Here is a 60,948-nt window from a genome sequence, read left to right on the forward strand (position 1 = left end):
TGGTTTTGGTTGCCGGAGAGTGGTGGTTGTTTGTTTTAGGGGGTGGCTGAGATTAGGGTTTTGAGTTGGTCTCACGTGCTCTCAACTCATGATCCCCCAATGTGCCTACGTACCCCTATATATATAGGGGATCAAGCCATACGTAGTTCTATTGAACCAGGAGTCCTAGTTTGATCAGGACTAGGCCTCTTGGCGATAAGGTCGGAGATAGGCCGAAGGCCCATCTTGGAGAATCCTACTCCTGTTAGAATTAGTCTTGAGTATGACTACCTCAGACTCCTAATCCAAATAGATCACGGATTCAACGATATCTCCACTACGAGAGATAGCATCTACCACTACTCTTATGGAGAAGTTATCTGGGGGAGCCATGACTAACCCCTCGAGGTGCAGAGACACGTCCTCACCTCTCGGTGAGGTCTTCATCTTCAAACAAGGTAGACAAGGAGCCAAATTACACGATCGTCTCAATCCCCCGATGAGGGCTAACTCACCAGAATACAGGATCCAGACATATGATCGGCCTTCGTGTTACCCCGGAGGGCCTTCAAGAGCCATGATCACCTCAAGCCCCCACACGAGGGTTAACTCGGCAGATAGCAGGATTGAGGATTGTAGATCATGCCCGAATGAGCCCGGGAACTATCAGATGAGCCTGATAACTACCAAATGAGCTTGGTAACTAGTCTTCATATCCCTCGGAAGGGTCGTCACGGAGACTCACTCATCCTCTCTCTCTCATCATGTATTTCATAACTATGCCTCTTCTGAGTCAAAGGACGCGCCCTGATAGGGAGGACGTGTCCTTCCCAATTCCCGTCTTCATCCCTGTTTACTAGACAAGAGACCGCACTCCCCGGGTTATGTCCGGAGGAGGGCGCGTCCTCCCCTCTACATGGTGTACAAAAACGGCTACAACACCTCGGAAGAGTCGTCGTATCCCCCGGAGAGGTCGTCATATCCCCCGGAGGGGTAGGTCTTCCTATCCCCGGAGGGGCGGTCTTCGTCTGCCTCGGAAGGGTTGTCTTAGCGAATGTACGCTCTCCCATAGGAAGAGCCTTCTTACAATATGTGTTTACATGTGGGAGCGATCCCTGAGGGCGCGCCCTTGCCTTCGCCGTCTCGTCCCATCGACCACTCCAACAACACATCAGACAGGTCCTTCTTTAACATGAGGTCGCGCCCCCGGGGAGGCGAGGACACCCCGTTAAAGGCACGCCCTTGGTCTTCATCTCATGGTCAACTTCTTACAAGGGCGCGCCCCTCGGTCACCTCCGAAGAGGGCGCGGCCCCCACCATAGATTACACGACGTGGGTGGACGGAGGTCGGTCGCGTCTCTCCATCAATACTCTCAAGTAAGGCGTCCCTCCTTGTGACTAGGAGGACGCGTCCTTTTCACGCAACACCAATGGTCGGTCACATCCTCCCTTTATAAGCAGGAGGACGCGTCCTCTTCACGCAACACCAAAGGTCGATCGCATCCTCCCTTTATAAGCAGGAGGACGCGTCCTCTTCATGGGACATGTGTGACCTGGAGGACGCATCCCTCCTTCCGACGCGAAGGACGCGTCCTCTTCATTAAGATACGCAACATCGGCGGATCAGTCACATCACGGAGGGCTGCGCCCTTCCGTTCAGACTAGTCTCTTCAAGGGTCGGTCGCGTCCTCACTTTATAAGCAGGAGGACGCGTCATTCCTTTATATAGGACTCTTAGCCCAATTCATGTCTTACTTAGTTAAACTAAGTACATACCTGGCCCAACAAGGACCTAGCCAAATTTGGCTATAACAAGTATCAATCATTTTAAATCATCATTTTCATTAAAATGAAACGAGACATATGAATGTACCGGCATGAGTTATAGATACGTATACAAATAAATATTACTTTGATATGTAAAATTTATCAGATTTTCTTAATTGAGTATTTTGTAGGTGTTAACGGAGGAATATGGTGATAACAAGATTCGGGAAGGTTTGCTGGAGTTAGTGGTGGTTGATGACGGTGGACGACGGAGTATGGGTGGTGATTTTAGGTTTGGCTGAGATCGTTCGGGAAATCAGAGTTTCTCACAAGATCGAAGGAGTATTCGGTCTTGCAAGGGTTGTGACTTCTCCCCAAACAATGTGCCTACGTACCCTATTTATAATGATCAAGCCAGATGTAGTTCTTGGGGAACAAGTAATCTAATCAGAATAGGTTTCTCATTCTTTGGTTCCAGCGATGGACCACCGCCTTAGATCATACGGACATGGACCTATGGAGCCCAGCCTCCTCCGAGCAGCATGGAACTAGGTGGGCTGACCAGCACTAGCCCACGTGGACCTCCTCAGACTCAGCTGTATGGGCTAGCCCTCCGTCCTCTCTTAGGGCGAGGCTAATGGTGGGCCTAGGCCCAAGATAAAACAATAATAATCAGGCCTGAGAACCAGGCGTATCTGGTCCTTTCCGCACTGGGCGAGGACTCAATAGTTGAGGCGAGGACCCCATCGAAGACCTAGGCCGCCAGATGTTGGGCCGCGTGACTTGAACCACGTTAAGGGCGAGGATCCATATCGGGCGAGGACTCGGCTAAAGACCGGGTCTTACCTTACACTGGGCCTTGTGCCCTGGACCATGCTGATGGCGAAGAAGGCAAGCATTGGGCGATGCCTCATCACAGAGGGCGAGGACTCCTTGGAAGCCAGGGCCTCCATCTACTGGGCCGCGGGGCTTGACACATGCTTAGGACGAAGGTCCATATAGGGCGAGGACTCTTACTGGGCGAGGACCCCTCTGTTGACCCAGATCAATCTGTTGCTGGGCCTCACTTTCTAGGTCATATAGATGGCGAGGATAATGCAGTGGGCGAGGATGATCCCGAAGATTGGGCTTTCCTGTTGATTAAGGCGAGGTTAACACAATCATTTGCCGAGTCGATATTTGGGCCATAACAGTAGGCAATGCTCACTCTCGGATTAATATCAGAATTTTTAGCGTAGCATTTACATTTGATTTAAGGGCTAAAGGATAAATTTTTAAATATTAATGACCTATTCATATAAGAGAATTATCTCAAATTAATTTTCATCTTTCTATTTAATATTTGTGATAAATTTTTAAATAATTTATTTGTTACTTATGATTTTCAAATTTGGTATTCTCTCCTAATATTAGTGATAAAAAATTAAAATAAAAGAAATATTTAATATTTTTGAATATATTTATATTAAAAAATAGTTAATCACAACAAGAAATCATATTAGTATTTGTTATTTGAATGTGATGAAAACGATAAAAGCAATATACCGTCACACTATATTCGACTAGTTGTTCGACCATCTTCCGTCCTTGACTCGTTGACTGTTTTATGGATGGTTGTTTTCACGCAGTTGGCATTGGGTATAACTATTAATGACCTTTCCAACGTGACGATCATCCAATTACAAGTCAACTACAGTATAGGCAAATCCGGTACCATGATGATGAATGATGATATCCTAAAATTATTTTTGGTTTGTCTAGTGTGTGCCCATGGGCACATGCTAAGCACGGAAACTCATAAATTTGATGTGTTTTGATTGGTGTGGTTGATGTGAATGCAGGGGGACCATCATTATTAAAGAGGTGTAAGCCAATCAAAACAAAGAAAAGCTATCAAATTTTGTGCTTATTGTGTGCCCATGGCACACCATAGAAAAACCGAATTATTTTCTCTTGACTTGTGTTCTTGTTTTTATTTTAATGCAAGTTTATGCTAAACATTTACTTCATGCGTCTCGTGGCATTATTTACGTTCTTTGTTTGAACTCATTTTAGCACTCTTATAAAGATTGTTTAATAACATATTTTTAAATAAAAATTTAAAAGTCAAATTTTTATCTAGTGATTTTAGAAAATAAATAAATTTGTGAAACTATAATTTATAATCTCAAAATGCATGACAAAAAATAATATAAAAAAAAATTGGTGGAACGTAGGGAGCATGAGATTGATAAACAAAATAATTTTATATTGTTAAATTTTCCTTTTCTTACAATTATTGTTTTATTATTTAGGCTATGGTGATTGATGATAAGGTGATGGTGGACTGGTGGTGATGATCGGTGGTGTGTTGACGAATGTGTGGTGTTATACCTCATACACATTTCATATTGTGGTAATAAGAAGACAAATAAAAAAATTAAAAAACAGACAAAATTTTAAAAAGGATATCGTTCTTAAAATGTGAATTGTATGTTTATATCACAGAATATCATTTCAACGGTCATCTGTATGTAAGTAGTTTATTATTAAATTTTGAATAATCCTAGACGAATAAATCTGAATTTTATGAAGTTTTTTAAAATTGGAACTCCAATCAAATGCGCCAATGAAAGTTTAGACGCGCTTCATGGTGCTAGTATTCCACGTTGGACAATATCGGAGGCAGACGGATTACACGTTAGGAAGAAACAGGTTAGCCCAAGTAGTTGCCACTGCGGAGAAAACGCTATAGAAATTTAAATGGAAAATGCTAGAGATCCCAAATATTTATCTCAAATTTTTTTCTCAATGGCGAAATTTCATTTGTTGCATTAATTCTCATAATAATGAGGCCCCCTGCAGATTCATCAATCACCCAATCAAATTTCGCCACTTATTATCCACGTCATTTGGTAACAAGGCCCCCTGCAGATTCATCAATCACCCAATCAAATTTCGCCACTTATTATCCACGTCATTTGGTAACAAGGAGAAAAAATTTGGGGTCTCTAGCATTGCCCAATTTAAATTACTCATTTCCAAACACACTGCCATCAAATATTCAAATTAATAGATTATCATCTTCGTGATTGCTCAAATTACTCCCTCTTTTCCTGCTCACAGACCGTGAACAAATATTTCAAATTTCAAATCAAAATCAAATTTTGTCAACTTCTCCTTTAAAAAAAACGATAGTATACATCTATTAATTCTGATCTCAACATACCTCCTGTTGAATTAATTTTGCATTTAAAATCATACTATCCATTCATACTCGATTCTCGATATTATCAAATGAATATCAAATCAAATGATGTTAAATAATGTTACGCATTGATACACAATTATTCAAAATATATTCGAATAATGAATTTGATTAATTTCAGTTGGGCAATTTATAAAAAAATAATGTTATGTATCCAAAATTCTGTTTCCAATTCTTTTCACAAATGACGTGACAAACAAATGATTTATTTTAATTAATTGATTTATGAGCATATAGATGGTCTCATTGTTATTAATATGAGCCGAGCACAACCAATAAATTTCAAAACAATTTAAATAAAAATCTAAAAACACGTTTTAGAGTACATTTTCTTTCATGAAAATGGAATCATTCAAAAATAACTACATAATATTTGATAATGTTATGTAATTAATTGGATGACTTATAACTTACTCATATTTACTCATATTTATGTCAACAAGCTTTACTTTCAGCTTTTAATTTCTTTGTAACCTACACATGTATAGCCTATATAAATCACCTATGTACTTGGTTGAAGATATGAATGAAATGAAGTTTTCTCTTATTCTCTCCAAATAATTATTACGTTTTTATCACGTTATCAGCACGACGCTTGCGAAAGGTAAAACTGGGTGTAGTAAGTATACATTCCTGTATATGCAGTTGAGCTTTTTATGCTTATATTTATGCTTATATTTATTGTTTTGGTGGTAAGAGTCGCTACATGGTTTATACACTATTTAGCATGCCATATATTTATTCTAAACTGGTTTATGTCAATATGCCTTTAATTATTTGAAAGCATTTAGATATAATTAATTCTAGGAGACCTATCTAAATGCAAGGATGAAGATTATTTGCAAGGTGTTAATCCATTCGGCTTATGCATGTACATACAAATAGAAAATTCATTTCTATACTTTTACATGTGTGTGTGGGTCTGTGCAACCTTTTAATGTAGCAATTTTTCTTTTTCTTTTTTCCGATTATCTCTTGTCCGATATTATTCTTTTATTTTGGCAATAATTACCGAGTGTTTACTAGCAAATTTGCATAGTCCATGAGAATCGTTGTTCAGCACCATGGTTAAGCTAATTTTATTTAAGCTATCACATCGAGATCAATTTTAAGCAACTAATATATTATAATGTGATGCAATCATCATATTAATAAACCAAAGTTGCATGTTAATATATTTGTGCAACTTTGTAATTTTTATTTGTAAAATAGAATGATTTGATTACTGAAAATGTACTTGTCATAATATATTCTTCCATGTTGTTTTATTTTGTGATGATATAATATATTAATTCTTTTTCACAAGTAATTAAATTGTTTTAAAAGTACTATCCCCTTATATGTTTGGTGATAATATAATTTAGTACTCTTAATTACTTAGGATCTCTTAAAAAAAAAAAGAGGGGAGAATAGATATATTATAACCTTGTTACGTACTCATGAGTTTTAGATATATTCTTTTCTTGTTTGTTCTTTTGATCATATATTCTGTGTGCAAGGTTATTTGTTTTATTTTAACAATGTTTATTGTGTTTAATTATAGTTACAATGTCAAATCTTACAAAGCTCGAATTTAACGCTCTTGATATCTCTGGCAACAATTATTTGACATGGATTCTTGACGCTGAAATCCATCTCAATGCTATGGGTCTTGGAGACACCATAAAAAGTGGCAATATAAAATCTGAACAAGATAAAGCAAAGGCTATGATATTTCTTCGCCATCATCTACACGAGGGTTTAAAAACTGAATACTTAACTGTTAAGGATCCCTCAATCCTTTGGAAGGAACTAAAAGAAAGATATGATCATCAGAAAACGGTGATACTCCCAAAGGCTCGTTATGACTGGTTGCACTTACGTTTGCAAGATTTTAAAAGTGTAAGTGAGTATAACTCCGCTATGTTTAAGATAACTTCTCAACTGAAATTATGCGGTGAAAATGTATCTGATAAAGACATGTTGGAAAAGACTTATTCTACTTTCCATGCCAATAATGTGCTCCTGCAGCAGCAATATCGTGAACGGGGATTCACAAAATATTCAGAACTTATTTCAGTGTTACTACTTGCTGAGCAAAATAATGAGCTCTTAATGAAAAATCATCAAGCACGTCCAACTGGATCAACACCATTCCCTGAAGTGAATGTTGTGACCACTAACGATTCTGAGCAAAATAAACAATTTGGACGTGGACGAGGGCATGGACGTGGATTTGTACGTGCCCGTGGACGTGCCCGTGGACGAGGTTTTGGGCATGGTCGAAGTTATACTCACCAACCTCACTCAAACTTTAAAAAGAAATCTCACCACTTGAAGTGGACAAGAAATGAGGAAAAACCAAAGGGAAGTACAGTGGTTACAAGGACTGAAAGTATATGTCACCGTTGTGGAATGAAAGGCCACTGGAGTCGTACCTGTCGTACGGCCAAACATTTAGTTGACCTCTATCAAGCCTCTTTAAAAGGTGTTGAAACTAATTTTACTGAGAAAAATGATTCCTTGGGAATTGCCCATCTAGAAGCACACCTTGGAAGTGGAAATCAAGTTGATCCTTCAAGCCTGACTCATATGGAAGTTGGTGATTTTTTTGAGGATGGGAATGTGGAGATGACCAAATTTGATGGCGGCGAGAACTAAGCCTTATGTTTAAGACCTTGTTTTATTTAATGTTTATGTTTAATATCTAAAAAATGTTTGGCTCTATGCTAAGTTTATGCATGTTATGTAAGCTTCCTCTATCATAAATGAAATATATTATAATATTGTTTTATCTAAAGCTCATTTTTTTTGCTTTGTTTAGAAATATGGCCAGAAGCCTTTCACTATCTACTACAAAAGAAGAGAAATCACTTTGTTTGGCAGATAGTGCAACAACACATACAATCTTAAAAGATAAAGAATATTTTTCGCATCTCATATTAGCGAAGGCTAATGTTAACACAATCTCGGGTATTGCTGATCTAATTGAAGGCTCCGGAAGAGCAAGTATAGTGTTACCTAATGGTACACGTTTATTTCTCGAGAATGCAATGTTTTCAACTCGATCAAAAAGAAATCTTTTGAGTTTTAAAGACATACGCAATAATGGTTATCATATTGAGACAACAAATGAAGATGGCAATGAATATTTGTGTATCACATCTATAGTCTCAGGGGGTAAACAAACATTAGAAAAATTACCAGCGTATAAATCTGGTTTATATTATACGTTTATAAATCCAATTGAGTCACATATGGTGATGGATCACAAAATACAAGGCTCAACAGACTTTTTTATATGGCATGATCGTTTAGGTCATCCGGGTTCGGTGATGATGCGAAAAATCATAGAAAACTCAAATGGACATCCCTTGAAGAACAAAATTGTTCCATTGTCCAAAGATTTGTCTTGTGTTGCTTGCTTTCAAGGAAAACTTATCACAAGACCATCACATGTGAAAATTGCAACTGAATGCCCGACCTTTTTGGAGCGAATTCAAGGAGATATATGTGGACCTATTACTCCATCGAGTGGGCCATTTCAGTACTTTATGGTATTGATAGATGCATCGACACGTTGGTCACATGTGAGTCTATTATCCACTCGTAATGTTGCATTTGCAAGACTCCTTGCTCAAATCATTCGGTTGAGGACACAATTTCCTGATCACACAATTAAAAATATCCGAATGGACAATGCAGGAGAATTTACATCTCAATCTTTTTACGATTATTGTACGTCAATTGGGATTACAGTGGAGCATTCTGTTGCTCACACCCACACTCAAAATGGTCTAGCAGAATCATTAATTAAAAGGTTGCAACTAATTGCTAGACCTTTACTTATGAAAACAAATTTGCCAAATTCTGCTTGGGGACATGCAATCCTGCATGCTGCGGCGTTAATTAGATTAAGGCCGACAGCTTATCATAAATATTCCCCATTGCAGCTTGTGAATGGTAATGAACCGAACATATCTCATTTAAGAACATTTGGGTGTGCTGTATATGTTCCAATATCTCCTCCCCAACGAACAAAAATGGGACCCCAAAGAAGATTAGGGGTATACGTTGGGTTCGACTCTCCCTCAATTATAAAATATTTGGAACCCTTAACTGGTGATTTATTCAAGGCAAGATTTGCCGATTGTCAGTTTGTTGAGACAGTTTTTCCTGCATTAGGGGGAGATAAGTCAAATTTTGAAAAAGAAAGAAAAGAAATTTTGTGGAATGCCGCATCCCTGTCTCATTTTGATCCTCGTACAAATCAGTGTGAACTTGAAGTTCAAAAAATTATCCACCTACAAGAAGTGGCGAATAAATTGCCAGATGCATTTACAGATGTCAAGACAGTGACAAAGTCACATATTCCAGCAGTCAATGTTCCTTGTAAAATTAAGCTTCCTGATGAAGTAAATAAGATAATGCTAGCAAACGAGTCTAAGGCACGCCAGAAGCGTGGCAGACCTATTGGATCCAAGGATAAAAATCCTAGAAAGACAAGGAAACTTGATAAGCAAGCTGGTACATCAAATGACATCATTCCAAAAGAAATGGAATTGATCACTGAAGAGACGTCTTCAAAGTATGATCAAACACCTGAAAGTGAGGATAATGAAGAGATCTCGATAAATTATATCATTTCAGGAAAAAAGTGGAATAGAAAAGAAATGGTTCTGGATGAAATATTTGCATATGCAACTGCCCTTGACATTTCTGAAGAAATCGAGGATCATGAACCGAGATCAATCTACGAATGTAAAAGAAGAAATGATTGGCCAAAATGGAAAGAGGCTATTGAGGCAGAATTAAAATCACTTGAAAAACGTCAAGTTTTTGGACCAATTGTCCAAACACCTGCGGGTGTAATACCCGTTGGATATAGATGGGTATTTGTGCGCAAAAGAAATGAGAAATATGAAATTGTGAGATACAAGGCACGACTTGTTGCACAAGGTTTCTCACAAAGACCAGGAATTGATTATGAAGAAACTTATTCACCGGTAATGGATGCAACAACATTCAGATTTTTACTAAGTTTATCAATTCTTGAAGGGCTTCAAATGAATTTAATGGATGTTGTGACAGCCTACTTATATGGGTCACTAGACAATGACATTTACATGAAAATCCCCGATGGCTTAAAAATGCCCGAAGCATGTAGTTCAAGAACCCGAGATATTTACTCTATTAAGTTGCGAAGATCATTATATGGATTGAAACAATCGGGTCGGATGTGGTATAATCGTCTAAGTGAATACCTTATGAAAAATGGTTATATTAATAATGTGATTTGTCCATGTGTTTTTATTAAAAGGACAAAAATGGGGTTTACTATCATTGCAGTTTATGTTGATGACTTAAATATCATTGGGACCCCAGATGAACTTTATGAGACCATTGAATATTTGAAAAGTGAATTTGAAATGAAAGACTTGGGCCAAACAAAGCTATGCCTTGGTTTTCAAGTTGAGCATTTATCTAAAGGAATCTTTGTCCACCAGTCCTCATATATTGAAAAAATCCTTAAAAGATTTATTATGGATAAAGCATATCCTGTGAGTACACCCATGGTTGTTCGCTCACTTGAAAAGAAAAAGGATCCATTTCGCCCACGAGAAAAGGGAGAAAAACTTCTTGGTCCTGAAGTACCATATTTGAGTGCCATTGGCGCACTAATGTATCTTGCAAATTGTACACGTCCTGATATTTCATTTTCTGTTAATTTGTTAGCAAGATATAGTTCTGCTCCAACTCGAAGACATTGGACCGGTGTTAAACAAATATTTAGATATCTTCGAGGGACCATGGATATGGGTTTATTTTACTCGAAAGACTCAAAAGCGGAGTTAGTTGGTTATGCAGATGCTGGATATCGGTCTGATCCCCATAAAGGAAGATCACAAACAGGTTACATTTTCACATATGGTGATACTGCAATATCTTGGCGATCTACAAAGCAGACCCTTGCAGCAACTTCCTCAAATCATGCTGAACTATTGGCACTTCATGAAGCAAGTCGAGAATGTGTATGGCTTAGATCTCTAGTCTACCATATCCGAGAGTCATGTGGTCTTTCAGTAAATAAAGGGAGTCCTACAGTTCTATTCGAAGATAATGAAGCATGTATCACTCAGACTAGAGAAGGTTATATTAAGGGAGATCGAACAAAGCACATTGATCCAAAGTTCTTCTTCACCCATGAACTTCAGCAACGAGGTGAAATTGATGTTTGTCAGATTCGATCATGTGAAAATCCAGCAGATTTGTTCACGAAAGCGCTTTCTACATCTTCCTTCGAGAAAATGGTACACAAGATTGGAATGCGTAAAATTCGAGATATATTGAAATGAGGGGGAGATACGATATTTCTTTTACATTACATTATGTACAACACATGTACTCTTTTTCCTTCACTAGGGTTTTTCCCATTGGGTTTTTCCTAGTAAGGTTTTAACGAGGCTTGATGTTAGTACAAGTCATCCAAGGGGGAGTGTTATGTAATTAATTGGATGACTTATAACTTACTCATATTTACTCATATTTATGTCAACAAGCTTTACTTTCAGCTTTTAATTTCTTTGTAACCTACACATGTATAGCCTATATAAATCACCTATGTACTTGGTTGAAGATATGAATGAAATGAAGTTTTCTCTTATTCTCTCCAAATAATTATTACGTTTTTATCAGATAATAATTTTAGCGTCTACACATTTTTCTTCCTTTTTATTTACTCGACTAAACTCAATTCAAATTATTTTCAAAAACTCCTACTCCCTCCGTCCCCCTGAGTAGTATACATTGGGGGACGGGGACGCGGCACGGACTTTAATGCTTCTGAAAAGTGTAGTTGTGCAATCTATTTTTAAAATTTTTCTTTTCTGAATTAAAGTCCGGATGTTATATTTTTATAGAGAAAAAGAAAATCTCAAAAATAAGTTACGGAACTATATTTTATAAGAGCATTGAAATGCGTGTCGAGCAGTTAAAAAGAAACGTATAGAATTAACGGTTTTTCTATGGTGTGCCCATGGGCACACACTAAGCACTAACTCCTATGAGTTTGGTGCATTTTTATTGGTCACCTAATCATAAATAAAGATGACCCCCTGCATTTACATCAAGTCCACCAATCAAAATCCACCAAAACCATCAATTTTAGTGTATAATGTGTGCCCATGGGCACACACTAGACAAACCCTAGAATTAAATGGGACAGAGGAAGTATTTATTTGAGTGATCGAATTTTGTGATATCATTGTATGCAACAGCTGGTCTATACATCGTACACCCGGACCGCTTCATCAGTTTGACTTGCTGCTACTACTGATCACCGTATCTTTTGTACCATCTCTTTTACTTGAGTGAAAGAAGATCAATACCGAATTTTCCGTTATGATCGTCTCGATCCCCGCATTCATTCTTGATGATTCTTTCCGGTCAACAAATATTCGAATTTCAAATTCTCTCCTCTTCTTTTTCTTACATTTATATAAAGCCTTTCTGCTTCTTATTACATGCACTTGTTTTTCCATTCAACAACTCTATTTCAACTTATAATAAACCTCGTTTTACAATATTCAAATTTCTTGTTTTACAACTTTATTATTTATTTATTTTACGTAAATGGGTAGTGGCTATCAGGCTGGGCCTAGCTCAAGCTCAGGTTTTCGGACATTTGCTTATGGTGACACTACTTTTACTAAGGTTTTTGTGGGAGGTTTGCCTTGGGAGACACGCAGTGAGACATTGCGTCGTTATTTCGAGCAATTTGGTGATATTGTTGAGGCTGTTGTCATCACTGATAACAACACTGCGAGATCCAGAGGTTATGGATTCGTAAGTTCTTTTTCTTTGACTCTCATTTGCTTATTGTTTTATGTGGGGAATCATAATGTGGTGTGATTGGTTAGTATTGTATACATTTTGAGTAGTATTAGTCCAAATGCTTGTGATGAGGATACTAATTGAATGACTTTGTTGTTTTCGTGTTTTGTATGGATTGCGTAATTAGGTGACTTTCCGGGATCCTGAATCTGCCAAGAAAGCTTGTGTTGATCCTACACCAATTATTGATGGTAGAAGGGCAAACTGCAATCTCGCTTCACTTGGACGCCCTCGTCCTCCTTTGCGGTTTGGTAAAAACTTTATAGGCCTTTTGTTTGTTGTTACTAAAGCCGGTCTAAAGTATTTATTGTAAATTGATTAGCTTTTCAGGGACTACATTTGATTATCATGAGCTTCTTTAGCGTGTGTTTGAACTTAATTCACTGCATTAAGTTTGTTGATAAATTGATTGCCATTGGTGGATTCGTACCTATGTGATTAGAAGTAGCTTTTGTTATACAAGTGTGTACTTGTCAGCGGTCTACAAAGTGGCAGTAGTTCGTGCTATTTTCAGTTTATGTTGTCTATCGTATTTCATATTAATTGTTGAAAGTTAAAGAAAACCAACAGTGTCCAAGACATTAAGGTGATAAAAAAGCACAAAGGTCTGTGACAGGGTCAGTTCTGCTATTCTCCTGAAAGCAGATGGCTGTATTTTAATGGCATTTCAAACGTATTATTCTTTGGCATTTGAATTCCTCTGGAATTTCTATTTTGATTGTGGAAGAAGAACACGATACAGTTAACTGAATGTTCATTTCATTGGTCTCAAAGTAGTTTGATTTGTAATAACCATACAGATTAGAAGATCTGTTGTCATTTACAAAGCGTTAATCTCTTTGAATTTCTTCTGTGGTCTTAGGACGTAATAGGTCCACATCACCTTACCTACGAGGGGGTCTTTCAGCTACTCCCGGGGCTTACAGTGGAGAATTCGCTTACCAACAAACACTGTCTTATGGCTATCAGCAGGGTTTGACATATCCACCATATGGGTGAGTACTGCTTCAATAGAATGGTTCATTTGACTGTATAATTTGCTAATCAATGAGTCTGGCATATATTACTGTGTTTCCGTGAAGCTACTAATGCTATTGTATTGCTTTCTTAGCTAATTTTTAGGTATTTATCTTTTTACATATGTCATATGTGCTTTATGATGCTGGTAACAGCACTTACTATTCACCCATGCTTGCCAGAAAATTTAAACGGAAGTTTTATGTTGTCAGACTCTGTTCAATGTTCATTACAAGAGGCTTCACTCTTTGTAAACTCTTAACCTGTCCTGAATAAGGCGAACTTATTCATTTATTTTTGGCATAAAGCTTTCGCAAGCTATTGTATCATCTTTTAAAGCATACTCATTTTCTGAACGTTAATTAACATATGCATGTCATTTCATGTATACAGGTGTGACAGTTCTACAGTTACAGCCTTCATGTGTACTATACACACTTGATAACTACTTCTACGTTTTTGAGATTTTATTATGTTCTAATGTGAAATCTGCAACTTTTGATGTGCATAATGATGATTTTAATAAGGAATCAAGTTCAAATGCACGTCAGAAAGTAGGTTCAAATGTTTCATTAAGTGACAGACCAAATAAGCTGATTAATCGAAACAAAAATCTTGCCCTTTTTCTGCAAATAAACATGATATTTGCTTGAGTTTCAGCGAGGAATAATAATTAAGCCAAGGAACCTGTTAATTTCTTAACTTTTCATGCTTGCAGGTATATGACATACGGTCTAGAATACATTTATCCACAGGTAAATATATGTTTAGAATCTGACTTCAGGCAATGCTATCTAGTAATTTATGTTGTTCTTAACTGAATACGTTATTAGAGTTCCAATCTGTTTGTAACATATAAAAGTTACTTGATGTAGGGTGTGTATAACCCATTTCTCGCGCAGCAGTACCCCCAAGTATATGGAGTACCTGGATCTGTAAACTTAGCTACATATCCATACAGTGTCAGTCAGTATGTTCCTTTTCTTTCTGGTCATGGTTATACAACGTCGCAGGGCTATTCGCTGCCCAGTCATCAAGCAATGCAGCCTGGTGGCCCCATTGTCAGATCCATCTCAACATCTTTACCTACACTGCAGCCTCAATATCCAACAGGCAGAGTCCATTTCTCTCAAGTGCCTTACTCGCCTTTTACATTGTGAAATCTACTGTAAATATTTGGTTCGAGTATGGAAATTTTTTCTAATGATTATTTAATAGTTACTGGGTGAATACTTTATCTCTGATGTGGATATCTTCTGGCATTATTAGGTGAAAGGCCACCTATTCCTGCGCAGGCACAGTTTATACTGCCAGGTCCTACTCAGATGAATCAAGACAGCAGTTCTGAACAAAATGCCTCGTAAGGATTTGACAAAGGTAAGAAGATTTAATTGTACTTTGCTTCAGGCACAATGTGTTACAAACTTGTATGGCTTTTAAATGTTAAGTTGCTTTTGATGCTATATCCAGTTTTCCTTGTTTTGCATCAGGATTTAGGGCAGCGGTGGTGCTACTTGAGTGTGGACTTCAGATCGAGCCTTGCAAATTATTCATTCTGCATTCTGTAGGTGAATTTATAAAACCTGGCATTGTTTCAAATGTAGCGTAGTTTGACATCAAGATGTGTGAGGTATCTTATTTGAAGTCTCAAGTTTTAATTTCATACTGGTATAGTGGTATTGACATGACATGACCTGTGTGTGGTTATGACATCTTTCTACGTTCAGTCTTATTGAAACTGGACACTTCACCTTGTAGCAATCTTATTAAAATAAATATAAAGCCTCCCGACGACCTTTAAAATAAATCTAAAGCCTCTCGAGGACCTTTTCATTACTTTCAGAATACAGGTAATGTTAAATGTTTTCATTTGATTCAGTGCTGATGTTTATATTATGCAGGTCACTTTTAATGCTCATAGTGGTGATCATGTCTGAGCCGCTCCAGATGGTGGAGGAAAAAATGTGGAATATGTGAATGGTTCTGTGTTCGAGTTTTTGGTCCAAAACCCTCTTATCCTGCCAGTCTTCTGGATGACTGGTAGAGCACCATGAATTGATGGTTGGGGGTGGTATTTCTACGTTAAGGTTCCTGGCTCCGGTAAGAGTCAAGGATGTGTCTAAGATATGTTAAAATCAAAATCTGGTTCTTTCATAATCATCCCCAGGTTTTCCAGCTTTAGACTCTCTGACTTGGTGATGAGGCTTAGAAGGTATCCTGGGGTTTGGAATTGCTGTGAACTCTGAAAACAAGTCGACGCTCAAAATCAAAATTAGTCAAGCATCGAACAGAGAGTGGAGTGTTTGTGGTTTGTTGGAAGTCCATTAAAAATTCATTTTATTTCGGTTTACTTTTTAATTTAAAACTGGATCGTAGACTTGGAAACATGCAAGTACTTAAGAATTTTCAGTCCTGTAGGTTCCTGTAGGGTCAAGGAAGCGATCAACTTGTCAATTACTTTTCCACTCTTTGGATCAACTTGTCAATGAATTCTTTGGTGGACTTGCAATGAAACCAAGTTAGTAAGATACCATTGTGTATAGCTGCCATGGAGTTCTTTTAATACTTGCAATCTTTGGATCATGAATATTGAAAGTTCTGAACTGCATTACCATGTATTACCGCAATGAGTCTTTCTGGTTTGTGCACTGACACGATTTTGATTGGTGGTATTAATAGGATAGGAACTAATCCGAATCCACCACCTAAATGAAAAATTGTTGTTAATGTGGCTCACAGACACACAAGAAAATCCGTACTACGAGTACTAGTAATATGTGGGCCGGCTTAGCCTCCCGATTCTAAATGCCTATTCATATTTTTATTTTATGTGACCCGCATATTTATTTAATGCGCTTCGCCTTATTTATATCCATTTTTGCGAAAAATAAATATATCCTATAAAAAAGTTATCTGGATGAATTATTTATTTATTTAATGAATGCATTAAATTCGATTGTATTGTTTGGATGCAATAAATTATTCAAATATTGAATGTAGCGGTTGTCAGGTGGTTGTTAGAAAAAATATTTACCGATTCCGTGTTGTTTTATTTGTCATTTTGCCGTTTGGTGTATAGTGCTTGAATGTAGCGGTTGTCGGGTGGTTGATAGAAAAAATATTTACCAATTCTGTGTTGTTTTATTTGTCATTTTGCCGTTTGGTGTATAGTGCTTATAACCCGTACGTGGTATGCACGGGTGATTTATAATATTTATAACTTTATCATCTATATTTTAATTATTTTAAATTAAGTACGAAAGACTCAAAATCAACCATCAATATAATCAGAAATCAATTATTATCAAAGACAAAATCCTCAACAGATTTGTAGAGAGTAGTATTCATACTATTAATTACCAAATAGAGAGATATTCATACTATTAATTACCAAATTTATTACCATCCATAATATCTTGGTGGAAAAAAAATCCGAGAACAGAATCATAAATGGACCTGCTCTATATATTCAGGCCTGATTAACCATTGTGTTCACAACATCAAACCTTATAATTCTTGTAGTATACTAAACTAATACACAAAACCTTTCTGCCTTTGCAAACACAACAGATGGCCAGGCTGAGAATTGCATCACTGTTATTGATTACTCTTCTAATATTGTGCTCAGGTTTATTTAATAACCATCATCGTAAATAAAAAATATACTGTTTATATATAACATGCATGTACCTTTTAATTGTTAGCTATTTCAAACGATGTCCAATTCGAGACACGTGATCTCGTTGAACTTGTTCTTTAATTCATTTTTCATTTTTTTAATTCTGTCTAATTTGTGATATATATAATCAGATAATGCAAAGGCAACGAGTGAAAATGATAAGCTGAAGTGTTGTTTTGATAATAAGCTACCCGGGGGATGCAAGCCGGGAAGTCCAGTTGAGAAAAGATGCGACGATATGTGCAAGGATTCTTGTGGCTGGAAGGGCGGCCGTTGTAAGGTTTATGCAGGCAGGTGGGAATATTGTCACTGCATGTGCTGAGGATCGATGTTCGATTTATTTCTCATTTCTATTTCACTTGTTCTTTGTTGGAGTAATTAATGAATCATTCTTGAATCGCATTTCACAGAATCTCGAATCAATTTCTTGTTTTTGTTGCCGAATGTGGATCTTGCATTAGACCTTGTAGAATCCGATTTACTCTTCTTCTCTCCCGATTTACTGTTCGAGATAATTAATTTATCGTACATACATCATCTCCAGCAGAGTCCTAACATGTTCCCTAAATATATAATAAAATATTCATTTTTTAAGGGATTACTACATTTTATTGAATGGGAAAAGGAGGAAAAGAAGGAGGGAAAGGAGAGAAGTGAATATTTTATTCTTCACACTAATATGAGGAATGGTTCCACAATCCGTGGGCATCTTAACTTTTTAAGGGATGACTAGGACTATGCTGGAGTTGTGTTTTATGTCATATTCCTTATATTAATAGCTTAGGATACCATATAGGCAAGCTGCTGAAGATGCTCTAATACTACTATCTTTCTACTATATTATACTACAAAAATCAAAGATTAGAAAATTTATTAAATTGAGATTTTAATGGATTATAATTAGTCGATAGATTTCAATAAACTGTATATGATTTTGATTTTACGTGAATTCTTGATAAAATATTGCAGAGTTGATATATATTTTTCAGAATTTAAGCATAATGCTTCAAAGTCTCATTAATTTTGGTGGGATTAACAATCCCACAAAATCCATCATTTTTATGAAATTAAAAAAAAACTTGCATTTGAATGCCCAGATTTTAATGGATTTTTAAACAATCTCAATTGAATACCATTCTTAATTTAAAATTCATGATCGAATAGAACTAGATTTCGTGATATAATTTAAAATCTCAATTAAATACCTCCAGATTTTAATTCTAATTGAATACCCTCAGGTTTCATTAACGAAAGAGTTAAAATTTCAATTGAATACACCTCCTAAGAATTTGATTGGTAGACTGGTATTGGGACCCACGCCTCTATATTTATAACATATTATGATAAAAAAAAATTTAACTAAAATAAATTTAAATATTCTCATCTAAATGCATCTCTTCGGAATAATTTTTAATTAAACTTTTTACTGGCTTTATTATTAAGAACTATTATACTATTAAAGTCATTGAGCACCATTAGATAACCCGAGTGGTGACTTTATCCTTTGTTGTCCCGGGAGACTCGATACTAAGCATATCAAATACTAAACATATAAGCTTGCAGCGTAAGATAAAAGTTCAAAATATTAAAATTTTGATCGGTCGTCGATATTTGACTTTTTTTTTAATCTTAGTTGAAACATACATTCTCATTCAAATACATTTTTTCGGACCAATTTTTAATTAAATTTTTAATGTGATTATCTATTAACAAATTATTTACACACAATAAAATATAATTATTCAACTTCTCAGGTTCAAAATATTAAAATTTTGATCGGTCGTCGATATTTGACTTTTTTTTTTAATCTTAGTTGAAACATACATTCTCATTCAAATACATTTTTTCGGACCAATTTTTAATTAAATTTTTAATGTGATTATCTATTAAGAAATTATTCACACACAATAAAATATAATTATTCAACTTCTCAGCTTAATTACTCCCTCTGTCCTATTTAATTCTATACTTTTCCTTTGATATTCAACACACATTTCAAAGTGAATATAAAGTCTATTTTCATGATTTATTCTTTTCTTTTTCTATATTAAAGTTTAAACATTGAATGTTTATTTAGAAAAAAACTGAAAAATTATTTATGAAACTATAGTTTAACGGAACGTTAATATGCGTGTTGAGTTATCATCCCGCAATCCCCCAATGTATATTTGCGGTGGGAATGAGGGAGTATGTTTATAATATAAATTAACTCCTGAATAATAAATCGGAAAATATAAATTATATGTTGGAGAATATATTTTTTTTAAACCAAACTCCTTTTCCTCTTTCTAGTTTTATAGGTTAGAAATTTAAAATTTTATATGTTGAAAATCTTGGTATTTTTGAGTTCTTTAATATTATTTTTAAAATTTAATTTACAGTTAATATCTTATTATTCTATTAACAGTTTTTACTTGATAAATTGTAGATATTAGAAAATTATCAAAACACATAAATTAAAATTGACTTTTTATTTATAAATAAACTCTCAATTATAAACAATATACACTTCTTTTAGCTGTAATATTTTTTTATATATTACATTACTAGATTATTTTTATTATACATAATTTCCTTTATAAGGCGCATATAAAATATAGTTATATAATTTATTTTTGAAAATTTCTTTTTTTTTTTGTTTAAAAATTTAAATATTAAATTTTTATTAAAAAGAAAAAAATTCAAAATAATTTATCGAAGTCCCGAATGTAAGCAAACGAGGGGGGAGTATGTTGAGTATATTTTTACATCCAACGGAGCAGATAGTACAATTACCCATTACCGCTTCTCCCACATGACTCGGCTTCTCCGACATCGCTCTGTCACTTCTGAGTATCAAATTTAAACTTTCACGGTGATATCTTGGCTTTGTAAATTTAAACTGCTACGGTTACACTTGGCATGGTCTCTCACGAGTTGTTTGTGTCTTCAGTGCAGAGTAATTCTGACTTCCGAGAGTAAGCTTATTCCCGAGACATATAACTTAATTTGCTAGTATAATGGATGAGTCACGAGTCGGTCACTCTTAACGTGCAATGTTGAGAGTGACCTGAGACGCTTGTTTAACACCTGACTTGTGTAAATATTTTTTTCATTCTTGTATGTTCCGTTTTCATAATTAATTTAACTAATTTAGTTAATTTTATTTATTATATTTAAAAATCAAAATTATATTTTAAATTAAATTAAATATGTTAATAGTTTTATAAATGATTTATTTTTCTTACTTATATAATAATATAATAAATCTCAATTACAACTAATTAAATATGACAAAATAATAATTTTAAATATGTGTTTTAGTTGAGTATAATGGTGAAAATAGTTTAAAGATATTTTACTTAACCTGTAATAATTAAAAGGCACAAAGTCGTCGTTCTGAATGGGTTTTAGATATCAATTTTTTTCCCTTTTCATTTTTGAGCTAAAATAATTTAAATAATTTTAAAATTGTCATTATCAATTATTTAAATAAATGAAATAATTTATACACACTTTGATGATAATTATTTGGTTTAAATTAAAATATATAACACAAGTATTTACCGGATTATTTTCGTATATACTTTTTTGTTTGAATATTTGAACAAACAAGAATAAAAATGATAATTCTGTATAAGTATTGACTGGAATTCCAAAAGCTCTTTCTCATTATGATACTTGTTCCATTTTTTCAATTCAACACTTGACCTGTGCCCATCTGATATCATTTCTACGGCACATTCGTAGCTTTTCGGTATGTTGTTTTCCTTGCAATATTTTAGAACAATAACAAAAACATCAATTCAAAAATATCAATGTACTGATTTTCATGAGCAATTTGGCTATAAGATCTTACCCATGTACTTCAAAACTGTGTGTAGGGTTCTTGTTAAAAATCTTAAAGTTACTCTAGCTGTGTATTCTTCTGATGACTGTAGTGTTTAAGTGCATTTCAATGTGATCTTACCAGGGCCAAATTTCAATTCTGTGAAAGAGATGGAACCTGGAAAAAGTAAAGAGGTGGTGACAACCACAAAGCCATCCTTTACTGCCTCTGCTGCAACAACTCAAGCACATTCACAGCTCTTTATAAGAAACATAAAACCTACTTACAATGCTCAAGGTACTCCTGTTCTCGAACCACTTACAGGCTCATTCCCACCTCCTCAGTCACAACCGGCTGGCCGGGAGGCAGTCATTGGCCTGCCACATGAAGAAAATAGGAGGGGTGGATCTGTGAGTAGAAAGAGAGGTCGGCCTAAAATGTTTGGCCCACAAGGATGCATGGCCTTCTCATCTTACTCTCAGCTCCAGCATTCAAATGCCAATTCTTCCCCGGGAGGTTCAAGCTTGAAAGCTCGAGTAAAAAGAGGCAGACCTCTTGGTGAAATCAAGCAGCACAAAATGGAGGCTCCTTTGGGTAAGTTATGATCCAGTATCCTGTTTGTGCATATTCATTCATGCATGTTGATACTCTTGAGCTTTGATGCTTTTATGATTCATTGAGGCCTTATGCGGAGTTTTCTTAGGTAGGAGATTGAAGTAAAAACTAGTGGGTGAAAGCTTCGATATTTATTAAATATTTATCAAGATTCTAATAGATTTCATAAGGAAAAATTGCCATTTCTAGAACCAGGGCCCAAAATCTGAAATTCTTACCTCTAGCAAGCGATAAAGAGTGAAATAATTTTCACTAGGGGATTTTAATAAATATTGTAAAAAGAATATAAATAAACTTTTGGAATTACAAAAGTATTTTAAGATTTTTACGTGTAGTTGACTCTCCTTTCGTCCCACTTTTGGATTAAAATCAAACTCCTGTTTTATATATGTTAATGTTGCCTCCCTATTAGAATCTAGGAAGCACATATTGGAGTGAAAATCCTTTAACTTCACTCCTTGTTCATAAATTTTCCCTTAGTTTTTGAAATTTGGGAGCGTGGTGTTATCTATAAAGTATTTTTGTTTGCTCTGCAGGGACATGTTGAATGCCTCTTCAAAAATTTATTTAATAAATGATATTTTTCAAAGTTTTTTGGGGGAAGGGTAGAGTCGGAATCTAGAAAAAAATAATTTAATCTTCAGTTTGTTGACAGTAACATATTTAGTATTGTATCTGTTGGAATTTTGCTTGTTTATGTATTTTTTATTATTTGCTAAAGGTCGATAGTTGGAAAGTTTTGAATGGATTCTGCGTGATCAAATTAGAGGTGGAAGGATTTTGCACATTATCATTTGTAATCATATAATGAAGATGTGTTATTGCCGCTGCTAGAACTTTGAATCTGTTTCAGCATCACTTATGCCCACATGCCCTTTTGTTACGTCTGTTTTTTGAGCGCTTTCTTCACACAATCAGATTATGTATAGTTCTCTAGCAGAAAAATGAAATTATACAGAATTACAGGACAAATCTTTGACTTATGTAGTAAATAACTTCATTACTCTATTACTTATTTTTGTAGTTTCTTACAGTTCTAGTGATTCCTTTAGTTGTTTGTATGGTTTTCAGACAACTTTTAATACTGGTTACTGAATTGTTACTTTAACTTACTTGCACATTATTGCTAAATGGATGAATCAAATCCACAGCCTTGTAGCTTCATATCAAATATGGTACATTTGTATATAATGGAGAATAAGTTTATATAACTTATTTTTGGATGTAATTCGGTTAGCTACTGTTTTTGTACTGAACTTTCCAGCTGACACAGCTTCAGCATACTCTTCCAAGCAATTACTGTCTTTATCAACACAACTGTCACCTTTCATCACAACATCTATTGTCTAGAAATTTGCATGTTGACATATTAGAATGATATATATATTTTTGTAATGATATTTAATGATCGAACAATCAGTCTCGGTTTTGGCTTTCTCTTTTATGCCAGTTGCAGAACTAATTCCCTGTTACTCTGTTAGTGAAAGTCAGTCACTGATGCTAGAAGCTAGAGTATGATTTATGTAGTTACCAATTTAGAGTATAAGCTCAAATCTGATGAGGTTTTCTACTTTGCAGGATCAGCAAGCAGGGGATTTATTCCACATGTGGTCACTGTGCAAGCTGGAGAGGTCATGTTGTTTCTTATTAATTTCTTTTATTTATATTAAATAAAAATCTAACTCACTGGAATGTTATCTGTCTATTAGATTGATGATTAATCATGTCATATTGTATTTCAGTTGCCCTTTGCATAGCTCATCCAAAAGTTCTAGGTCCTTTCACAAATCGTCTAATCTAGACTGGATAAATAGTATCTTCTAGATAACATTTCTTTTATAATTTTATTAATATACTCCCAATAGTTATTCTTTAAGATCGATTAGCTACCTTTACTGATTTGACTCAAGCACGTCTAACAGTTTTATTTTTCTGGAGTTCAGGATGTGTCTTCCAAATTAATGTCATTTTCTCAAAATGTTCCTAGGACCATCTGTATTCTATCTGGAAGTGGCGCCATATCTACTGTAACTTTACGTCACCCTGCAAGTTCTGGAGGAACTACAACATATGAGGTTTGTCTTGTTACAAATCAAGTTTACAATTGATGAATAGGTTTATCTTACTAGCACATGCGTATTAAGGTTAGAAATTCTCAAATGTCTTTAAATTCAAATAATAGCTATAATTGTATTAACTTTATGATAGTTATAATAGTAAAGACGTTATAACTAGAATCTGTGTTAGCTCTTATGGATAGTGTAAAGAATTTGTGTAAGTGTTCTTGTCCCCTTTTGATCTTACGGATAGCGTAAAGTTTCATCCATATCATTAATTGTACCGCAAGCCTGAAATGGAATGTTATAGAGCAAGTTAGCAAAGTCATGTGTATTCTATATGCTAGTCATCAAAATCCATCCCCCCCCCCCCCCCCCCCCCACACACACACACACACACCCAATTGCAGGAAGAATGATTTTCTTCTTCTGCTTGTGCTATATAACGGATTCGTAAAAAACAGACTTGTTCTTTGACGAGCTTTTTTCATGTAAAGAGAATCATCTAGATTCTAGACTGAACATGCTATCTCAGTCTGGCTTTTGTAATTTTGTAATTAAGTTTTTGTTCAAGCAGGGGCTATTTAATATATTATCAATATCTGGCTCATTTTCGCTGTCAAAAGATGGCCAGCAGAGCAGAACAGGCGGACTAAGTATCTCACTAGCCTGCCAAGATGGTCGGTTTCTAGGTGGTTGTGTGGCAGGCCCCCTAATAGCTGCATCTCCTGTTCAGGTCTGTAAAGTTGGTTTTTGAAGCTTTTTTATAGTATATCTTATATTTTAATGCTCCGACTTTAGACCCTGTGTAATGTTTATATGTCATTAATTAGTAATACTCTAAAAAGTTTCTTGAACTTTTTCCCATTTCTTTCAATTTATCCTCTACTTAATACTTTCTTCTTCTTTTTTTAATGTTTGGGCCACATTTTGAAATATTTTTCAAGAGCTCTGTAATTCCTCATTCGATATTACCAGAACAAACGACTTAATGTCGCACAGCAGGATTAGTGTCCATGTATATTGTTTAGCTCACTGACATTGTGGCTGCATTTAATTTGATTATTTTCTTCAACAAATGCCATGGAATTAGAGGTTCCTATCCTTCGCAGGTTGTTGTCGGAAATTTCATTGAAGAAGAATGCCGAGATCATGATGCAACTAACCAGATACCTTCATCTGCGACAGAGAAGTTCATTCCGGGTGGGGATTCTACAGGTCCTAGCAGCAGCCCACCATCACATGGAACTCATAGTGAGTCCTCGGGCAGGGCAACCTATTGACCAGGCCTGGCAGCGGCAGGCCATTGAACTATAGAGGAGAGTATGAAACTAGATTTCCAGGAATGTCTAGGCTGTCTTGAAAAAGTTTTAATTTCATTAAGTTTCTTATCATGCTGATGACTGATGGATTCTTGTTATCCAGTTGATTAGTGAACAGGAGTCAATTCGGAATTTGAGCACTTAATGTACTGTAACTGTGTGAAAAATAAGGCTACAGGTCATGTTCCGGCTTAGCTCAGTGTATTTCCAGCAGATTGACTTGTAAAAGGGGGGTTTGAACACCAGATAAGCATTTGAGCATTTTTAAACTTTGGTATTTCTTTAAAAGTTAAATTCTGATCAAGAAATTTGTTTTTGTTCAACATGCTATATCTTCTGCAAAGCTTTCTTTACAGACTCAGATTCATCATCTACAGCATAAAATTGCCAAACAGCAGCTCTCCATCTCGAATTTGAATAACCAAGCTCATCCAGTTCTTCATCAAGTGAGTTAGATCCTCTTATCGCCCAGTCGACCAGTCTTATCTTCAATCACCTTTACAGGCTTACGACACATTTTCCTGACAGATCTATCTGAGCACAACATACTTGGGAATTACCATTCCATTTCTTGTTTCAATCATTTTGTTTATCATGTCTTTCGCATTGTTGATCCATCTTTTTTTGACAAAGGACCTTGGGTGCATTCTGTGAATTAAAATTTAAGATCCAACATGAGTTCTCCAGTAATTATCTCATTGTAAATCTTATGAACTATGTGCACAGCTTCACTCTTGTTTAAGTAATTTTCGATTTAAAGTCTGAGTCATAAAGAGGTGTATCATCATTTTAAAACGCAATATTCCTGGAAACCTAGCATTATAGGAATTGGCTACATATCAGCAATAAGAAGACTGAAATAACTTATAACTAATTGAGTTGCTGTATAAAACTATTAGTTTATTTAACAGTGAATCTGTCCAATTGAGGTTTACCCTTGTCTGAAATGAGATAATACTTGACAAAGCACAAACTAGTTTCTTAAGTTTCACCAATTAGATTCAGATGGCAACAAATTATATAAATGTTACAAGGATACAACAAGGAAAACTGAGGATATATAGTGTCACCTGCCTAGTTTATTTGTAATTGGCAACTAAAAATTTAGACTAAAAGCACTGGGTCATACAGTGGCAGTAATACCTCGAGGACTTGACAAAGGATGACACATACTTTGCTTAGATTTCATCAAAAAAGTTGAGAAGTTCATCAACCTCCTACCCCAACACAGAAATTTTCTACAATGCAGAAATGTTTTGCTGGATTGTAACACTTCGGCTTTCAGCATCTTGTCTCCCAGACTTTCTCTCTAATGATTACACCATATATGGTTAAGTGTTTCATCATGAGCCTCTGCTCCAAATCTCTTTCCTTGGCAACCAGCTCTTCAACCTAAAAGAACAATTGATAAGCTGTCAAAGTGTAGGAAAATCAACCATTCTTCTGTACAAATAATTTTCATTGATGCTTTAACATTAGAAATGTTGCAAACTGTAAGATGGGGTAAATCTCCTTGTCCGGAGTTCTGTATTCCCTTGTATATATATCAGTACATACAGATTCTACATGGAAACTTAATATTGACAGAATATTGACAGAATAATACATAATATATGTTTTGGGAAGTTTCCTTCTCTAACACACCCCCGCAGTCAGAGCGGGAGGAGGATGAACGCTCAGACTGGATCTGAAATCAAGGAATAGATGCCGAGGAAGACCCTTTGTGAAGACATCAGTGTACTGGTAGGAAGAGGGAACATGAAGAACTCGAACACGGCCTAAGGCAACCTGTTCACGGACAAAATGTATATCCATCTCCACATGTTTTGTCCGTTGATGTTGAACAGGGTTGCTTGATAAATATACAACACTGACATTGTCACAATATACAACGGTAGCTTTACGAATTGGACAATGTAATTCGAGTAAAAGATTTCTAATCCAACAAGATTCTGCCACGACATTGGCAACACCTCTATATTCTGCCTCAGCACTAGAACGAGAGAGAACAGCCTGTCACTTAGAAGACCAGGAGACCAAATTATCACCCAGAAAAACACAGTACCCAGAAGTAGATCGACGGGTGTCAGGACATCCTCCCCAATCTGCGTCAGTGTAAGCTATCAAACTTGACACTGGTGTTGAATACAGATGAACACCATAGGTAGTAGTACCTTGTATGTACCTTATAATGCACTTAAGAGCATTAAAATGCGGTTGGCGAGGGGCATGCATATATAGGCAAACCTGCTGGACTGCATAGCTAATGTCAGGGCGTGTAAATGTTAAGTACTGAAGTGCACCAGCCAGGCTACGATACAATGTAGGATCCTCTGCTAGATCCCCTTCATTAGCACTTAATTTTGGGTTTGTATCGACCGGAGTGGAAACCGGATTACAATTAGCCATTCCTGCCTTTTCAATAATAGCTTCAGCATATTTTTCTTGGCTTAAAAACAGTCCTTTGCTATGGCGTTGCACTGCAATTCCGAGAAAATAATTCAAAGGCCCCAAATCTGTCATGGGAAACTCAGCTTTTAGGCTAGATATGATAGAAGAACGAAGGAGATCAGTAGAAGTTGTGAGTACAATGTCATCAACGTACAGTAATAGATAAGCCAGCTGATTGTCTCGTTTATAAATAAACAAAGAATTGTCCTGAATACTGTTTACAAATCCTAATATCCTTAAGAATGTAGCCAAACGATGATACCAATCCCTGGGAGCCCGTCGCAATCCATATATGGATTTCTGAAGAAGACACACATGATCTGGAAACCTCGGATCAACAAATCCCGGAGGATGATGCATATATACTGTTTCATTAAGATCTCCGTGCAAGAAAGCATTTTTGACATCTAGTTGATGTATAGGCCAAGATTGTGAAACAGCAAGACTAAACACTGTACGAATTGTTGCAGGCTTCACCACTGGACTAAATGTCTCAATACAATCAATACCAACTAGTTGATTTTTACCGTTGACTACGAGTCGTGCCTTGTGACGTTCAAAATTACCATGCTTATCAAATTTATTACGAAACAGCCACAACGAATTAATCACATGTGCCCCGGGTGGACGAGGTACCAATTTCCAAGCACCACTAGTATACATAGCATTAAGTTCATCTTTCATGGCCGCAATCCAGTTGGGGTCTTTAAGGGCCTGAATGTGAGAACGAGGCACAGGACTAGGAACAAAGATAGTGATGCTATTAAGGTTAAATTGATGCTTGGGTTTGAAAATACCGTGTTGACTTCTGGTAGTCATGCGTGAAGGAACAGAAGCTTGTAGAGGCTGGACATTGTGAGTGGGGATGGTATTGACAACTCTACGAGTATATACTTGGCCAAATGCACGAGGAGGACGATTATGGCTATGTAACGGAGAAGTAGCTTGATGAGATGGTGTGGACACAGGTAGGGAAGGAGATGATGAAGATGTATTAACCTCATTTGAAGATATCACGCTCGGTATGCTAGGTGCAACCGTTGCTTGAGCATGATTTGTAGTGAGATGATGAGTTATTGTGGCGCCCTCCAAACCCGGGTCAGAAGTTTGGGGTCCACACCATAACATAAACCTGTAATTAATATAATATATGTAGTGACCCTTAACTGTCCATGGATCGCAACAGGTTAAAGTATAAAACAAGCCACAACATAACTTTAATTATTACAAACCCAAATCCCAAAATATAAACTTAATTCTTACAAGCTTACACATCATTTGTGTCTCGTTATTCAAACTAGTACATATATAAAAAAAACCAAGCGCTGCTGATAGCTCTCTCCATCTCTCAGCCTGGAATCCTGGCCTTACCACTAGCCTGAGGGTCATCGTTACCCACTTTCTCTGCCTTCACTGGAAAGAACATAAAGTATCGCAAGAGTGAGCTAACAAGCTCAGCAAGTATAACAATATCAATTTAAAACATTAATCATAAGCTGAAAGGAACCAATGTCTAACGGAATCAATCTCAATATCAAGATTTGTTGTTAGGGTATCAATTAGAATTGGATATTAAATTTATTTTAAAAAAATCAAAGGTTAGGCTGCTGATCAGTCAGACACTAACCCCGAGCAGGTCCCACCATGCTCGTTTACTGGATCCAAGGCACACATTGGCCTAAAGCGACCACTCATCTGGTCTGACCATTCATTTGGTCCAAGTTTAGAAAACTATCCAATTCTATCACAATCAAGATGATCAATAATATTATTCAGTAAAATAGAAACATCAACATCATAAATAAAATTTGAAGCAGAAGCAGACTACTATTCAAAGTGTCTCAGATGGATCTCAAAGGAGGAATGAGAAATAACTTCATGATTTAGCAAGAATCAAACATTTACTCATAAGATGGCAAGGCATATCAAAGTTTAGTGTTTATATAAAGAAGGGTTTTAGGTTCACAAAAGAATCCAAGTAGAATTGAATGCTTTTAAGATCAAGAAATTGGAGTTTCTGGAAAGAATCAATCAACGGTAAGGTATATGTCATAACAGACATCATTTGGGGTTGATCAACTGGTTACGGTCTGGAAGATGTGTGATTGATAACTGGTTGAGGTATCGAGGGTATGTGCTTGAAATGAAATTAGGTTCTTAGGGTAATCATCTAGAAGTTTTAAAGCTTGAAGGTTTACAATTGAAATAGGTTTCATAGCAAGTATTAAAGAATTGGGTCAAAGGTTCAAGAATCAATAAGTAAATAATCCATATTATAATTCAAGGAATCTGGTGGAAGGTTCAGGAATCAATAGGATAATAATCCATGCTATAATTCAATAGGTCACAGAGCTTAATCAGAAGGTTCACTAGATAATCACAACAGATACAATATATAATTGAAGGAAAGTCTCAGAGAACTTGCCTTATATAGCTGATCTCAAGTTTCAATTACACTTGCTCGCTATACTACTCTATCGCCACTTGCTTTTCCTTTCTACGCCTCGTTTCTTCTGCTAATCACAACAATCATCTATCAATATATGATCTCATACTATTCTTATCATCACACTTTCGTAACGAATTCCTAACTACCCTTCGTTTCATTTAAATCCGACTTACGGCTTAAAAGATATGTCAAAAACAATCATATAAGGTTCACATAGGCATGTAACACACCCATCAGATATCATATAACACATATCAAATAAGATATTCAATAAAATTTATTTTTCAAAGAAGGTTTGAAGTCAAAAGGAGTTTTCTGGCATTTAATATGGATTTTGAAACATTTTTCGGAATTAAAACGGGTCAGAGAATCATTTTATAATTAAATAATCAATTTTAGATACTCGAAATCAAGTCCGAAATCATTTGAAATCAATTAACGAGCTTCAAACATATTTTAGAATAATATTTCAAAGCTCGAAACTATTTTTCGGAAATTTTAAAATCATTTAAAATAATTAAATCTAATTAATAAATCAATTAAAATTAATTAATAATTAATTAAAACAATTAATCAATTAATATTTAAATTAATTGACTAATTATAATAATTAATTACTAATTAAAATTAATTAATAAATTAAATCAGAATTATTTTTGAATAAAGAAATAATTAAAAACTATTTTTGAAATTAAATAAACAATTTTCGAAATAAAATAATTGAAATAAAACTGTTTTTTTTTTTAAAAGTTTTTGAAACTTCAAGGTTCAAACTGCAAGTTTTCAAAACTTGAGGGTTTGAATCGCAAGTTTTAAAACTACAGGGTTTGAAACGTCAAAAATGAAACTTGGGTGTGAAGACTTCACCATCTTCAAATGATGGGTGACCAAACTGCAAAAATGCCGCCGGCCACCCTTGAATCGCCGGATTTCCGCCGGAAAATCGCTACGGAGCTCCAAACTCAACACCAAGGTGCAGATTTGAAGCTCACTACACGAGGAACACGTTGGTGGCTTCAGTTTTTATGGTGGATGCGTGTGGTGGCCGGAAAATCCTTCCGAAGTTCGCCGGTGGCGAATACTTTAATTCTCCGATTAGCTCGATTTTGAGCTCCAACACACGTTTTAAAAACATGACTAGCTTCCTCTTCACATGCTCTTCCTAATGGTACTATCCACATCAACCCAGATTTAACAGATCGAAAAATCCGGCCAACATTCAAACTTTTCCGGCAACCAACTCAAGAACACCAAGAACACAGTTTCAATAATCAAACTGACTTTTCTACATGTTATTGAACTCCAAATCAAGCATATAATATACCAAAATGATCAGGAGAACATTATCTACAACATACAATCATCAAAACACATAAACAACTTCAAAATCAAAAATCCCTAATTTAAATTAAATGGCTTCGAATTAAAAACCTTAAATCCCTCCTCACCTGTCAATCTCTTGATGTTTTTGATGCTAGAATCAGATTCTAAACCTCGAAACCTTCGATTTGGATACTTGAACGCTGAAATCTGAGTCCGATAACGCTTCCAAATCTTCGTTTGAATCTCAAGAACACGAAAACACTCTCTCTATAAACCCGTGTTTAACTGAGATTATGATTTCCCCGATGAATTAGAGTGCGGTTAAGGCTATTTATAGTTTTGAAAAATTAATACCCCTTTGGATCATATATGACACGAAAATACAATGTTTAATAGCTTTATATTAATAACACAGGTCTAATCGGTACCGGTTTTCAAGATAATTATCAAAACGGGGCTTTTTAATCAGCCATTAGTATGCGGGTCCCATTGTAATTATTACAAGATAAGGATGAGTTAAAATATTTAATTTCACGTTTATCGAGACAACTAGATAATTATCTAATACCGAAAAACTCCGCCGGACCGGCTCCGGAACAAACCGTACTCCGGATCGAAAAAGTCAAAACATGAAAAGTGTCCGGAATACTCAAATTAAGCTAAAGGTGAATTTTGTTGAAATTTTCGGGAAGTAAAATCTCGGTACCGTTACAGGTTGACAGTTTTCGAAAAATTAAAATAATTAAATATAGTATACGTAATTAAATCCGTAAATCAAATATAAAATCATACAACAATACATAAATCGATATGAAAATTTCTAAATAAACTATATTTTGTACTGAACATATAAAAATTGGTATTCCTCCAATTTAATCAGAAATACGCAACTAAATTAATAGAACAGGAACCAATTAATTCACAGAAATTCACATAAAATTCATATAATATTCATTAATTATTCAAATAATTACAAGGATAATCCCAGATGTTACATCCTTCCCCCCTTAAAAGGATTCTGTCCTCAGAATCGCTTAGGTGAACAAATGAGGGTACTTTTCACGCATATCACTTTCTAATTCCCAGGTTGACTCTTCAACCTTTGGGTTTCTCCACAATACTCTTACTAATTTCACTACCTTGTTTCTTAACACCTTCTCTTTTGTATCTAGAATTTCCACTGGCATTTCTACATACGATAAATCTGCCTCGAGTTCTACCGGTTCGTACTCTATCACATGTTTCGAGTCTGGATTATATTTCTTAAGCATCGATACATGAAAGACGTTATGAATGTGCTCCATTTGCGGGGGTAACGCCAATTCATATGCTACTTTGCCTACACGCCTCAAGATTTCAAATGGCCCGACATATCGGGGACTTAGCTTGCCTTTCTTCCCGAATCTGGATAGCCCTTTCCAGGGTGATACCTTCAGTAATACTGCTTCTCCGTCTTCAAATTCTACGTTCTTCCGGAATTGATCTGCATAATTTCGTTGACGACTCTGTGCTGCAATTAGTCGTTTCTGGATAATTTCGACAATTTCCTTTGTTTGTTGTACTAATTCCGGTCCAAGTACTTTGCGTTCTCCGACTTCATCCCAATATACTGGCGATCGACATTTGCGTCCGTAAAGAGCTTCATAAGGAGGCATCCCAATACTTGCATGATAACTATTATTATATGCAAATTCCACTAAAGGTAGATGTTCGTCCCAATTGCCTTTGAAATCGATTGCACAAACACGTAACATGTCCTCGATCGTCTGAATAGTTCTCTCACTTTGACCGTCTGTTTGCGGGTGATATGCCGTACTCATATTCAATTTAGTGCCCAAGCATTCTTGAAAACTTTTCCAAAATCTCGAATTAAATCGTGGATCTCTATCTGATACAATGGATACGGGAACTCCATGACGAACTACAATCTCTTTCAAGTACATATGGACTAATTTATCCAAAGAGAATCTCTCATTGATTGGAAGAAAATGAGCTGACTTGGTTAGTCTGTCCACTATAACCCAAATGGCATCATGGTTTGCTTTGGTTCTTGGTAATCCTACAACGAAATCCATCGCAATATGTTCCCACTTCCATTCTGGAATCTCTAAAGGTTGCAACAATCCACTTGGTCTTTGGTGTTCTGCTTTCACTCTTTGACACGTATAGCATTTACTCACCCATTCTGCAATCTCTCTTTTCATGTCTGGCCACCAATAGTTCTCCTTTAAATCTCTATACATCTTAGTGCTGCCTGGATGAATTGAATACTTAGAATTGTGTGCTTCCTGCAAGATATCATTCTTTAACTCTGTTACAGGTGGAATCCATATCCTGGAAGAAAATCTAAGAATCCCTTGATCATCTTTCTGTGTACATAACTCTTCTCCTACTAACTTGTTTACATCCTGATCCATTACTTCTTCCTGACACTTCTTAATCTTTTCTAATAGCTCTGGTTGGAAGGTCATGGTATACACTGCTATCTTTGATGGTTCATGAATTCTTACCTCGATTTCCAACTTTTGGAACTCCTTGTATAATTCCTCTGGCACAGTCAATACGTTTAATCTCTCCTTTCTACTTAAAGCATCCGCTACAACGTTGGCTTTTCCTAGATGATACTTAATCGTACAATCATAATCCTTAATCAACTCTAGCCATCTCCTTTGTCTCATGTTAAGCTCCTTTTGAGTAAAGATGTACTTCAAACTTTTATGATCTGTATAAATCTCACACCTTTCTCCGTACAAATAATGTCTCCATATTTTCAATGCAAATACAATAGCTGCTAACTCCAGGTCATGAGTGGGGTACTTATGTTCATGAGGTTTAAGTTGTCTAGACGCATACGCAATAACTTTATCATGTTGCATCAATACACATCCTAATCCTTTATAAGAGGCATCACTATAAATCACAAAATTCCCTTGATCATCTGGAAGGGACAATACTGGTGCTGACACTAATCTCTTCTTCAACTCCTGAAAACTTTCCTCACACTTCTCATTCCATATGAACTTTTCATTCTTTCTAGTTAACTTAGTCAGTGGGGTTGCAATTCTTGAGAAATCCTGTACAAACCTTCTATAATAACCTGCTAACCCCAAGAAACTCCTGATCTCTGTGGGGGTCTTTGGTCTTTCCCAATTCATTATAGTTTCAATCTTTGCTGGATCTACCTTGATTCCTTCCCGACTCACTATGTGTCCTAGAAATTGAACTTCTTGTAACCAAAATTCACATTTAGAAAACTTTGCATACAACTTCTCCTTTCTTAGTATCTCTAAAGCTGTTCTTAAATGTTCTGCATGCTCCTCAGCTGTCTTAGAATATATCAGAATATCATCTATAAAAACGATCACAAACTTGTCCAAATACTTCTTAAAGACTCTATTCATTAAATCCATAAAAGCTGCTGGTGCATTCGTTAATCCAAAAGCCATCACTAAAAATTCATAATGACCGTACCTTGTTCTAAAAGCTGTCTTAGGTATGTCCTCAGATTTGATTTTGAGCTGATGGTATCCTGACCTGAGGTCAATCTTAGAAAAATATTCTGCTCCTTTCAATTGGTCAAACAAGTCGTCAATACGGGGTAAAGGATATCTATTCTTGATAGTAAGCTTATTAAGCTCTCTGTAATCTATGCATAACCTCATACTCCCATCTTTCTTCTTTACAAACAACACTGGTGCTCCCCATGGAGATACACTCGGTCTGATCACTCCTTTTTCTAATAACTCTTGTAATTGTTTTGCCAATTCCTTCATCTCTACTGGTGCCATCCTATACGGGGCTTTGGATATCGGCTCCGTTCCAGGTGCTAAGTCAATTGCAAATTCTATCTCTCTATCTGGAGGAAGTCCTGGTAACTCATCCGGAAACACGTCTGGAAATTCATTCACTACAGGAATATTTTCAAGTTTTACTGGTTCCTGACTTTTATCAATTACATAAGCAATATAGGCTTCGCATCCTTGTCGTAACATCCTCTTTGCTTGAATCATGGTTAAGAACTTCTTTACTTGCTTTTGTCCTCTAAACGTTATTACCTTGTCGTCTGGTGTCATTAATATTACTTTCTTATTTTTACAATCTATCTGCGCATTATGTTTAGACAACCAATCCATCCCTAAGATTACATCAAATTCCCCCAACTTGAAAGGTATCAAGTCGGCGCAAAATTTACTTCCTAAAATCTCAACTTCACAATTAGGACAAACTTGATTAACGGAGATACGATCCTGATTAGCTAGTTCTACGTTCATAACCTCATTCAACAATTCAACCGGACAATTCAACTTATCAACAAAAGCTTGAGAAATAAATGATCTAGTGGCTCCGGAATCAATTAACACCTGGGCATTTATAGAGTTTACATTAAGCGTACCTGTCACCACATCGGCATCCTGAATAGCATCTTTCACTGACATATCAAAGACTCTTGCCCTAGGAGGCTCATTCACTTCTGGAACAGTTCCCATGATTCTAAGTGCATTACTAGCTGGGGCCGATGTTTTGCAATCCCTAGCCATATGTCCCTGCTTTCCACATTTAAAACATGCATATCCTATCGCTGGAGCTTTACTTATTGAACTCTTATTCGCCTGATCTTTTATTGCTATTGGATTCTGACATTCTCTAGAATAATGTCCTTTCTGGTTGCACTTAAAACACACCACGTTCGGCTTGTTGCACACTCCTCCATGTCTCTTGCCACATATCTGACATTCTGGTATAGAAGACCTCTGCTGATTGGCCTGACTTCCCGTAAGAAAACGTCCTCCTTGTCCACCACTGCCTATTCTCTTAAAATTAGGATTTCCTCCTGCTTGAAACTTCCCTTTCTTCTGGAACCTCCCTTGATGAGACGATCCTCCTTTATTGTCTGGCTTTCTCTTCTTATCCTCTTTAGACTTCTGAAACAACTCATTCTCAGCCTCTGCAATCATTGCCTTCTCAACCACTGCCGCATAAGTCTCTAATTGCAAAATAGCTAACTTGCTTCTAATCCAAGGCTTCAGACCTTGTTGGAATCTTTTTGCTTTCTGCCTATCTGTCTCTACATAAGTTGGCACAAACCTAGCCAATTCCGCAAACTTATTCTCATATTCAACCACAGACATATTTCCTTGTTTCAGCTCTAAAAAGTTCAACTCCATTTGGTCCTGAAGAAACCTAGGAAAATACTTTTCTAAAAACAGTTCCTTAAACCTCTCCCAAGTAATCTCAATAGTACCTTCCATATTCTTCACAGATTCCCACCAATACGTTGCTTCATTCTTTAAGTAATGACTAGCAAACTTTGTTTTCTGATCCTCACTTGCTGGAACTAATTCAAAACACTTTTCCATTTCTTTTAACCATGTTTGGGCTGCAACAGGATCTGCTGAGCCCTTAAACTCTGGAGGATGAACTGCCTGAAAAGTTTTAAAAGTTACCCTAGGATTCTCTTGATGTTGCTGTTGTCGGGTAAGATGAGCAGTTTGTTGTGCCAAAATTTGAATTAGTTGGGCCACAGCAGGATCTACTGGGCCTATGTTGACATTCCGGTTATCATTGTTATCATTGATGCTGTTGGTGCCTTCAGGATCACTGTTGGCACGAGTATGTCTTGTTGGAGGCATTCTGTAAAGAAGAAACAATTCACTTAGTCGTTTTAAATCAAATTCTCCTTTTAATAAAGGTTTTTAAAGAAACAGAATTATACATTTTTGAAAATATTTTTGAGATTGTTTAACTAAATAAATTGTATGCTTCTTTACAGAATGTAAAGCAATAAAAGAGAAGGGTTCAATATTATCACAAGAGTTTATGATTGGTACTGAAAGTACAGTAAAGTAAAGCAAGTGCGATAAAGTAAAGGACAAGACTGTAAATAAAAGATGCTGATATATATAAGTCAGTGCTGGAGATACAAGCGTCAAGCGCTTCGTCAAAAGTAAAGTACAACAACAGCAACAGCAAGGCTATCATCTAGTCAGCTCGGCTAGTCTATATATACATGTCAAAATCTGCTGACAACCACAACAACATACATATCATCTAGTCAGCTCCGCTAGTCTATATATACATGACAAAATCTGCTGACCTGATACATACTACTCACTACACACTGCATCATACACACTACTCACTACCATACTAACCATCTCCAACACATGATATACTCCAGACCTATGGAAAGTCTGGCCCTCCGATAACCTCCAGCTGCTCCAAGACCCAACGAGCCCAATCTATAATATCCCTAGGGGTACCAAACTCCGAAGTGGCTCCATGTAGTCTCGCTGCTGCAATCCTCCGGAAGACAAAGATATTCTCTCTCAACTGTCGCTCTCCCCTGTTAGGATCTAGATCCCTCATCGTCTGTGTCAACTCTCCAATCTGGCCCAACAACTCCTCTCTCTCCATCAAGAGTGCCTGATAGTAATGATAGGGTACCGAAAGAGGGGAACACGGATAAGAGGGTCCGACACCTGAGAATCCAGAAGACTCATGCTCTGGTGGAGGTCCACGGATAGGAGGTCGTATAAGGGGAGCAGGTGGGGACATCACAGGAGCGGGCGGGGGTATAGCCCTAAGTGGTATAGGTGCAATAGGGGTCTGTCCACTACGAGGGTATCCAGGTGGACGTGAAGGTCCAGCTACAGGTGGGGGTGTAAGTGCCCTGGGTGGAGATATAGGTACAACTCCAGGACGAGGTGGAAGTCCTTCAACCGTCGACTCTGAATGATCAGAATGAACCGGGGTACTGGGGCCTGACATGCCGGATAGTCTGAGAATCAACAGAACAAACACGCATAAGAATCTGTATCCCTTACCAAAATCAACCCTAAATCTATTACGAATTATCCTCAACCTCTCAACATTCTATCTACCTATCACTCATTTCTAGTCCTAATCTTCTACCCAACCTAACAATCTAGGCTTGTTTCATTGACTTAAACCGTTGCTTGAGCATGATTTGTAGTGAGATGATGAGTTATTGTGGCGCCCTCCAAACCCGGGTCAGAAGTTTGGGGTCCACACCATAACATAAACCTGTAATTAATATAATATATGTAGTGACCCTTAACTGTCCATGGATCGCAACAGGTTAAAGTATAAAACAAGCCACAACATAACTTTAATTATTACAAACCCAAATCCCAAAATATAAACTTAATTCTTACAAGCTTACACATCATTTGTGTCTCGTTATTCAAACTAGTACATATATAAAAAAAACCAAGCGCTGCTAATAGCTCTCTCCATCTCTCAGCCTGGAATCCTGGCCTTACCACTAGCCTGAGGGTCATCGTTACCCACTTTCTCTGCCTTCACTGGAAAGAACATAAAGTATCGCAAGAGTGAGCTAACAAGCTCAGCAAGTATAACAATATCAATTTAAAACATTAATCATAAGCTGAAAGGAACCAATGTCTAACGGAATCAATCTCAATATCAAGATTTGTTGTTAGGGTATCAATTAGAATTGGATATTAAATTTATTTTAAAAAAATCAAAGGTTAGGCTGCTGATCAGTCAGACACTAACCCCGAGCAGGTCCCACCATGCTCGTTTACTGGATCCAAGGCACACATTGGCCTAAAGCGACCACTCATCTGGTCTGACCATTCATTTGGTCCAAGTTTAGAAAACTATCCAATTCTATCACAATCAAGATGATCAATAATATTATTCAGTAAAATAGAAACATCAACATCATAAATAAAATTTGAAGCAGAAGCAGACTACTATTCAAAGTGTCTCAGATGGATCTCAAAGGAGGAATGAGAAATAACTTCATGATTTAGCAAGAATCAAACATTTACTCATAAGATGGCAAGGCATATCAAAGTTTAGTGTTTATATAAAGAAGGGTTTTAGGTTCACAAAAGAATCCAAGTAGAATTGAATGCTTTTAAGATCAAGAAATTGGAGTTTCTGGAAAGAATCAATCAACGGTAAGGTATATGTCATAACAGACATCATTTGGGGTTGATCAACTGGTTACGGTCTGGAAGATGTGTGATTGATAACTGGTTGAGGTATCGAGGGTATGTGCTTGAAATGAAATTAGGTTCTTAGGGTAATCATCTAGAAGTTTTAAAGCTTGAAGGTTTACAATTGAAATAGGTTTCATAGCAAGTATTAAAGAATTGGGTCAAAGGTTCAAGAATCAATAAGTAAATAATCCATATTATAATTCAAGGAATCTGGTGGAAGGTTCAGGAATCAATAGGATAATAATCCATGCTATAATTCAATAGGTCACAGAGCTTAATCAGAAGGTTCACTAGATAATCACAACAGATACAATATATAATTGAAGGAAAGTCTCAGAGAACTTGCCTTATATAGCTGATCTCAAGTTTCAATTACACTTGCTCGCTATACTACTCTATCGCCACTTGCTTTTCCTTTCTACGCCTCGTTTCTTCTGCTAATCACAACAATCATCTATCAATATATGATCTCATACTATTCTTATCATCACACTTTCGTAACGAGTTCCTAACTACCCTTCGTTTCATTTAAATCCGACTTACGGTTTAAAAGATATGTCAAAAACAATCATATAAGGTTCACATAGGCATGTAACACACCCATCAGATATCATATAACACATATCAAATAAGATATTCAATAAAATTTATTTTTCAAAGAAGGTTTGAAGTCAAAAGGAGTTTTCTGGCATTTAATATGGATTTTGAAACATTTTTCGGAATTAAAACGGGTCAGAGAATCATTTTATAATTAAATAATCAATTTTGGATACTCGAAATCAAGTCCGAAATCATTTGAAATCAATTAACGAGCTTCAAACATATTTTAGAATAATATTTCAAAGCTCGAAACTATTTTTCGGAAATTTTAAAATCATTTAAAATAATTAAATCTAATTAATAAATCAATTAAAATTAATTAATAATTAATTAAAACAATTAATCAATTAATATTTAAATTAATTGACTAATTATAATAATTAATTACTAATTAAAATTAATTAATAAATTAAATCAGAATTATTTTTGAATAAAGAAATAATTAAAAACTATTTTTGAAATTAAATAAACAATTTTCGAAATAAAATAATTGAAATAAAACTGTTTTTTTTTTAAAAAAGTTTTTGAAACTTCAAGGTTCAAACTGCAAGTTTTCAAAACTTGAGGGTTTGAATCGCAAGTTTTAAAACTACAGGGTTTGAAACGTCAAAAATGAAACTTGGGTGTGAAGACTTCACCATCTTCAAATGATGGGTGACCAAACTGCAAAAATGCCGCCGGCCACCCTTGAATCGCCGGATTTCCGCCGGAAAATCGCTACGGAGCTCCAAACTCAACACCAAGGTGCAGATTTGAAGCTCACTACACGAGGAACACGTTGGTGGCTTCAGTTTTTATGGTGGATGCGTGTGGTGGCCGGAAAATCCTTCCGAAGTTCGCCGGTGGCGAATACTTTAATTCTCCGATTAGCTCGATTTTGAGCTCCAACACACGTTTTAAAAACATGACTAGCTTCCTCTTCACATGCTCTTCCTAATGGTACTATCCACATCAACCCAGATTTAACAGATCGAAAAATCCGGCCAACATTCAAACTTTTCCGGCAACCAACTCAAGAACACCAAGAACACAGTTTCAATAATCAAACTGACTTTTCTACATGTTATTGAACTCCAAATCAAGCATATAATATACCAAAATGATCAGGAGAACATTATCTACAACATACAATCATCAAAACACATAAACAACTTCAAAATCAAAAATCCCTAATTTAAATTAAATGGCTTCGAATTAAAAACCTTAAATCCCTCCTCACCTGTCAATCTCTTGATGTTTTTGATGCTAGAATCAGATTCTACACCTCGAAACCTTCGATTTGGATACTTGAACGCTGAAATCTGAGTCCGATAACGCTTCCAAATCTTCGTTTGAATCTCAAGAACACGAAAACACTCTCTCTATAAACCCGTGTTTAACTGAGATTATGATTTCCCCGATGAATTAGAGTGCGGTTAAGGCTATTTATAGTTTTGAAAAATTAATACCCCTTTGGATCATATATGACACGAAAATACAATGTTTAATAGCTTTATATTAATAACACAGGTCTAATCGGTACCGGTTTTCAAGATAATTATCAAAACGGGGCTTTTTAATCAGCCATTAGTATGCGGGTCCCATTGTAATTATTACAAGATAAGGATGAGTTAAAATATTTAATTTCACGTTTATCGAGACAACTAGATAATTATCTAATACCGAAAAACTCCGCCGGACCGGCTCCGGAACAAACCGTACTCCGGATCGAAAAAGTCAAAACATGAAAAGTGTCCGGAATACTCAAATTAAGCTAAAGGTGAATTTTGTTGAAATTTTCGGGAAGTAAAATCTCGGTACCGTTACAGGTTGACAGTTTTCGAAAAATTAAAATAATTAAATATAGTATACGTAATTAAATCCGTAAATCAAATATAAAATCATACAACAATACATAAATCGATATGAAAATTTCTAAATAAACTATATTTTGTACTGAACATATAAAAATTGGTATTCCTCCAATTTAATCAGAAATACGCAACTAAATTAATAGAACAGGAACCAATTAATTCACAGAAATTCACATAAAATTCATATAATATTCATTAATTATTCAAATAATTATAAGGATAATCCCAGATGTTACAGTTATAAAGGGTGAAATGTCACTATTCTCCAAAAAATTATAAGATTTAGAAGTCACGGTTGGGATTTTGACAAATGGAAACTCGGATTCGATAAATTTAACATGACGAGAGATAATGAGTTTATTGTTTGTGAAGTCAAGACATAAGTATCCTCTATGATTGGTGGGATACCCCAAAAAGACACATGGTATAGATCGATGGGAAAGCTTATGTTTAGCAGTAGATGTGAGGTTTGGAAAACACAAGCACCCAAACACTTTAAGATGAGCATATAATGGGATCCTGCGATATAAAATGTGAAATGGGGAGATATTGTTTAGTAATTTTGATGGTATGATATTATGAAGGTAACATGACACTCGCAGAGCATAAACCCAAAGAGAAGGTGGGATGGATGCATGATGCAGAAGAGTGCGAGTGCGATTATTTATAGTTCTGATCATTCTCTCAGCTTTCCCATTTTGAGAGGAAGTGTGTGGACAAGAAAATCTAAAATTCATCCCATTTTTGGCACAAAAATCATGAAATGCTCCATTATCAAATTCTCTCCCATTATCACATTGATATGATTTTATACTTCTCTCAAACTGAGTTTTGACATAAGCATTAAAAGCCAAGAATGTGTCAAACACTTGAGACTTGTACTTTAATGGAGACACCCATAAATAATTTGTAAAATCATCTAAAAATAACAAATAATATCGATACCCTTCTTTACTTAAAACTGGTGATGTCCACAAATCAATATGAATGATATCAAAAGGAGCAGAGGTTACATTTTGAGAAGAGAAAAAGGGAAGCCTAACATGTTTTCCCGTCTGACAAGAATAACAAAATGTAGATGTAGGCTCTTTGTTACATTGAATAGACTTATTTTTGCTAAGATACTGTAAAACAGAGGGACCCGGATGACCAAGCCGATTATGCCAAAGACCCGAAGAAATAGCAGCTAAAGAAACTTGACTGGAGCTAGATGTAGAAGAAGATGGACAAAGTGGATAGAGATCCCCAGAACTATTACATCTCATGACGTTGCTCCCCGAATGAAGGTCCTTCACAGAAAAACCAAGAGGGTCAAACTCAACAGACACATGATTATCTTTAGTGAATTTTCTGACAGAAACGAGGTTTTTGATTATTTGAGGAGCATATAAAATATTATTGAGTGCTAAAGGAGGGAGAGGGACAGGTAAATTCGACGACCCTTTAGCCACAACTGGAATGCAAGAGCCATTACCAACCAAAATAGATGAATTAATACGAGATGTACTAGGAGTTTTAATTGTACCTGCATTATTAGTGAGATGAGATGATGCACCAGTGTCCATATACCAGGTGTCGTCGGGTGGATTGAAACTCATTGCTTGAAATGCTTGTGCCAAGTCAGTAGGCTGATATGATGGTGTGTCATAGGGCTGTTGGGGTTGGACAGAGGTGTAGGCTTGTTGTTGTGGCCGTGGTCCAGCACCAAGGATGCCTGCAGGTTGGCGTTGTTGTTGCTGGTAAGGGGCTGATGGATAGGGGCTGGGGGACTAGCCCAATTACCCCATGGTTGTTGTTGTATATTCAAGGCTGAGGTCCAAGGTTACTGTTGAGGCTGCCCGTAGGGGCGTGTTCCATATTCCTGTTGAAAATTAATTCTGCCACCCCCTCTACCAAAGTTTCGAACTCCACGTCCCCCTCGCCAGTTAGTTCTCTTCCCATGATTGCGATAATTTCCTCCACCACGTGAATAAATAGGAGCATTAGAACCAAAATTCACAGAATTAGGGACATAACTATGTGGAGGCATAGACGAGGGATGCTATGCAAAAGGCACTGATGGTGCAACAAGGACGGAACCTGCAGATGAGTCGGAGGATTGCCGAGAACGACTTGTTTCCTCAAGACACAACATTGATCGAGCTTTGTTAAACGTGGGAAGGGGATCTGATTGTTGTATCATCATTGCAACCATGTTATATTCACGAGTTAAACCCGCACACAACCTGAGTACCAGTTTGGTGTCTGATACTTTGTTTCCAACATTGGCTAATTGATCTGACAAAGATTTTAATTGCTGACAGTATGCAGATATATTGGGGAAATCTTTAAGAAAGGTGTTGACAAACTTATTCTCCAAATACACAGCTCTGGTATGTTTATTATCTTGAAATATGTCACGGAGGCGATCCCAACATTCTTGTGCCGTTGAGTCTGGTACTAGTATAGTTTGAAGAAGATCCTCAGATATGGTGCCATAAATCCATTGCTTTACAATATAATCAAGACGCTTCCATAATTGGTCATCGATGTCCTTTGATTTTGGAGTTGTGGGATCGATATGATCAAGCACATTGTACGCACAGCTGTGCACTTAAATAATTCAGTCCAAGAAGAGTATTGTACTTTTTCAATATCAAGAGTTAATGGAACTTGATTTTTGATATTTGTAACAGCAAGGGCAGGATGAAAACTGGGTGAGGGAGGAAGAGGAGAAGTAGGAGGAGAAGGAGTAGAAGAATCACCGTCCTTGTTCATGATGAAGCAGCGGTGGTAAAAAATTGCACACAACTAGGCTGAGAAAAAAAAATTAGGGGCTGGAGGCTAGGGTTAGCTCTGATACCATGTAAGATGGGGTAAATCTCCTTGTCCGGAGTTCTGTATTCTCTTGTATATATATCAGTACATACAGATTCTACATGGAAACTTAATATTGACAGAATATTGACAGAATAATACATAATATATATATTTTGGGAAGTTTCCTTCTCTAACACAAACATCTGTTCAATTATCATTAATGAGGTGAAATGGGCAGACAATGTGAGTGATGTAGTACAACCATCCAACATTGCAAGAAACTAATTTAATCAACCATTCTAGAATCAAGATAGTTATCCTTTTTGACATATAGGTGTGAATGCTAGCAACTAGCATTCGCCAACAGCTAATAGGTTTGTTATTCATATATCTCAACAAATAGCTAAGTTAGTGTCGAGGTGTTAGGAGGAGGCCTTAACTGGACCATAAACCACCAGACAGGCAACACGCAGATAAACTTAAATGCTTGGGGTGGGAGGGTTCAAACCTGAGACCACTCCCCAAACCAAACTCTCTTAAAGTGTGATGTAAGATCAAACTGCAGTGAACAAAATAGTTAGGCCTTGCCCGTGCCCAGAAAATTGTATATTGTACGAAGAATCTTATGGTCAAGAAATATAGCTGCTGCTGCTACTCATTTACCAAAAAAAGAAAAAAAAAGAATCAAGTAAAAGGAGGATCACATAGCACTCAAGTAGAAGGTATCCTGTAAACAGTACTTAACTAGGAAAGGCACATTGCATAACTAATGACTTAAGTACTCTGCAGGCTGATAATAACTAGCTGCAATGTAAAAAAATAAATAAAGAACAGGATTAAAATATGTAGCTGGAGAAACTAACCTGTCGATGGAGCTTGGTGATCACGAGATTGGAGGCAACAGATGAACACATCATAGCCATGATCGATATTTGAACTATCAGAATGATTTTAAGAAGGTTTCTTCTTTGTATGCGCCTTCCATTTCTTTGTTTTCTTGATCCTTGTCTAACTTTCAGTTGCAGATGCTGTCTGTGGCTAAACTCAGCTTCGTTTTCACCTCAGAAACTTGACTGAATCAAAGCCTTTCGTGTTAGATTATATTTAATAATCTAATAATAATATGTGGGCATACAAATTAAAGACAATTATATTTATTATGTTTATTCTAATTATTGGGCTAATTAAGTGATCTAAAATAAAGAGCCATTAAATCATCTTAATCGGTATGGGCTTTGAAATGTGTAATACCCAATAGTAAGCCTTATTAGGGTTAATGGGGTCTGATATGGCTTCTATATAAAGAACAATATAGGATTTTGGTCCCCAAGACTGTTCCAACCTCTACTCCTCTATTCCCATCAGTTTGAGCGAGATACGGCTAGAGGTGAATCAAGTCGGCTAGAGGTGAATCAAGTCTGTGGAAGATCAAGTCCCACAATCCGGATATCTACAGCTATGGAATCAGGTACGCTTCCGATATATAGTTCTATTGTGACCTTGATAATATCACATAAGATGATCTTTGGTTATACATATTTGGATCTAACATTTCGCTCAAACTACACGATCTTGTCAATATGGATATGTTGTCAGGTTTAAATTATGGATCAGATGAATATCAACTTCACTTTGATGATTTTTTAATTAATTGGACGAAGGAGGTCACAAACTAATGAAAACAGTTAACCGAGTTCAAATTTTCACAGCGATTTTCTTTTCAAAATTCTATTGAATTTTATATTAATTCACTAATCAATATATGTATAGGGTCATATCCCAATAATGGATTGCTCAACACCTCTGAGATAGTATAATATTTTTGAATCGTTGGATAAAGATTTCGCCACCAACTGATATAGTTTAATATTTTTGGACCGTTGAATAAGTATTTCACGACCAGAATTACAATATTCTTCTTTTAAATATCCGGAATCTTTTAACCATTAACGGATACTAGTTAAGCGTTCAGTGTTTTTTGTTCATTTTACATACTTTATCGATTTATTGTCCCATTTTACAAACGCCTCTGATATAAAAAAAAAAAAAAGGAAAAAAAAGAGAGAAAAGGTTGGGCAACTACAGTGGTCCGCGAAGCAGCGGATGATTACACTGAAGCGAGTAAAGCCTCGATATTATCGACACAAATTACCTCTATATTTCCCCCAAAATTAATTTCTTCCATTTCACACACACACAAACACACACTTGAGCTCGTAATCTCCGTTTTCATCTCCTCGAAATCAACAAATCACCATGAGTCTCCTCTCCAATTCGCTGATTCTCCCCGCCGTCAAAATCTCCTCAGGTATGCTTCTCAATTTACTCTTCTATTTACTTCACGTTTTTTATAAATTAATTAATTTTGTGTTGTTGCTCATTTCTGTTGTTTTCGATTCATTGCTCGATCAACTTATGCTATACTTGTTTGCTGTTGTCTGTTTGAAATTTCAGTTTCTAATTCAAATATTTATGTGGTGGCTTTAATTTAGTGTTTAGTTAAAGCATCGTGTGATTATACTATTTGATTCGGCTTCGAGTTCCGCTAGTGATTACTTATGATGCACCGGTTGATAGTGATGATTGAATGATAAGTTGTCAACATTGTAAAGAGGGAATACTGGGAAAAATTTATGTGCTAAATTTTTTGCAGCGATGTTTTCCGGTGCTACGAGTGTTTTATAAATTGGCGGGATTCGTTGCTAGTTTATATTGGTAGGAATGGAAATGAAGGAAGATATTTACCCACAAAATTGCATATATCATTCCATTTCTGTAGATTATTATTCCTTAAACTGGGCGGATCGTTATTAATTACTAATTCCTTGTGTGTCCATATTTATGGAGGTTAATATGGATATCCTGATGTTACAGTGTAATAAGTCACATGAGCAGCTTTTTGTCTTAACTGAGGACGTGTAAGATTGAGTTGTGTACTTTTGATTTGTCGCTATTTAGGAAATATGGTTTGATGGACTATTCTGCATAAAGAATATGATACGTGTACAATTGTTGATTTGTTGCTTGCCTTAGTGAGGTGTCGCTATGTTAATAGTTGTGATATTTTACTATCTAAAGCCCTTTTTGTTGTTTAGGCTCGCATCCGAAGTCTGTTGACCAATTTGCTGGAAATGGAGGTCTTGCCAAATTGACATTCCAGACTACTCGACAAACCAGAAGAAGGTCACTTGCGGTTCAAGCAAGCTACAGGTATCAAGTAGTTGCATGATTATGTAATTAACAATAATCAGTCCTCTCTTTGTTTGAATCTTATGCCTTGATAATTTTACATGTATTACATTAAAACTTATTGATCGAATGGAATTACAGTGATGGCGGAAGGCCAAGCAGCGGGAGCATCTTTATCGGTGGATTTGTTTTGGGAGGAATCCTTGTTGGTACTCTTGGAGCTGTATATGCACCTCAGGTGTTTAATTAGTACTATATTTACTTTCAGCTGTAACATTCATAGTATAAGGGTGCTCTTTTTTGTCTTAGTTGATACTGTATGTTTGGTGCCTAGGAACCATGGGTCTGGGGTACGGGCGGAATTCGGCTAAATCAAAAATGTGGGGATTCGGCAAATTAAAATTTTGAAAATTTATAGATTACATTGCTGGAACAGTACATACAGATAGAACACAGACAGACACTGCATATTACACACACAGAACATATCGTTTACGAACAAATAGATATTAGCCACTGATTATGATTTGCAAAGTAAGAACAGAGATGGCAGAAGAAGAAGAAGAAAAAATCTATGGGGCGGTGGAGAACAAAAATTTACCATAACTGCCCCTCCCGCACCCTGTTAATCGCGGCCAAGAAATACGGCTACATGCCAGGTGGCGCATTCTGTGCATATGCTGCTGCACACCCGCGCATTGCGCACCGGTTGCGCAGTGCACTACCTAAGTGCCGCACCCCTGCTTTCTAGCTTAGTACATTACACAATTATAATAATCATTAAACATTTTACTATTGGATTGGAATATACTTCTGAATTTAATCTGTAGCGGGATATTTCTAATGGGACTTCATTAAAATTGATGAATGTCATTTGACAGTTTTGTTTCATTTTTAGATAAGCAAGGCACTAGCAGGAGCTGACAAAAAGGATCTTATGAGAAAGCTTCCTAAATTCATATATGATGAAGAGAAAGCTCTGGAGGTAGACAACTTCTATGCATTTAGTGTTATTGAGTATTTTGATTGACGGATTTTTTCCTTCAAAACATCACGTAAACTGTTAGTTTATAATGTATTATTAACAATTTATTGTAGTGGCCTATATGTTTCTTTGGTTTTGTACAAGAATTTCACAAGTTGTTCAATTTACAGAGAACTCGCAAGATATTGTCTGAGAAGATTGAACAACTTAACTCTGCAATAGATGATGTATCTGCTCAGTTGCGAACAGAAGATTCTCCAAATGGCGTGGCTGTGGATACTGATGAGATAGAGGCTGCTATGTAATGTCGCCAGTGGGGTTGTCATTGGCTTCATCACAATTAAAATATTGTATTAGCTGAATTTCTTTAAATGTTAAACGTTTTACCCTTACCGTTGAAAACTTTTCTTTTGCTACATATGGTGCTTGAGATGGATGTTTCATGTAGTCTACTACTTGTTGGGAGTTCTTCTAAGATGCCATTTGGGCAAGTTGTTTCAGAAGCAGTTGTTTTTAGTTTACTTTATCTTTGTGTTGGTTTAGATGGTAGTATAATTAACTGAATGTTGTGGCTGAAATTTCTCAATACACTGTTTTACTGACATACTTTAAGGTTGGCTAGGGAAGGGTCTTTTTTTAATGTAGTGGCTGCCCAGTTTCACTCCTAAGGTTAGCCTGTTTATACACATCAATTGTTATAGCTGTTTTCTTTGTGCATATAGGAATTATTATTTTTCAGCTGATCGGTATATCCATTAGTAGCTGAACACATTACAGGCCCACGAGAGTTGATCATCTAAAATGTTATATTAGTTACTTTGAAAGCTGATGCTAAAATAGTGGACTATGTAACTATCAGTGTTGATATAAACCTCGTCAAGGTTGTTGATAATACAGACCTCCGGCTTACAAGGGCAGAGCTTGGAATTTACATCGAAATCGAACGTCAGTTTAAAATGAATGAAGCTATAATAATTTACAATATCGCTAGTGGTTCTTTACATGAAGTAGGCACTGGACTATCCTGTGAATGTTTTAGATTTTGCTCAACTCATGAAGTTTTTCAACAGTTCGTCTTTCATGTACTTGGACATTTTACTCAGTAACTACAGTTTCATCAAGACAAATTAGAACTATTAGATATTAAAAATAGATCGTTAATCAAGTAAAATATATTAACTGTTGTTAAAACAAAACTAAAATGTGTGGTCTAGTCTTTGCATCTCAGGCTCATCATTGTTTCTCAATTCCGAACTTGCATATTCATCTTCAGGACCTTCCGTTTTTCTTCTTTTACTCCGTCTCTTCATTGGATCTTCCTTCTCATCAATTATTGACAATAATTTCTGAATACGATTAGAATGTGAATCACGCTGGCTTTCTGACTCAGGATCAGCAGGGTTGGAATTGCAAAACTTGCGCATAATCTGCAAGAAGTATATAAGAAGGGCAACGAAGCAAGTCATCCCACATACGAGAAAGAGTCCCCAGAAGCTTTGCAGGTGAAGGCGATCCGAGTCTATTTCAGCATTCTCTGAGCTGCATGTGCTTCTTGACAACCACTTGTCATAAATTCTCTGTAAATCTCCATTCTCTGATAATGTTAATATTGCGGTAGACAAGTCCACTGCCAAGGGAGAGTCCCGCGGAAATGCCTATAAGAAGATGGCAAATAAATTTTCAAGGTAGTAGAAAAGGACAGCTACAAATTATTGCCTTTGGCATTCTTTATTAACCTGCGATAAGTATCTTGTATGGTGTATACACTTCAGAGAACAAATATATATAGACGAGTTAATTAACATAGAAACTTACAAATCCCCATCCGGATTTGGTGAACTCCTGACCTATGACTCGGAATTCGCAGTGGCTTGACAAGAAAAGATCTACATATGGACGTTCATCAACCACTGCAGCAACACCTCCGTTCTTCGGACCAAGTTCGAGCTGTGAAGAATATATTTCTGGTGTTCCAAGGGGTTTAAGTAATGATTCAGGAATACCAATTTCTTCGACTAAATAATGGTAAGCGAAAGATCCCACTTGGTATCCAATAGGTTCCTCAATTTTTTTCAAGGTTTCAATCCCATGAATTGGAGAATACATTTGTTGCACAGTAAGTATAGATGTCAAACTAGCAGTGTAACTTGAGTTAATTATCAGAACAACAAATAGCCATAGAATCAGAACTAGCCGGCCAAGGGAACTCACGGTGCTCTCTCCTGCATAAAATAGACAAAGAAGTAAAATACTATGCCTTTCTCCAACCATTTGGGCATGTCTAGAAGGCTCCTTAAAAGTAAACAAGAGTGTCACTTACTGTGGGAATAAAATAGAGTAGAGAGGCTAAACCTGAAGGGAAATAAAACAAGAGATTATCACAAAGAAACCCCTTTGAAAAGATGTTCAGCTTACCAGTCCACAGAAAATGTTCATATTTTATTTAATGAAAATAACAAGCTAATGTGATGACAACATGCATAAGTTGGTCAAATCTTTGTAATCTGAAGTAAATTGTAAAAAACAATATCTACTAGTTCGGTGCAGCAATCCTAAGATACAGAAAGATTAATCGAAGACAAATATCAAGGTATGGCCCAAGTATACAGTTTTGCAATTCATTCCAGATTTCCAAACAAAAGATTGGAACCAGAATAATTCATTCCAGATTTCCAAACAAAAGATTGGAACCAGAATATGTAAACGTCACGAACACCGAACTCCATTGGTTAAATAGTAGCAGCAAATTACATTTTTTTAGGCCTAGTCTTCTGTGACAAAGCAGATAATATAAGCCAGCTCAAACAACTTTAGTACTTCCATGAATAAGGAGATGGGTAGAAAGGGGAAAAAAATAAAACCTACAATCAAACCTTTTTGTCAGATTGAACAAGAATAACATACCATATAACGGTTATAAGTTGTGTCTTAGGGGTGCCTCTGAACTCATCATTAATCCTATGCTCCAAAGTCCAAACAACTAAACCAACAACAAGAAAGAAAGCAGCAATTACACCCCACAGTGGTGGAGAAAATGGTCGTAGAAATGCCCAAGCCCCAGTATTTAACTTCTTGAATGGAGCGACTACAACAAGCCCAGATGCAGCAAATGGTTGTGTAAAGTCCACAATTTTTGTTCGATTTCTGGCAATGGCAATGTCACCAACCGCGCCATCAAAAAACTAAAGCAGGAACCAAAAAATTAGAAAAATTAGCATAAGTATAACATTTCTCTTTTAATATATGAAAACCACTTCTTACTTTGTACTCACCCCATTGGCAACTTCATTAATCAGCCCTGTGTAGCTTGGGTTTTCTTTGCCATCTCCATAAGAGATAAATTCATATGGAACTGCATATGGTAGCAAATTCACAGCCGCTGTGAACACATCTATGCAGAACCCCTTAAAAGTATTAGTGCGTAGCGATTTGGATACAAATTCCCGGTAACCCACACGATTAGGCACTCCTATTCTCAGTAGCTTCCCGTAGTTTGGAAAAACCCATCCTCTAGGTTTTACCACCGTGTTTCCTGGCCAAACAACACTGTGCAATTGTTGTGTCGCAATTGAGAAATTAGCTAGATTTGAGTAGAATGTCTCAGGAGGTAATGTTGACAAACCAGAATAGTTAGACCAGTAACCAATTTGCCGAAAACCAGTCCCAATTATATTAATAACATCATATGCAGGATGAAAAAGAGACCTATCAGTATTAAATTTAATACGCCCAGTCAAGCCCATGAGGTCACTCTGCAATATGTTCCTCAGCAGATGCTTTCCTCCATCAAAAATGCTCATGGCCTCAAGGTGAAGATTACCACCTCCAGACCTCAGTTTAGAATTAGTAGAAAAAGAAATAATATGCCCTTGATTTAAAAATGAATCAATAGCATGAGCAACAAGCCAAACACTATCATAAGCATGAAGGGCGTAACTATTAGGCCCAACAGAACCATCAGTCAAGTTGTTCCACCGAGAGATAAATGTTCTCTTTCTATCTGAATCCGGTGTATGCTGACGCAAAACTAAAACTCCTTGCATTGAATCCATCTTTTCAGGAGAAAGTTGTACGGAGTCTAAAACAGATGAGAGCCAATCAGTTGCTATCCAGACATAACCACCATCCATCATTCCAAGATGCTGTGCAACAGAGAAAACTGTGAAGCCCAATGCAGGGTAAACATGCAAAACTATTACGCGAGAATCCATCACTGCAAGTTTCACAAGAATGTCCATAATATCGCCCCTGCTGATACCAGGTCCAGGAGGAATCCCAGCCTTGTATGAGATTTTGCAGCGCCTTGCTGCAAGTGCATCATTCATGGCTGCTACCCCATTCCTTCCGTAATCATCATCAATAAATATCGCAATGACCTGCTTCCAATTATAGTGTTCAACAATGTCAGCTACTGCAGTCATCTGGTACAGATCACTCTGTGTCGTCCTGACAAAAAAAGGAAACTGGAGAGAGGCTAGAGTGGGGTCTGTAGCACCAAATGACAAGAGAGGTACTTGGAGTTCATTAGCAACAATTGTCATAGCATTAGCTACTTCAGACGATTGTGGGCCTATCACAGCAACAGTATTGACCTCCATGAATTGCACAGCTGTAAGCACAATACAAGTATCATGGTTTAAAGAATCTGCAGAGACGTTATAGCTGACTAGGCTGAGCCTAACCAAAGAAGAAAGAAAATCCACAGTTCCAATTTTAACAAATATACGTTCTTTTTTTTTTGGTCAGGAACAAATATATGTTCTTATTCAAATTAAATCCAAAGAAACCAGCAGAAAATGATTTAGGAGCACAAACTTACTGACTGGATTGTACTACATGTTTAGTAAACATATTTTTACTGTTAATTATCAATAATAGGATTGCTTTTATTATTACCAGAAGACAGATACAAAGTTATACAAAATAACTTGGAAACAATTTATAATTTGTCAAACTTTGGATGTAATTGTTCTATTATTTCTAAATGAAATTTCATCCTAACAGTGAATTATAACACAACGCACCAACTCTCCTTAGCAACACACTGGACCCATGTAAGAAGTGGCAGCTTCTAAGATAGACAACCGCAATGAAATATTTGTGCACTTAATTTATTAGTAGAAGTGCATCTAATCCCCACATAAATGTATAATAACATAAGCATGATAAACATCTTTATCTCATTACTTAACATTAAATAGAGGCTTCATTTGACCTATCAATCTCGAATTAGAATCATGTGAACCGCAATATTCACAAAATATTTTTAGGACACTAAGGTTGATTAGTAAGACCATATTGAGCTCCAAAAGATCCCCTTTCAATCCCAAGATGAGGTTACAAGGGAACAGGCCTATCAACATAAGCATGATATATACAGTTATACAATTAAGCCGTATTATAACACATTAACACCTTCTGGTTTTAGGAGAGTCGGTAACTTTATACTAATATGTGTGAACCATATTGGGTTTTGAACATGAGGGGTGGACAATATTGTGACAATATCCTTGGGGAATATACAATTATTTAGCTACCATGTTCACCGAAGCAATAATGCATAATAGTTTCAGCAGGGGCTCTTTCTAAAAATAATAAAGGAACTTATCATGTACTCTTGCTAAAAAGGTACCTCCAATAATGCCATGAAAGCCACTGCAATTCGAATTTCGCATTTCCACATGAAGTTTAGTTCCATGAAGAACACTAGAATTCGAGTTGACATCATCCACAGCTTGCTTAATCGCGTAATACGAGGCCTTGCCAATGGTAGAATCAAAAGTGAACACAGCTCCTATATTTACAACAGCTGGTCTCGACAAATTAACATTATTGCCAACCCCATTCGAGAAACTCCCCGCAAGAAGTAGCAGCAACAAAGACCAAACACAAAGCTCATTCATATTGTCCGAATATCTAAGCAAGAGAGTTGTAACAGAAAAAAGAAAGCTGGGAAACAAGATTAAAAGAGCATCAGAAAAGGAATACAAGATAATCCAAGAAAAAGAAGGAGAGAATCAGATGGGCACTCCAAGAATGGAAAAAGATGCTGTACGGGAATGCAGTACACGAGTATTGCATAGATTAAGCAAAAGGAGGAGTTCAGAGGTAAGTTTAGAAAGACAGTTCAGTTATTATTACAGAGAGATTATAGAAAGTGGGGCTTTAATTATGTCGAAAGTTTGAGGCGGTGTCTGACTGTGTGCCCAGGCTTACAAGTGAGATAAGAAATTTTTTACTCGTAAAAGCATCTCGGACCATCAAAAATTTTTGACTAAAAAGTGAGTTGGCATACTTAAAATAAAAAAATTTAGCCAACAGCTCCAAAAACTCAACTCCAACCATTCTCAGCTGTTGTCTATAAATTTAGCCAACCTTCTATGGATGGCTAAATTTGTCCAACCTCTACAGGTCTGTAAAAAAATCTGTAGGAAAATTGTATATCATTTAGGGATTTTCTATGGTGTGCCCAAGGGCAAACAATAGTCCCTAACTCCAATAAAAATAGCTCTTTTTGATTGGTGGATGAACAATAAATGATAATGGCCCCCCTGCATTTACATCAACTCCACCAATCAAAATAGGCCATTTTTATAGAATTTAGTGTTTATTGTGTGCCCTTGGGCACACATTAGAAAGACCGTATCATTTATTACCATATTGAACTGATATATTCTATTTTAAAATTTTAAAATATTAATAACATACTATTTTTAAATTATAGCCAACCAATATAGCCAGTACCATTGAAGCAAAATGTCTTACAGGTTCAGCAAATTTTACATAATGTTTTACAGGTCTAATTTAGCCAATGATTATAGCCAACGCCGTTGGAGATGCTCTAACAGCATCTCCAATGCCGTTGGTTATAATCGTCGGCTAAATTATACCTGCAAGATGTTATGTAAAATTTGCTGAACTACAGACATTTTGCTTCAACGGTACTGGTTATATTAGTTGGCTATAATTTAAAAATAGTATGTTATTAATATTTTAAATTGTTAAAATAGAATATATCAGTTCAATATGGTAATAAATGATATACAATCTTCCTACAGATTTTCTTAGAGACCTGTAGAGGTTCGACAAATTTAGCCATCCATAGGAGGTTGGCTAAATTTATAGACAACAGCTTAGCATGATTGTAGTTGAGTTTTTGAAACTGTTGGTTAAATTTTTTTATTTTAAGTATGTCAACTCACCTTTTAGCCAAGGGCTTTAGATGGTTGGAGATGCTCGGAGAATATGAAAAATTAAAATGATACTTTGGCTGTATTTGAATTTCAGTTTTTCGGCTTATAAATCGAAACTTTTTTTTATTGTTTATGTTAAAATTTATAAATTAGTTTTTAGTGAGTAAGTCAGAATTTTAAAAGTTAAAGAGCGTAACATTTTTAGTGATATGTTTTTGTTTTTAAAATTTGATTTTAAAAATATACGAAAGTCCGTTTTTATAAATAATTTATTATTATATTAATATTTTTTTATGTGAGGAAAAGGAATGAAAAGGAGGAGACAGCAAAGTACGGATAAGATAAAGAACATGCCGTGGAAAACCAACAGAATCTAACTTCTTTAGTTTATCAGTAAATGAGAATACTTGCATACTAGTACTCGGTAGGGGTGAGAAAAAAAATCGAAAAACCGAAATTGAGTCGAAAAACTGAAAAATCAAATCGAAAAAAATCGTAATTGACAAAAACTGAAAAAAACCATAACCGAACCGATATAACGGTTCGGTAACGGTTACGGTTTTACCCCTAAAACCGAACCGAAAAACCGAACCGTTCATATAATATATAATAAAAATATAAAATTTATTATATAGTATTATTATATATAACATACTATATATAATATATTATATATATGTGCTATAATATATTAATTATCTAGTTTAGTAAGAGAAATTGATATTATAAGTATATAAATATTCTTCTAAAATTAATAATAATATTAAATTTGTATACTAGTTTTTAATCATATAAAAACCGGAAAAAACCGAAACCGACCAACGGTTAACCGAACCGAAAAAAACCGTCCGAAACGGTTCGGTTACGGTTTCTACCTAAAAATCGAACCGAACCGAAATATACGGTTCGGTAACGGTTTTAGGTAGAAACTGAGCCGAACCGACCCGTGCACACCCCTAGTACTTGGATTCGGAAAACATGTGGAGGGGTGTTTGTTTTGACCCGAAACGGATAATAAAATTGGATTTAACTTGCAGTCAACTCACTGAATTAATAAAAATTTGCATTTAGGTCACTGCGTCGTTAAATCTCAATTGACCTAAATGCAAATTTTTGTTAATTCAGTGAGTTAACTGCAAGTTAAATCTTGTTCTCTGATTCATTTACAAACTTTTTGAGTTCAGTGATCCAATTGCAAGTTGACCATGAGTTCAATCACCTTTTCGCCTATTAACCCGATTTATAAGTTAGAAATACTTATAAGGTTATAAGGTAGAAATACTTACTGTTTGTATAAAAAAATCAAAAAGTACTTATAAAAACCTGAGAACACTAGTTTCTGTTTAATGTATTCTACTTTTTCTCCAAATATTTTTATCACTTATAACTTTTAACTTATTTATAACTCCTACTTCACTTTTTCTTCAAGCAAGAAACACTTATTTTAAACTCATCAAAACCAACAAAAATATCACTAGAGCACACTTGAGGGAGACATTTTCAGTCCACTCCCTCTGTCTCATTTAATTTTATACATTTTTTTTCAACTACTCGACACGCATTTCAATACTCTTATAAAATATAATTTTGTAATTTTTTTTTGAGATTTTTATGAATAAAAATTTAACATCCGAACAGAGTCCGTGATGCGTCCCCGTCCTGCAATGTATACTATACGGGGACGGAGGGAGCATCAAACAGAGTCTATTCATTGAATTAATCGTTATCACTCATCCGTCCCACCGGATTCTTTACGCAATTTTTTGGCACGCATTTAGATATTTCTATAAAATATAGTTCCATAAATTATATTTTTTAAAAAAAATCCTGGGAAAAAATTTAACGTTTAAATTTTTATTAAAAAAAATGTTATTGAACTATACGTTATAAGAGTCTCAAAATGCGTAATGCGTGCAAACAGTTAACATAAAAATCCTGGTGGAACGTAAACATATAATTTGATTAAATTCAGGATTTCAAATGAAATTTAATCGGCATTTGCAGTCGATTCGTGTAGCAGAGAAGATTACACAAAGGGTTGAGGGGCAGTTATCTAAATCACAGAAAGAATTCCTTCTGCGTCAGCAGATGAGGGCTTGTCTTGTTGAAGCTTTCAATGATTTCATAGATGCAGCTTGTCTTGTTGAAGCACCGTTGGTAAACTCTGAGTACACTTGGTTTGGCCCTTTTAATAAGAAAGCACGCCTAGACAGAGCTCTTCTGTCCACTGACTGGTTTAGTCTTGGTGATTGGGTTCTGGCTGGACTAAACAGGAAAACGTCGGATCACTCCCCTGTATTGCTAAAAAATTCAGCTTTTGATTGGGGTCCGCGTCCTTTCCGTTTCTTCAATAGCTGGCTAGAAAGTAAGGACCTTATACATCAGATGCGTTCTGCTTGGAATTGCAACAAACAAGCTTCCATTCAGCATAAATTCAAATCTATTAGATGGGTGGCAAGGGACTGGAACAAGCACAAATTGGGAAACATAGATAAAAGAATTCTGGAAGCGGAGAAACAGAGGGATCAGCTAGACAACTATATCGGTTCTCCTTCTATTACTTCAAGCGTTGCACCGGAATTAGATAAATTGTACAGAATCAGATCTGGTATGCTGTGCCAGAAGTCAAAACTCTCCTGACAACTGCATGGTGAACGTAACACTAGGATATTTCACAGGGCTATAGCCAAGAGGCAAGCGTTCAACTCCATAAAGAAAATCAAATATGACGACATAATCCATGAATCACCGCCCCGAATTAAACAGGTATTTTTTGAGCACTTCAAAAATTTCCTGGGTGAAGTACATGAAGAAGAGATCTTTACCATGGGGGACCTTTTCAGCAAGAAATTATCAATCATCCAGAGCAACCAGTTGGTAGAGAAGTTCAGCTTAGAGGAGGTTGAGATTGCTTTACACAGTACGGACAAGACCAAAGCGCCAGGTCCTGACGGGCTAAATGCAGGGGTCATTTCCTCTCTGTGGCCGTGGATCAAAAGCGAAGTCATGGCATTCTTTCATGAGTTCCACGCTTCTGGTAAAATTCCCGATGGTAGTAACTCATCATTCATAGCACTAATTCCGAAAAAGCTTGATCCTATATTGCCTTCGGACTTTAGACTGTTAGGTCCAATCAGACGTAGAAGGGGGGGTTGAATACGTCGTACCAATTTTCTTCGATTTAATTTAATTGCGGATAATCTTGTTTCAGTCCATGTTAAATCAATCGTAAATAAATAACTCCAGCAAGTCGGGGAATATTCTTGTATTAGAAATAATCCTCGGGTGCTACAAATTCCAACACAAGTGTCGGCTGCAGAGACTACAATCACTCTATTACAGACTCTCGATAAATACGATCTTCTAATTTAACTCTCGAGAATGTGTATAGTGTGTGCACTTACAAAGTGTGTAGTTGTTTTCAAATGAAAACACAAAGCCCTATTTATAGACTTTACAACAACTAACCATGGTTAACGAGTTCGTCCTGGACGAATTTGTTTTATAAAAATAAAACTAACTCCACTAAGCACAGTAGATGGCGCCACTTTCATATACACATATATATATAATTATATGTATATGAAAGTTGCGCTCCAAAGGCATATTATCTCCACTGTGGTCAAACTTGGCGCCTCGGTCAAAGTTGGCGCCAGTAGTGTATAACAGTGTGTGACTTAGAAGAATTATAAGAAGGTCAAATGTTGCGCCTTCTTCTTGGTCAAACATGGCGCCACTACAGGGCATCACAGGGCAAACAACACTTAGAAATATATTTCTAAGTGAATATATATGTCAAAGGTTGCGCTTTTGACCAGGTCAAAACTTGCGCTTGACCATGGTCAAAAGATGCGCCTGTAAATCCACAGAGGTGAATTCTTCACTTAGCATCTTTCAAGTGATAGAAACTAGCGCAGGTTTTGACTAAGTCAAACCTTGCGCCTGTTTCTTTGAAAGTCACTGTGACTTAGAGAATTTCTCTAAGTACAAGACTTAAACAAATCGCAGGTTTTGACTAAGTCAACTGACCCATTTGTAATTTGAATTTAAGATATATATGTATATGTATTGTTAATTGTTTTATGAATTACTTGAATTATTGAGGATTCAAGTAATTTCCAATTAACAATATATTTACATATATATATATAGATAAATTCAAATTTAATCCTTAGAGATGCAGCTTTAATTGACTTGATCAATTTAATTCGTTGATCGAATCCACTGAATTCTTTCGTACGTCCTGACGTCCTGTGCACTGGTCTGGTTCACGAACGACTCGAACTGAAATAATTCTTTGAATCCTTTGCTTGATAATATACTTGATCAGTCATTCCGGGTTAGATGTTGCTTCGATAAATTTGATTATAAATAATCAAATTAAGTATACTGGAATCTTCTGGTCTTTGATACTTGATCTTCAGGCAATCTTGATAGCAGAAACTGATTGAACTTTATTCTTCACTGAGGCTTGAACATGTTAATGAACTTCTTCCAGTGGACGGATGCTCGTCTCAGATATCTTGATTGTCTTTGTCTGTTCGTATCGAATCTCCAACCTGTAGATTCCTGTATTATACTTACGTATTGTTTCCTGTCTTTTGTTGTGTTGAGTTATCGAAATTACATTTACATTACATTATGCTTTACAATCTCCCCCTATTTGTTTGTTAGAGTTCGACAAGCAAATCCTTTAAGAGGATAACTCAACTGACACAATGAAAAAGCATACTAATTTAAACAGGAAATAAT

General features: G+C 36.1%; 6 protein-coding genes across 7 annotated transcripts; 5 read left to right on the forward strand and 1 right to left on the reverse strand.

Moving 5' to 3' along the window:
• Positions 1-6,541: 6,541 nt before the first annotated feature.
• On the forward strand, positions 6,542-7,633 carry LOC108212235 (uncharacterized). Its single transcript, XM_017383961.2, has one exon. It carries the CDS (start codon positions 6,542-6,544, stop codon positions 7,631-7,633), a length of 1,092 nt encoding a protein of 363 aa, XP_017239450.1.
• A 4,672-nt stretch (positions 7,634-12,305) lies between these two features.
• Positions 12,306-16,753, forward strand: LOC108213581 (uncharacterized). Of its 2 annotated transcripts, none has more exons than XM_017385382.2 (7): positions 12,306-12,817; positions 12,993-13,116; positions 13,728-13,860; positions 14,601-14,637; positions 14,758-15,259; positions 15,373-15,450; positions 15,784-16,753. In XM_017385382.2, exons 1-5 carry the CDS (start codon positions 12,605-12,607, stop codon positions 15,040-15,042), a joined length of 792 nt encoding a protein of 263 aa, XP_017240871.1. In that variant the 5' UTR covers positions 12,306-12,604; the 3' UTR covers positions 15,043-15,259; positions 15,373-15,450; positions 15,784-16,753. The 2 variants fall into 2 exon arrangements, with proteins under 2 accessions (XP_017240871.1, XP_063944883.1); XM_064088813.1 differs by having other exon boundaries at positions 15,373-15,446.
• Positions 16,754-21,539: 4,786 nt separating this feature from the next.
• LOC108212236 (AT-hook motif nuclear-localized protein 10) lies at positions 21,540-26,080 on the forward strand. The gene is made up of 5 exons (XM_064089789.1): positions 21,540-21,963; positions 23,512-23,615; positions 23,928-24,059; positions 24,619-24,777; positions 25,154-26,080. Exons 1-5 carry the CDS (start codon positions 21,540-21,542, stop codon positions 25,322-25,324), a joined length of 990 nt encoding a protein of 329 aa, XP_063945859.1. The 3' UTR covers positions 25,325-26,080.
• A 20,848-nt stretch (positions 26,081-46,928) lies between these two features.
• LOC108211248 (uncharacterized) lies at positions 46,929-49,506 on the forward strand. Its single transcript, XM_017382792.2, has 5 exons — positions 46,929-47,137; positions 47,925-48,039; positions 48,160-48,256; positions 48,917-49,003; positions 49,174-49,506. Exons 1-5 carry the CDS (start codon positions 47,086-47,088, stop codon positions 49,306-49,308), a joined length of 486 nt encoding a protein of 161 aa, XP_017238281.1. The 5' UTR covers positions 46,929-47,085; the 3' UTR covers positions 49,309-49,506.
• A 609-nt stretch (positions 49,507-50,115) lies between these two features.
• Positions 50,116-55,222, reverse strand: LOC108210618 (glutamate receptor 3.3). Its single transcript, XM_017381984.2, has 6 exons — positions 54,636-55,222; positions 52,276-53,612; positions 51,908-52,185; positions 51,324-51,355; positions 50,819-51,225; positions 50,116-50,658 (listed from the first exon to the last, which is right to left on the reverse strand). Exons 1-6 carry the CDS (start codon positions 54,904-54,906, stop codon positions 50,200-50,202), a joined length of 2,784 nt encoding a protein of 927 aa, XP_017237473.1. The 5' UTR covers positions 54,907-55,222; the 3' UTR covers positions 50,116-50,199.
• Positions 55,223-58,176: 2,954 nt separating this feature from the next.
• LOC135151374 (uncharacterized) lies at positions 58,177-59,352 on the forward strand. Its single transcript, XM_064089790.1, has 2 exons — positions 58,177-58,787; positions 58,875-59,352. The coding sequence occupies exons 1-2, from the start codon at positions 58,177-58,179 to the stop codon at positions 59,350-59,352; spliced, it is 1,089 nt and encodes a 362-aa protein (XP_063945860.1).
• Positions 59,353-60,948: the final 1,596 nt, after the last annotated feature.

The sequence above is a fragment of the Daucus carota genome, chromosome 3 (genome assembly GCF_001625215.2).
Source record: "Daucus carota subsp. sativus chromosome 3, DH1 v3.0, whole genome shotgun sequence".
Taxonomy (NCBI): Eukaryota; Viridiplantae; Streptophyta; class Magnoliopsida; order Apiales; family Apiaceae; genus Daucus; species Daucus carota.

What these genes read in the sequence shown, in the direction of transcription:
- LOC108212235 (XM_017383961.2), top strand. Translation starts at nt 6,542, where the DNA reads ATGTCAAATCTTACAAAGCTCGAATTTAACGCTCTTGATATCTCTGGC.
- LOC108213581 (XM_017385382.2), top strand. Translation starts at nt 12,605, where the DNA reads ATGGGTAGTGGCTATCAGGCTGGGCCTAGCTCAAGCTCAGGTTTTCGG. An exon ending in TCGTCCTCCTTTGCGGTTTG is followed by an intron (nt 13,117 to 13,727) that starts GTAAAAACTTTA and finishes CTGTGGTCTTAG; the next exon opens with GACGTAATAGGTCCACATCA. An exon ending in TAGAATACATTTATCCACAG is followed by an intron (nt 14,638 to 14,757) that starts GTAAATATATGT and finishes TACTTGATGTAG; the next exon opens with GGTGTGTATAACCCATTTCT.
- LOC108212236 (XM_064089789.1), top strand. Translation starts at nt 21,540, where the DNA reads ATGGAACCTGGAAAAAGTAAAGAGGTGGTGACAACCACAAAGCCATCC. An exon ending in CAAAATGGAGGCTCCTTTGG is followed by an intron (nt 21,964 to 23,511) that starts GTAAGTTATGAT and finishes TGATTTATGTAG; the next exon opens with TTACCAATTTAGAGTATAAG. An exon ending in GAGGAACTACAACATATGAG is followed by an intron (nt 24,060 to 24,618) that starts GTTTGTCTTGTT and finishes TTGTTCAAGCAG; the next exon opens with GGGCTATTTAATATATTATC.
- LOC108211248 (XM_017382792.2), top strand. Translation starts at nt 47,086, where the DNA reads ATGAGTCTCCTCTCCAATTCGCTGATTCTCCCCGCCGTCAAAATCTCC. An exon ending in GAGCTGTATATGCACCTCAG is followed by an intron (nt 48,257 to 48,916) that starts GTGTTTAATTAG and finishes TTTCATTTTTAG; the next exon opens with ATAAGCAAGGCACTAGCAGG. An exon ending in ATGAAGAGAAAGCTCTGGAG is followed by an intron (nt 49,004 to 49,173) that starts GTAGACAACTTC and finishes TTCAATTTACAG; the next exon opens with AGAACTCGCAAGATATTGTC.
- LOC108210618 (XM_017381984.2), bottom strand. Translation starts at nt 54,906, where the DNA reads ATGAATGAGCTTTGTGTTTGGTCTTTGTTGCTGCTACTTCTTGCGGGG. An exon ending in CTTTCATGGCATTATTGGAG is followed by an intron (nt 53,613 to 54,635) that starts GTACCTTTTTAG and finishes TTGTGCTTACAG; the next exon opens with CTGTGCAATTCATGGAGGTC. An exon ending in CAACTTATAACCGTTATATG is followed by an intron (nt 51,356 to 51,907) that starts GTATGTTATTCT and finishes ATTTCCCTTCAG; the next exon opens with GTTTAGCCTCTCTACTCTAT.
- LOC135151374 (XM_064089790.1), top strand. Translation starts at nt 58,177, where the DNA reads ATGAAATTTAATCGGCATTTGCAGTCGATTCGTGTAGCAGAGAAGATT. An exon ending in GCACCGGAATTAGATAAATT is followed by an intron (nt 58,788 to 58,874) that starts GTACAGAATCAG and finishes GATATTTCACAG; the next exon opens with GGCTATAGCCAAGAGGCAAG.